Source organism: Talpa occidentalis, unplaced genomic scaffold, assembly GCF_014898055.3.
Source record: "Talpa occidentalis isolate TD23 unplaced genomic scaffold, MPIMG_talOcc4v2.1 talOcc4.12, whole genome shotgun sequence".
Classification (NCBI taxonomy): Eukaryota; Metazoa; Chordata; class Mammalia; order Eulipotyphla; family Talpidae; genus Talpa; species Talpa occidentalis.
Window position 1 is genome coordinate 71418085 of NW_023601212.1, and position 71215 is coordinate 71489299.

Here is a 71215-nt window from a genome sequence, read left to right on the forward strand (position 1 = left end):
CCAGTCATCTATTTTTGGGCATTTGGGTTGTTTCCAAAGCTTAGCTATTGTAAACAGTGCTGCTATAAACATAGGGGTGCAGGTGCTCTTTGGAATTGATGTTTCTGTGTCCTTTGGGTAAATACCTAGGAGTGGAATTGCTGGATCATATGGAAGCTCTATGTTTAGTAGGTCCAGAAATCTCCACACAGCTCTCCATAGTGGTTGGACCAGTTTGCACGCCCACCAACAGTGCAGGAGAGTTCCTTTTTCTCCACATAAGAGGAAGTTATTTCTGACATAATAAATATTTCAGGAGGAAGCCTAGTACTATGGGAATCACATTCATCTGAAAGACACAAGATCATCCATTCAGTTACATTCTGATTTCCCTGTGCCACACATATCTCTAAAAGATGGACCTAAATTTTAATTGGTAGACCAATACCAAAATTGTGTCCTATTTTCTCTTATGGAAATGTCAAAAGCAATACTGATAGACTAATAAGTTGGAATGATACTCCCCAAAGAACTTAATTGAGTTGAGTTATGTTATGTTTATGATAAAGAAGCAGAGGGAAGGAGAGGGAGTGGATAGTGTTTTTTATTTCACAAACCTGTATGAACATATATATTTCCTTCATAAATAGGCTGGCTCTGTATGTTTATAGAGCAAAATAGCAATGCTTATTTAATTCTGAAAAGTCAGCATTAAGGAAAAGATTGATCAGTTCAAAATCACAATGTTTATACAAGTAATCACTCTAAGACTCACTCCATAGTTTATCAAAATGTTTACAGGTGACATTCAACTACTATTTGCTCTTCAAAGTCTTCCTTGGAATTATTTGTATTCCCCTCAAGATTTTCAGGATACTTTTCCTGTACTTCTTTTATCATGTTTATGATTAGCTTATAAAATAACTTATTATTTTCTCTCCTCTGAGAAAAGGACAGCGATTTTTTTCCTATTTATATCTGCAGTGCTTAAGACATAAAAGAGATCATGAAATAATAGAATATGAAAATTGTGAAACAATGTATTATAGTCTTTAAATGCCAAGTAAACAGTTGAGCTTGAATCCTAAATACATAGCTCATCAAGCATTATAAAGCATCCACAGACACTCTTAAGTTTATATTTACATGTGACTAAGATGAACTAGAATTTCATCTTTTAACATATCCCATAACCTCAACACAAAATGGAAAGGAAACTCCTTTGCTTTCTACCAGGTATAGAGAAGCTGCATGAGTGATTCTGATGACAGAGCATCCAAATGCCAAAGAATTGGCTTAGCATTTCAAGATCCATAACCCTTGCCTTCTTCCCTTGCAGAAAAGGACACTGGAAAACCAAGTTACTTTAAGTTAGATTTAGAGAAACTTGTGGACCTCCAAATTTAATCCCTCTTAAATTTTCCTCTCTGAGAAAGTACGGAAAAGGCAGTTTCAACAATTTGCCATAGATTAAATGTCCATTATATCACTGATAAAAAAAATCCCGATCCCATCCTCACAGAACGACAATGAAGTGATGAAAGACAAGTATTTATCAACCATGCACTATTTTGAACTAGCTTCTTTCATGCACATGATTTCAATTAATTTTCACTAGAGCCCTATGAGGCAAAAATTACTTTTCTCACCATACAAATGAGAAAAGGTTCTTAGAGAATTTAAAATCTTACCACTAGGACATTCCACAGTCAGAATTAAATCTAAATCTGTCTAAGTTTAAGAACCATTTTATTCCTCCATTACTCAACTGTACATGTGCTTGTAAACTGTAAAATTCAAGGTCATATGTAGAAAATAATTAGTAAGCCTGAGAATTTAGGTCCTGGAATTAGAAAGATAATAATACATTAGTAATAAATATGCCTTCTCAGCAATAAAATCCTATGTTAAGTTTTGAGCCACAAATCAGGGGGAAAATGCAGAAGTAGTAGAAACTAAAGTGTACCCAGTTTATATTTTCCTAAGAATGTTTTAGTTCAATGTTTCTGCAAATGGAAATGAAAAACTAGTTGAATCTGAGAAATGTCAAGAACCTTTTCCTGTACTGTTAAAATTAATTTGGAGTCTCAAAGTTGGATATACGCTGTGTCTGATTTTTTTTTTAAATACTTCTTCCCATCTTAAAAAAAACTGAAGGAAGGAGGAATGTGAGTTTAGAACTCAAAATCAGAACTGTGCTCTATGACTGACTTCCTATTACTCTACAAAGTTTCAGCGATTTCTCATGGCGCTTTCCTCTCTTTCTCAGATTGTCTCCTGATGATGTTCCTTCCATGGAGCAGGTCAATGAGACCTCAGTGAGGGAGTTTGTCTTCCTTGGCTTCTCCTTTCTGACTGGGCTGCAGCGACTACTCTTCGTTGTATTTCTGCTCGTCTACCTGTTCACTCTGGGCACCAATGTCATTATCATTTCCACCATTGTGCTGGACAGAGCCCTTCACACCCCCATGTACTTCTTCCTTGCTGTTCTCTCTTGCTCTGAGACATGCTACACCTTCGTCATTGTACCCAAGATGCTGGTGGATCTGCTGGCTCAGAAGAAGACCATCTCCTTCCTAGGCTGCGCTATCCAGATGTTTACTTTTCTCTTCCTTGGCTGCTCTCACTCTTTCCTGCTGGCAGTCATGGGCTATGACCGCTATGTGGCCATCTGTAACCCTCTGCGCTACACCGTGATCATGGGCCCAGGGGTGTGTGTGGGCCTGGTGGCTGTTGCCTGTGCCTGTGGCTTTACTGTTGCACAGATCATCACCTCCCTGGTATTTCGTCTGCCCTTCCACTACTCCAACCGACTCCATCACTTCTTCTGTGACATCTCTCCTGTCCTCAAGCTGGCATCTCATCATACCCACTTTAATCAGATTGTCATCTTCCTTCTTTGTTCATTGGTCTTGGTTATTCCTCTATTTTTGATCTTGGTATCATACATTCGCATCATCTCTGCCATACTCCAATTTCCTTCCACAGTGGGCAAATACAAAGCTTTCTCCACGTGTGCTTCTCACCTCATTGTTGTCACTGTCCATTATGGCTGTGCCTCCTTTATCTATCTAAGGCCTAAATCTAACTACTCCTCAAGTCAGGATGCTCTCATATCCGTATCCTACACAATCTTAACTCCATTGTTCAATCCAATGATTTACACCTTGAGAAATAAAGAGTTCAAATCAGCTCTTCATAGAGTTGTGGGGAGAACAATTTCCCAGCCACAAAGTTAACCTAGCCACTGGTCTTTCCAATCAGTAAAGCAAAAGCAGCAATTTCTCCCAAACAGAAATGAACACACAATTGAACACAGTGTTCAATGACAGAGACCATTTCTCCTGCATTTCCAAGTATAAAATTCAGGAAACCACAGTTTCTTGACTGGATTGTGTAGAGTATTGCCTATTGAAGGTTTGGTTTCTTTGCTTGGTTGGGTGTTTTGTTGGTTTTGCTTTTTTTTTTCAGTTGAGGAGAAAATATTGGATGGCTATTATAGGAAAAAATAGGTGTTCAGAATTCTAAATTGTGACAAAGACTGTTAGCCAATTTCAGTCAGATAAGAAACCAGCCCTGCAGAATATTGAATAACCCCAACCTCCTGTTTTAAGGGCTGTGGAAGATTGTATATCTGCATTGCTCTTTTTCTGAATGCTCCCTGATCTCAGTTTTCATTATCATCAGGTTGCAATTTTTTAATGAGATAATGTTTTATAAAGTACTTGTTGGCTTGTTGCAGTATTTGGTATATAAGATATATCCAACTAATGTTCAAGTAGAATATTATACAAAAATCTATCCACTTTTGTGTCTCACATACACAGGAGCTGATTTGTCAATAATTTTTGTGCAGGCAAAAATCTGAACTTAATCAGAATTTTTTGCAGCTATTTAGAGGGGTAATGGCTAGAAGGCCATTGGCTAAAATGGCCAAGAAAAGCAGGCTAAATTTAAAACCATTTCATTACTAGAAAACTATGCAAAGAGCCAGCATTTCATGTCCTCCATGCAACTCTGGAGTTTACGTGTGCATTTCAGTTCTGAATCTGAATCAAACATTTTAGTTCTCTCTCCTTCCTACAAGAGTGAGTGGAAGCAGGAGTTCCATGGAGAGTGCTGTCTCCTCGCTTTATCTTTTTTTTCAAGATCCACTTGTCTACAAAATCATCTGGCTGAATTATTTTATTTCAAAGTGCTTTCCTTGTCCTGCTCAGTCTACTCATCAACGATGTTCACCTTCCAGGGATTGAAGCCAGAGTGAAGGGCGTGGGGTATTTCATTCCTGCGTCCTGTTTTATTGTGGGATGCAGTGCTTATGTGATTCTTCCATACTTTGAAGCTTGAGATTTGATGAGGGCAGAGCCTGAAGATCACAGAAGCTGATGCAAAATTTATTTAATACCAAAGTCTCCCTTCCTTGGGTCTATAGTTCAACCAAGGCCTCTCGTCTATCAAGTTGCCTCATGAAAAGGAATGAACTGATAACTACAATTTGAATCAGTTCAATGTGCTAGTTGATCAAGCCTGCACTGTGTGTAACTGTTTTAAAATGTTACTTTATTTGCAATTTAGAGCAGCCCTTAGAAGTATATATTATGATAATGAGAAAACTGGCACGCAGAGAATTAAAATGTCTTGGATGCTATTGAGTAGAATTGATACTGAGCCCACATCATCTGCTTCCTTTATTAATGTGCCTGTGGTGCTCATGCCCAGCCCCTTGCAAACACTATGACTTTTTTCATTAACAGAGTAGAATGCATAAGTAATCCTCTTCAACACTAGACCACTAAGCCATGTCACAGCTATAGAGAATAAGCACTGACATGCAGCAAGTTCACTGTGTGTTTAAAGATCATGTTTATTGGAATTCTTCTTCTGGCATTTTATCCTTTTTTTTATGTGATTGTATAATTAATTTGAGCTTGGACCTGTCCTCATAGGTTGGAACAAAATATCTTGCTCTCCTTCTTTCTCTTTACACACACACACACACACACACACACACACACAGAGTTAATTTTAACGCCACTCTAGTTGTATGTCACTTGCAGGAAAATGGTAAGAATTTTAGATCTGGGGATGGATTCAGTGAGAAATCAAAGTCCCTTAGGCCTTCTAACTAGTCTTTGGATTCCAGTTGAGCTTACAGAGAAATCAGCATTTGAGTTTTGGGCAAAAATAGTCAAAAATAATAAACTAGAATTTAAATTACCCATTTATCATTGTCTCTTATATGTATATCTCTGTTGAATACATCATAGGGGAGAGTAAACTACAGCAGAAGAAGGCATTATGGAACATTTGTGACTTTGGTCAAAATACAGTGTAATAGCACTAAAACTAGGTTTGTAGCCTATCAGTCTGGCTTTGTGTATTAGGACTAATTATCTAAAAGACCCTTTAACATTGAGCAGACCAATCATGATTCAAAAAAAATGTAACTTGAAGACTATTAGTCTAAGTTATCTACAAAAAAAAGTACAAAAAGAATAGACTCAAGTTGAGAAACAACACCTAAATAACCACTACAAGAGGCCACCACAGATGAGTAAGTTTGTGCTTAGCTAGCAAAGATTGTATCACTTCAAGGATGTAAGTTAATGAAAGATTTTATAAAACATAGTTTTTTGTTTTCTTATTTATTAATATATATATCAGCTTTGACATTCATATAAAGATCAAGAGTTGACTAAGTTGATTGGATAGATACACTGAGAGAAAAAATATCAATGCATTATCTTTTTCTAAATTAGCATCTTCCCTAATTATTTTAATGAGATAGTAATAGGTTTACACATTTTCAGAAAACTAGGCATTGTAAAATAAAAGATCTAATTTTACCTGGAATCGCTCAGTTCTGGACATCTCCCTGGACATCTTTCACTTGAGAGGGCAAATCCTCAGAAAAGCACATATGTATTTTTTTATAGGTGTACAGTCATTTTCTTGTTACTATCCTTGCAGTTAAAATAAGTCTGTGCTACAAGTATACGTGTATTCAATGACCAGAAATACAAGCAGTATAAGTCAAGTTGGAAGAATGTGATCCACTGACAGCAAAAAATATGGCATAGAAAACTCCATCTCTTAGCAATTAGCCATAGTCCTCCTGCATTGACTGACCCAACTTTCACGTGTGAATGCAAAGTCCTCCAATGTTCACTGAGATGGCTTCCTAATTTTTTTTTCACCAAAACTCTCTACTTCCTGACATGATTTCCCCAACTATTGAGCTTTCCTTCATGGAAGCCTTCTGGAACTTAATTTCACTTTCTGTTTCTTCACTCCTTATGTCTCCATCAGGAAGTTGCTCATTTCCCCTGATGAAACTTTATTAGCAAGGTGGAAAAAATACATATCAAAACATAATGCAGTACTCATTCCCAAAGGAGGTGATAACACAACCAGGGAGCAAATGTCGTATCTCTACGTGGCAAATGACCAAAAGCGACATTGCGGGTTAGGGTCAGTGGTGCATTCACTCAGATGAATGGAGAGATGACTTCCACGTGGTTATGATCCACAGAAATGTGGCAATGGGCTACATGCCCTGCATGTGCCACTGGGTTCAGAATGCTTATAAATAAATTCCTGAATAGCCGTACAGATGATACTCTCAGAGCAAAGAGTTCTGGTATGTATGGGTTCCTTTGGGAGTTCAACACAGCTGTGTTAAAAGGTCAATGAAAGGTGGTAGCAAAATAGAAAATTTAAATTATGTGCCTCAAAATGTACCTAGAAATATATTTAACAACTTCCAGTCAAGGCTTGTTAAAATAAAGCCATAAGGAAATTTTTCTCAAGAGTACAGGATAAAACCTGCATAAAACCACTGGCCAAATCTCAGCCTTGACTGTGTTCAAACAAATCTTCCTGTGAGTGCCCACCTTTCTAGCTAAATTCCTGTCCCTGGTCTTGAGACTACCTCTTATCACACAGTTGTGCTTGCATCTGCTTCCCTACTAGATCAGATGGATTTTGTGCAATTATTTATCTTTGTGCCACTGTACACCTAATGCAATGCTTTCTAAATCACAGCTTACAATGTGTGGTTGCTTAATAAAAGTCATTCCCTGACAATAATTTCCAGAAGAGAATTAAGAAATCCAATTGTTTGACTTTTAATTCAATTGTACTGTATTGGTTACAAAAGCAGGAATCCCCCAAAGTGCCAACTCTGTCTGCCTTCATCAAACCCTGCCTTCAACAATTACCCTCTGTCATCAACTCAGTCTTCCTGTAAATCTCCAGTTGGATAACTTGGTTTCTGGTGAATTCTCAGAGTCTTGTAACCTTTTTGTCTGAATGTAGCTAAAATGCTCTAGACTCGAAGAATACTTATTTACATTTCTAGTGTTTTATAGAGATGAAAAGTGGTTGTTTTGTAATCTGAATTCTCTTCTTTTTTATCTTATCCTCTTCCCATGTTAAATAAGATGTCCTTGTCCAAATTGAGTCATCTATTTTCTTTCTTGCTTTGGCCCTCCTGAGTCTCGGAGGGCCTAGTCCTTAAATCCCAGAGGTTGTAAATACTATACGTCCTAATTATAGAATCTGAATTGACATCTGACTATAGACCAGACTATTTTCAGCCTCTTATTTAAGACTTTAAAAGGTCTGGACATCTAAACAGCCCTTTGTGAAATATTTCATGCAATGTCTTCCAGTCACATTCAGGATGAGTGTCGTTGTTTTTTATAAGGGACCTTCTACTGCTGCCTCTTTTGACATTCAAAACATTTACAAGACTGTGAGTCACCCAACTCAAAGACTATGTCAACTTCCTTGACCACCTGAGTTTTAGTGGGTAAGTGTATTTTCCTAGTCAGTTACTATCTAATGAAAGAAACATTTTCTATCAAAGATTTCAAATGCAAATGTGTTTTCACCAAAGTTGTTGAAATGATAAAGTCTTCCACTCAGATTGAGCATACACACACAAATAGAAACACACACAAATATACTATGTCTTATGTTGAATTGAAGTGCTGAGAAAAATCAAGTAACAGAAATAACTAGGGGACAGGAAGTTTCATCAGCATAGATTTATTTTTGAAAAAATGATGATTTTTGATAGTAATAAAAAAGTAGGAATGATATGGATTATAGTAGAAGAGCAGAGAATAAATATCATAGTACATGAGAAAATTCAGAAACAAAAGAAAATTAAACCACATCATCATTAATTAAGTTTTTGTTTAACATTTCTTATGTACCCTGTACTGGGGTAGGGGGAAGGATGCAGCTGGTCATTCAGGACACATTGCTATGCCCCCTGCCCCCCAAAAATAATCTAGGTAAGGATATGAGATAGTTTATATATTTGTATATAATTTGTGTGTGTGCATGCAAGTTAATTATAAATGAAAGATAATATCTAACCTAATCACCATATACATATGATTTTTTAAATCTATTAAATATTATGAAAAGAAAGAGCACTTCAGAGTCTAGTAGTCAGGGAAGATGTATTAGAAAATATGGAACATAAAAGGGAGTTGAATATAAAAAATAATATAGCTACATGAGTATATGAAAGACCATGAGAAGAAAGTATAAAAGCAGTACTTGGCTAAGATGAAGAATAAAGAATATCTTAGCTACAACCAAATTCTTATTTAAATCTCAGAAAAAGAAGCTGATGAATTAAGAGGATTCTGAAAACTATATGATTTTCAAAACTGTGATGACAATGAAGCAACATCCTTTTGATCTTCTCCTCCATAGCCTTGGCTTATCTCTTTTCCTATTCACAGCAGTCATTTAACTCAGTTTTCTAACCTAGGACTTATAGAGAATAAATGTCATATAAAATTTGATATTTCAAGAAGCTTAGATAATAAAAATTGGATTATTCCCCAGACAAGTCAGACAGAGTTAAGTGAGTTATACTTGAACAAGCAGCACTGAACCATAATTTAGTTTCCTGGAAAAAGTATGTGGGGATAAGTACTCTCCTTGGCAAGATGAGGAAGAGGAATACAACGTGGTAGAAGAGACCAGATTAGCAGCTAGAAGACCTGAACTCTGATACTGACTTTACCTTGGGAGCATATTATTTAGTTTTGTTATATTCTATTTAGTTCAAAAACTTTGAAACCTTTCTAACCCAGAAGCTATACTACATGCTTCAGATTCAATGATAAAGCCCATCATCCCTGTATATAAGAAGTTTATGATCACTAGAAAGACCCAAACAGATAAGATGAATGCAATGCCACATACTAGGTGCTATTATTGGATTGGCATAGGTTATTTAGCTCAGGAGGTGACGCCTCACCTTTATCTGTAAGACAGATGCTTTTGCAGTCAACAAGGGTGTGAGTCATGGTCAAAATGAAGTAGGTTACAGTAGAGCAACATGTTTTCTGCAGAGCGTGGTACAAAGAAAAAGGCTTGTCATAGCAGGTGTGTGGACCTCAGCAAAGATGGCAGAGATGACTAGCAGGGCAGGTGTACAAGAGTGTCATGTCAAGCAACTGCTTTCATTTTATAGCCATTAAAATAACCATCAAGGGCCCTCCCTGGTGGCACAAGGGGTTAAGCACAGCACTGTGAAACTATCAGCAGCCTCTGCAGCATGAGTTCGATGCCCAGTCGGTCAGGGAGCTACCCCATGGTACAGCAGACCTCTCCTGTCTCACCTGCTGCTTCCCTCAACAATGTATTTCAGGCAGTCTGCCTGTTCTGTTCCCCACTCTGTCTCTGGTGAATCTGCTCATCTCCCCTGCACCTCTGGTCTATACCCCAGTTCTTGTATGCGTAAATAAATTTTTTTTTAAATAGCCATCAAGCTGGAGATGTTGAGTGGTGCAGTGTCATACTTGGTTTCTCCTGAATTTCTAAACCTGTTTCTGAAAGTAAAAATGATTAGGACTCTGGATGTTGTTATTATGAAGTAAATGCTATTTGTATTATGTTATGATTTATAGCAATAAAATAGCTTATACATGAGAGCAATCGTTCCAAATGAAACACATTGTAACGTGGTATTGTACAAAGTTAAGGGAAGGAAAAATTGAAGTTAGTTCCTTGGAAATTTGGCTTTCAAAAAGCTATTGTGACTGCTTCCTGACATGTATGCACTGGTAGAAATTTTTTTTAAGGGTGTGCTATGGAGAGAGCCTTGGAGAGAAATCAATTTCCTCAGACCAACCAGGGCCTGTGATGAGGCTGTTCTGTCTCTCAGAGAAAAAGTTCCATACACAGTTCCATTGAAAAATGATTCATGAAAATGAAATCACTAGTCGCAGCATGAGAAATCTCCCTACCCATAAATCACCACTCCTATCTAGCTGTTCTCAGCTAAAAACTTTAAAAATAATAATGATGATCACTGTTATCACACCACCCACCTTCTAATAGTATTTGCTTACCAATATCTTTCCTTACTTGACCTCGACCCGGTCACCATCCACAGTGACCGCCAGTGATCAGGGGCAGGTGTATCCATCTGCACAGATGGATGTTGCAAAATGGTATATGCAACTTAGATATGTGAATATCCCAAAAGTAATTTGTCTATTATTTTTGAAAAATAATAACATCAGTTTTTGGAAGCAACAGACTATTCTTGTTTACTTTTGGGCAGTAGCAAAGAAGACATGGAAATATTCTGGGCTGCATGAAAGAGATGTATATTTAAGATCATCAAATTAAAATATGTTTATTATTAAATATTTGGAAATTAAAAATATATCAGAAAACAAACCATATCACCTCTTATCTTATTATAAATATGACTTTGTACCTTGCTTTTTCTCTCATGTTTTTGTAGCTTTGGAAATATCAAACAGTTGCTTCTTTCAAACTTTGCTCATTTCTATAGTGTAGTTAATCATTCTATTATTGAACGTTAATAATTTCTTGTAAAAATTATCTAAGGTACTATCTTTATCTAGATAGATTGAGATGGGGAAGAGAGGATGGAGAGAGGTCTATATGCTGAATCTGGAAATGTGATACCTGACTTGAAGGGCCTGGGGAGGCATTCTGTTTACAAGGATAGTTATCATTTTGTATCCCACACTCATTCACAGAAAGAAGTTCTCCAAATGCCCAATTTCAATAGAACCACTGTGGTCACACAGTTCATCTTGGTGGGTTTCTCTAGCCTGGGGGAGCTCCAGGTGCTGCTTTTTGTCATCTTCCTCCTCCTGTACTTGACGATCCTGGTGGCCAATGCTACCATCATGACTGTCATCCGCCTGAGCCGGCCCCTGCACACCCCCATGTATGGATTCCTCTTCATCCTCTCCTTCTCTGAAACCTGCTACACCTTCGTCATCATCCCTCAGCTGCTGGTCCACCTTCTCTCAGCCACCAAGACCATCTCTTTCACGGCCTGTGCCACACAGCTCTTTTTCTTCCTTGGCTTTGCCTGTACCAACTGCTTCCTCATCGCCGTGATGGGATATGATCGTTATGTGGCGATTTGCCACCCCCTGAGGTACACGCTCATCATGAACAAGACGCTAGGGTTGGGGTTGGTTTTTCTATCAGGAGTCACAGGTTTCTTTATTGCTTTGGTGGCCACCAACCTCATCTGTGAGATGCCTTTTTGTGGCCCCAACAGGGTCAACCACTATTTCTGTGACATGGCACCTGTTATTAAGTTGGCCTGCACAGATACCCACATAAAAGAACTGGCTCTATTCAGCCTCAGCATCCTGGTCATCATGGTGCCTTTTATATTAATTCTCATCTCTTATGGCTTCATTGTTAACACCATTTTGAAGATCCCCTCAGCTGAGGGCAAAAGGAAAGCCTTTGCCACCTGCGCCTCCCACCTCACTGTGGTCTTCGTCCACTATGGTTGTGCCTCTATCGTCTACCTTCGGCCCAAATCCAAGTCTGCCTCAGACAAGGATCAGTTGGTGGCAGTGACTTACACTGTTGTTACTCCCCTACTTAACCCTCTTGTATACAGTCTGAGGAACCAGGAGGTAAAGACTGCTCTGAAAAGAGTTCTGGGGATGCCAGTGGCAAACAAGGTGACTTAACAAAAAGTTTAAATTAACTATAGTAGTCACAAAAGCCAAAGCACTCTGTCCCTTTGTCAGTCCGAACATGACTTGGACAATAGATCCAAGACAAAGACCACTGGCACCTTTTTTCTTTTCTCCCCTTCCAGAAAAGAGCAAGTCCATCTATATGGTACATTGTTCAGTGCCTAATTAAAATCAAAGAAAACTCAACTTGGCAAAAGAAAAAATCATGATAGGCTTTTAGAAGGGAAGATACAATACTCAAAATGAGGATGGTAAGGACTGTTTTCTGGTTGGATAGAGAAACCAGGATCTGAAGTTACTGGGAGCAGCTCATCCGGGACACAGGCTTTCACCAAAGAGTAAACCACTATGTACCAGGTTCCGTGAGAAATAGGAAAATTAAGATGAATAAATTGATGGTTTATGGAAATGAAGGAGTAGGTAAATAGGAAATGGAACAAGAAAAAACATTACAATTATATCCAGACAATCAGAGTTGTTCAAATGATGTAAACAGAGTCATGAGAACCAAAAGAATAAATATTGCTTCCTTCTGAAAGAAAAAAGATTTGTAATAAGTGAGATGAGAGAAGAAGGGGGAAATTTGAACTGAGCATTATGAAGAACAAGATCTCAATTATAAAGGAGCTGGGTTTTCCAGTGACCAAAATGTTGGTCAATGTTGATATTATTCAAACTATCTTTTTTTTCAAAATTTAATAAGTTTATTATTATGCTAATTATGAATGAAAAACACATTTCATTTTTTGTTTGCAGTTTCACTTTGTTTTCTCGGGGCTAAGTCTTTTAGTGGATATGATTTTATTTTAATAAAGGACTTAGCCAACAATGAGATCTTCAGGTTTGCTGCTACATGGAACATAGTGCTCTGAAGGGTCAGAAGTATCTTTAACCTTCCCATTGACAAACATTATGACAGACACAATGTAAAAGCTTATATGAATGTAACATTTTACTATAATAATTTGAACTGCAAATACTAAGCAGAATTGGTGTTAAAGCCTAACTCTTTTTTTCAAGCCATATAATGCAAGAAATGATATTTTTAATTATTGGCACTGGTGAAAACTTGATTTTTTTCATCTGTAGAACTATTTTTTTTTCTGAGTGAATATGTGTACCATCTAGTTAGCACCGTGCTTTATTCTGCTGGGAGACACAAATGCTGATAATTAGATCTCTCTTTTGCACAGTGACCCAATCAATCCTAGAATGCAAATCTTCTGTTTGTTAAAATTACATTGCAGCACACAAGTGAAAACCTACATTATCATATAAACAAGGAAAAGATTTTTAAATCATAGGTTCACCAAAATGTTCTGTTCCCTCCATAAGCACCCTGATTCCCTGGTACAATGAACACTCATGTCCAGTAGATTAATTTGCTGCAAATTAGGAGATTGGTTTGTCTGCATATTTCAGTCCTCAGAAGATAAGTCCTACATGTTTGCTCACAAAACCATTCATAATGGTTGTAATTATTATTTTATCTTTTTCTACTTGTGAGATATATTTTCTACTATTTAGTCCGGTGAGGTGTGATTACAAAAATGATTATTTTTTTCTAATACAACAGCTTGAATATTTGGGGAAGATTAAATATGTGCAATAAAAAACCCAGAAGAAAACAAAATCATAAATAGCGAGAATGTTATTTACTCAGTTTCTTGCCCAAGTGTCTCTTGAGTCCCTGCTCATCTTTAAATCCATCAGAACTGATCTAGGGGTGATTAGTGAGCTCAGTGCTAGTGAGCACCAATCAAATAGTCTAATGCTCAAAGTAAAAGGCTCACGCCTAAATGAAAATATGTATAAATATATGCATATTTGAGTGGTTGGGTTGAAATAAAACATTTCAGTCATTCACAGCATTCTTTTGACTTTCTATCTTACCAGCCTTTTTTAATTAATCAGTGAACCCCCTGATGCAATCAGATCCAGTAGACTCGCATAAGCTCAAGGGAGAGGGGTCCTCATACATGTTTTCAGTGATGCAAAAAGGTAGTTTTCTGAGGACAACAGAGATGTATAAGCAAAAATAAGAAAGAAGAGTTGTGCTAAAATGGTAGATGTATAGTTGATGAAATTTCACTGAATCCCATTTAAGGCTGTGTAATTATAGGGGCTGCCGCGCTTACAGTCACTTATAGCTCAGCTCCCCCCTGTCCTGTTATCAAAAATTTGCTCTTTCTTTCTTTGGTCTTCTAAGCTGAATTTTTTAGACCCTGGGGATTCATATTCAGAGGAGAATCAGAGTGCTCTCCACACAAAGCTGAGTAAGTCCCTCTGCACACCAGGCCTTCCCGCACTGACGGTCAGTGGTCAGCGGTCAGTGGTCAGCGGTCAGCGGAAGGATTGTTGCTGGGGGCAGAGGGGCTCCCAGGGGCCCAGTCCTCCCGGAGGGCGTACAGCGCTGTAGTTCTGAGCTGCATTCACCTGTTTCCCAGATGAGTCAAGTCTCCTCGCTTTTGCCCTCTGCAGGTCTCAGCTCCGGCCTTCCCAGAGTCGCGTTCACTGCCCTGCTCTCCACTGCCAGCTGCCTCAGGGACCCCGAGGCCTAGTCTGTTTACTGAGTTATCCAGGCAGCTGAGACCCCCACTTCTTTTCTCCACAGGGGGACTTGCCTAGAAAGAGATTTTCTTTGAAACCCTCAAAAGACAGAAGATTTAATCACTTCTTTTCTTTGAAAGTGGCTTTGTCGGGCCTCCCCGGTGGCACAGTGGTTGAGTGCTGGGTTGCGAAGCCGCCCGCGGCCTCTGAGACGCCGGTTCGATCCCCGGCTGCTCCCCGGCCACCAGAGGAGGGTCCCACATGGCGCAACAGACCTCTCCTGCCGCCCGCTGCTCCCCTCAGCAGTGTACTTTGGTTCTTCTGCCTGCTCTGCTCCCCGCTCTGGCTCTGGTGAATTCTCTCACCCTCCCGCGCTTCTGACTGTACCCAGTGCATGTATAAACAACAAACAAACAAACAAACAAATAAATAAAACATGCCTCTATTAAAAAAAAAGAAAGTGGCTTTGTCACTAGAAAACTGTTTGTTAACGAAAAAAAGATTAAAATCCCACCACTTAGTGGTAAACAGCTAAGATGTAAATTTGAAAAGAAAAATTGTTTGAAGTAGTCTATGAAATGCTGCATTTAACTAGATGCCAGTTTTAAAAGAATAATATTTGTTGTATCCAGTAAGTAGCCTAAAAAATTACCTACTACATGTCTCCAAAAAGTCATAGTTTTATTTTAATATAAATATGGATTTTTATTGTGGGAAAAGGAAAGCATTTCTTGACAGGAGTGGCTGCAAGATTTTCAATTTTGCTCATGCAAATTCCTTTCTGAAAACATACATTAACATAAATGTTAAATAACTAACATTTTAATAAAATTGAGAATATTTATTTTGATCTTTTGTCCTTTTCTCAGCTTTATTGAGAAATAATTGACAAAAAAATTGCAAAATATTTTAAGTATATAATGTCATGGTTAGATACATTGACTGAAATAAAAGTCTCAATGATAGACGAAGAGTTTACTTGATCACCAAAGTGAGAATTCAAACCCAGGAAACTGCCCAACAGATCTTACTCAGTGAGAACTGTCTCCAACAAATCACAAGTTTGAGTTTAGTTTATAAGCTTCATTATGTAGTAGGATACATGCAGAAAAAGAAAGGAAGAATGAGTCACTGATGTAAAAAATGTAGTATTCTTGACAAGGGGCTTTGGGTTATGTTTATAGGGTGAGATCTTTTAATTTCCTGTTATATTGACCCAAAGATGCCAGTTATGCACAGAGGAGGGCAAATGCCAGGATTTAATGGCTACCCTGACATCTACAGAGTGTGTCCTGAAGACATAAAACCTAGGTCCTCTAGCTTTTATGGTCTTGTCTAGACCTTCCTTTGCTGGCTTTTTTGGTCATAATTAGGTGTTGCAAGTGTTGGTTTCATGCAGGCACCAGATAGCTGCTTCACAAAACAGGTCAGAGCTTGCTCTAACTTTAAGCCTATGCAGATGGCTTTGCCCTTTGGCCTACTAACCAGTTTGTTCCCAATATGTTCATATGTTCACAGATATAATTAAAGGTAGATTTAGATATAGATATAGATATTTCAATATATGCATTGTGAAAAGATTCGTCCCATCAAGTTAATATTTAGCTTTTTTTTGGTGAAAACATTAAAGTTTTACTCTCTTAGCAAATTTTGATTATGCAATACAGTGTTATCAGCCATAGTCACCTGCTATAAATTAGCTTGTCAGACATTATTCATCTCACAGCTGAAAGCTTGGATGCTTTTACCAACCTTATCCTATTTCCCCACCCCTATCCTCTAGCAATCTTTTTTTTTTTTTTTTTTTTTTTTTTTTTTTTTTTGCATAGAAGAACTGGGATGCAGGCCAGAGGTGCAGGGGGTGAGAGGATTCACCAGAGACAGAGTGGGTAGCAGAACACTGAAATACACTGCAAAGGGGAGCAGCAGGAGACACAGGAGACGTCTGCTGAGTCATATGTGGGTTAGCTTCTTGGCCAGGGATCGAACTGAGACTGTAATGGTGCTAGCACTGAGACTTAGCCCCTAGGCCACCAGGGAGGCCCCCTAGCAATCAATTTTTTACTCTGTTACTGTGAGTTAGACACTTTTTAAATTCAACATCTGACACCAAAATGCATTTGTCTAGCTATAAAAAGGTAGAAAAAAAACTAAAACAACTTGTCACTGCAACCACATGGATGGATCTTGAGGGCATTGTGCTAATTGGAGTCACTTAGATGTTCATAGCAGCCTTATTCATGATCACCCCTTGTTGTTATAGCAGAGTTGTTGGGTTTAGGCTGAGTCTGGTCTTTCTCCTCTATTGCAATAGCCTTCAACAAAATCCTTCTTGGAATGTTTAACATTGTCTGGCATCAATTTTGCTTTGTTAGAGCAAACAACCATTTATATGGTTATCTATCTCCAGAAAAGGACAGTGTAGCTCTCTTTGAAAGCAGTCCACTATAGAAAGACTGAGGAAAATATAAAGGTTAAATTTAAAAGTTCCTCAAGAGACCCATACATGAAGAAAACAAAAGTAAATTATATCCATGAAGTAAAACAGATTAAAATATTTTTTAGTGGCATTCTTATTAGACTTCTGGAGAAAATACTCTATGCATTAGCGCTGGACACAAAACAGTCACTTTTAATTAAAGTTGATGAAGGTGGAAGTATAATGTCCACTTCTGGAGCCTCCTACTTAATGACTGCTACTTCTACAGTACAAAATTTTTTGGTTTTCCTAATGTTCACATACTTTAAATTCATAAACTTTAGATTCTAGACTGTACATAGCACCTCCTAATTTTGTAAGGAATGTACATAATAGAGGAGCACTGCTGGAGTTCACGGCATGTGCCCACATTATCAGGATAACTTCTCTGTTTACCATGGTTAGTTTTCATGAAAAACAACACTGAAGGAAAAGTTAAATCCACTAAATAAGTCTAGTATATAGCTGCGGGAATGCCAATTCATTTATCTTACCATAACAACCAAATTACAAAGTATATAGAATCTGTAACAATGGATACAAGCAATTTCTCAAACCAGTAAAAAGGAACATGGTAAAAATAGAGTAAGCTGATTTAGATGACATTGGTCATGAACCGAACTGGGCCTATAATGGCCCTAGATACTCTGTAAATTTTAAACTGAAATCAACTTTCCTCCTTCTGTGTATATAAGGGTAATTTCATATATTGGACACATTGCTTTTAACAGATTGTCAAAGTGTTGCAATAGATAAACCAGAGTGATTAAAGTGATTAATCATAACCATAGACCCGGTCAGGTCAAATTTCTGACTCTTTGTGTACAAAATAACCTTTAGACCCCTTATTTACCAAGAAACCCTTCAAAATTTTATTCTAGAGGAAAAACAAAACTAACTTTACATAATGTAAAAAGGAGAGTGTTTCTTGGTTTCATTTGAGGCTCAAAAGCTGAGGGAAGAAAATGTGCCAACCAATCAAAATTTAAATGTTTTATTAAAAATGGATGGAAATGCATTTTTGGAAGAAGCTACTGGAGTTCTAGGTATTTTATCTCCCCCCCACCTCAAAAAAAAAGGAAGGAATTCCTTCAAGATTAGATATTGTCCCTGGAGAAAAAGAAACAAGGTCATTGGTATCTGACTTGACCTGAGAGAGTTGATGTAAGAGTCTGAGGCAGTGATTTCAAGTATTAGAGAAGAGAGGAAAAATGACTGCACTTCCAATGATTTGACTCAGTTGGGAGAAAAAGTCAATCTGAAATCACTTAAAATGGACATAATCCAGCATGACCTCCAGGAGAGACATGACCCAGAAAAGTGAAGGACTTTCAGAATTAGGAGACAAATGCATAACCTGTCAACCAGATGTGACTACAAACCTATCACGAGAAAAGGAGTGAAAGCTCAAAGTTGAGAATCCTTTTAAAACCCCATAAATTCTCCCCACATGAGAAAGGCTCAGTGCCCACAAGTGCAAAGCCTGAGAGCTTGATGGAGCTCCACAGGGCAGTCAGGTGAGAACTTTCTTCCATCTGCTCCTTCTCCCGCCCCAGTGAACTCTTTGAGGATCAGTTGTTGCGGTTAGTAGAGAGAGAGGGGGTGACTGGCAGAGCTATTATATGTCAGCCCCCACCCTCCCCTATGTATCTGCATGAGTTAAAGAAGACCAGCACCAGGGAAAGAGGAAAGTTTTACCCTTAAGTGAAATTTAGACTTTTCGTTATTATGATATCAAGAGTTTATATTTGAGGAGCTCCCTGAGAGTCCATCTGAAAAAACTGAAAAAAGACTACTCTGAATTGGCTTTAAAGAGTTTGTGAGGAGAAAAACATTTTTCAAGATATGCATCTTATAGTTCTTCAATTTCAAAAAGTCAGTTACTGATATAATCTGCAATGTAATGAGGAGGTCATTACTTTCTATAACATCTAAAATTTAATGTTTCAGTTATATAATTTTAGAGATTCTTTCTTTCCCGGAAATTTTCTGATAGCCACTTGGACATCCTTGTTCCTGAGACTGTACACCATGGGGTTTAGTAATGGGGTGACAATGGTATATGTCACTGTTACCAGCCTGTCCTTGTTGGACACGAGGTTTGCCGTTGGCCTCAGATAGATGTAGGAAGCACAGCCATAGTGAATAATGACAACGGTAAGATGAGAGGCACAGGTAGAAAAGGCTTTCCGTTTGCCTTCAGCAGAGGGGATCTTCAAGATAGTCCTTAGAATGCAGAAGTAAGAAACACAGACGAATGAAAATGGTACCACGAGTACAAGAACCCCACAGATGAATATGACAAATTCATGAGCATCTGTACTGGTGCAAGCCAGGCGAATGACTGGGGAGATGTCACAAAAGTAATGGTTCACCTTGTTGGCACTACAGAAAGGAAGGCTGAAAACTAGATTTACTACTATGAGTGAGGCTAAGAAGCCTCCAGTCCCGCAGGCAGCTGCCAGTCTCCTGCACATCTGCCAATTCATGAGGATGGGATAATGCAGAGGGTGGCAGATGGCAGCATAGCGATCATAGCCCATCACTCCCAGGAGCAGGCAGTTGGTAATAGCAAAACCGAGGAAGAAGTACATTTGAGTGGCACAACAGATAAAAGAGATGGTCCTGGCCACAGACAGGAGATTGATGAGCATCTTGGGTAGAATGACAAAGGTATAAAAGGTCTCCGATGTTGAGAGGATGCCCAGGAAGAAGTACATTGGTGTGTGGAGGCTTTGATCCAGGCGAATGACACTGATAATGGTGGCATTACCACTGAGAATGACTAGATACAGAAAAAGAAAAACTACAAAGAGGACAAGCTGGATTTCACCAAGGCTGGAAAAACCCAGCAACAGGAATTCGGTGACAAAGGTCAGGTTTTCTGCAAAGACCTGAAGAAAGAAGGGAAGATGTAGACACATTCAGGTACATGGATATAAGAGTCTGGCAAGTGTAAAGCTGTGATCCTTTCTGGAGGTGCTTGGAAGATTCTTGCCTTTTACTTGCCTTTTCCAGTTTTACTGGCCTCTCATATTTCATTGATTCATGGTCTCCCCCATCCATCTTCAAAGGTGATAAAGGTACATCTCTTTCTCTGACTCTCTGATTCTCATTTCTACTTTTAAGAGACTTTTGTTTGCACTGGACACACCTGACTATTACAGGATAATCTTTCTATCTGAAGGTCAGCATATTAGTAACTTTAATTCTATCTGCAAACTTAGTCCTCCTTTTTTTATATAATTTTACATATTCACAGTTCCAGGAATTAGAAACAAGAATATCTTTGGAGGTGCCATTATCCTAAATACTACAACTAGCGGTGCACTATCCAAAACTGAAATAAAGAAAATAATTACATGTACACAGAAAACTACCAAACATTGTCAAGAGAAATTAAGAAGATTTAAAACAAGAGATAGCTATGTTCATGCTTAGAAGAATCAGAATTATTAAAAGGCTATTCTGAAAAAACTGATCTGTAAATTCTTCATAATTCCTATCAATCCCCAGCAGGAATCTTGTAAAAATCAAGAAATTATCAAAAAATTACATAGAAAGGAACCAGAATAGTCAAATATTTTGTGAAAAAGAACAGTATAGATAAAAATTTAACTTTCTCATTTCAAAACTCACTCTAAATGTACAATTATCAAGATAGTGTGGTGCTGGCATATAGTTACATATATGAGTGGACAGCATTGAGAGTCTAAAACCAAAAACTTCAAGGTCTGTAAGAAAATGAAGACACACCACACCCAGAGAAAAATATATTTGCAAAATACATATCTGATAAGGGACATGTAGCCAAAATAAATATAACTCTTTTATAAGTAATAAGATAAATATGAAAATGCATACATTGTGCAAAAATGAAAAATGATGTAAAAATACATAAAATAAAAAGGTTATCTAGGTTTCAACTGGAAATAAATAAAGGAAATGTGTATTTAAAAAAAACTAAATTGTTCAGCAAAAAAAAAAAAATAAGATAAATAGCCAGTTAAAAAATGAGCAAACACTGCAAATAAGATTTCACCAAAGTCTGGCAGTGGCTAACAGGTATGTGAAACTATAATCAATAACATTAGTCAGTAGAGAAATGCAAATTCAAAGGCTATGGGATAATGTTCACATGCACTAGACTATAAGTAACAGACACCACATGTGCTATGTGGGAGAAAGAGGTGAATGAGCAACACACACACTTTTAGAGCCATGGAATTGTTCGGTGTGATACTGTAATAGTGGATGCACATCATACATTTGTCAATTCCCATACAGTGTGCAAAATCAAGAATGAAACTTAATGTGAAATCTGGGTGATAATGATGTATCCCTGTGGAAAATGGCCAATAGAAACTGGAAATGTTTGTCAGCTGTAAAAAGTGTAACCCCAGGTACATTTGTGGAAAGAGTCTGGGGTGGGGCAGCAGATGTATGGGAACTCTGAATTTTCCACTTAATTTTGCTGTGAATCTTCAATGCTCTTTTAAAAAGTATATCTTAAAATAATAATAATTATAATAATAGACACCAGAAGGAGGATGTGAACAATCTGAAACTATCATGTAGTGCTGGTGGAGATGTAAAAATATGCAGTCATTTTATAAACCTTTGGGAGTTTTTTCAAACAGTAAAAGTAAACAGATTAGAACACAGCAATTTCATCCCGAGGACTATACAAAAGAGAAATGAATGCTATTCACACAAAGATTTTTTAATGAATCTCCCTACTTGCATATTAAAATAGCCCAAGGAGGGAAACTACACAATCATTTATTAATTTATGAGCAGATAAACAAAATTTGTTATAACCATAAAGTTGTATACTACTCAGCATTAAAAAGAAATGAACTATTGGTTTGTAGCATAATATAAATTATCTTTGAAAACATTGTAAGTGAAAGTAGCTGAATGCAAAAGAGTACATATTGCCAATCTTAGCTATATAAAGTGTTCAAGAAAGAAAAATCTACACATGTGGAGAGCAGATGAGTTGCAAGCTTGGAATGAGGGTAGAATGTGGGTTGACTGCAAAGAGGTAAGAAGCATTGGAGGAAGGAGTAAAATGTTCTAAAACTGGATTTTGGTGGTGATTATATAACTCTACCAATACGCAGAATTAAGCTGAGTGAACTTTATGATATATTAACCTATTTTAAGGTGACTTTGGGGAAATGCATAGTCATATTGCAAGAAAATTAAAGGATTAAGAAACAAGGTTGCTTGAAGGATAAAAATGGAAAATTAAGTCTAAGTATCATAGTAGCAAGTAAGAGCAATTCATTTCAAATAACATATACTTGCAACAAAAATACAATTAGAAACATTAGAAAGAAAACAACAAATGGTAAATTATAAAAAAAAAAGTACACAATATTCAGATTAGGAAAAAATATACATGCAATACACTGAGGGTGGAGTCCAGCAAGATAGCAGCAGAGGGTCTCCCTGGTGGCACAAGGGGTTAAGCACCACACTATGAGGCGGTCTGCAGCCTCTGCAGGATAAGTTCGATCCCCAACAGGCCAGAGAGAGACCCACATGGCAAAGCAGACCTCTCCTGTCTCACCCGCTGCTCCCCTCAGCAGTGTTTTTCAGTCGGTCTGCCTGTTCTGTTTCCCACTCTGTCTCTGGTGAATCCTCTCACCCCATGCATCTCAGGCCTGTACCCCACCTCTTGTATCCATAAATTAATAAATCTTAAAAAAAAAAAAAAGGCGGCAGAGAGAAGACCACAGCCTGCCTCCTCCACACATTCACAACTAACAAAAACAATAACCCCTGAGAGATAAACAGAGGGCTACAGCCTACAACAGGAGCGAAGGTCCAATGGAAAAGGCTAAGAAAAATGTTCATTGAAGTGTGTTTGTTGTGATGCCAGAGCAGTATAACTTAAGCAAACCTTATAACATAACTCCTTAGGAAAATGAAGAGGGGGAGCTGTTAAAAGTTAGTTTCTCACTACGCTCCAAATTAATCGTTTCCAGTTCACATATTTTACCCCAATATCTTAATTGCAAGAAATCCATGCCACTCACTGGCCATGCAGTGCTATTTCCTGTGTGGGCAGATCCTCTAATCTCTCAAGAGAGAGTAAATCATCCACTATCAAATACCACCCCTGCAGCATTTCTTGCAATTCAGCACATATTTATAGGGTACAGGCTAAATCAACCAGAGTAGAGATGCCTGCCCTCGTGGAACATACATTCTAGAACTTCTCCATTTCACATAATTCTACATCATGATCTCTCTTTCTCAGCACAGTTGGAGTTCTTAGAACACAGAGATCATGTTGGTGTTCACTTGATGAGTTTACATGACAGGAATCCATGTATTCACACATCTCTAAACCCATCAGCACCAGAGTTCCTAGCAAACAGCAAGTATTCAAAATCTATGTGAGAAAATCAATGCTAAACAAGTTAATACACAAATAAGTCACTGCAACTGGCCTGTGGCCATTTGCCATATAACTGGTAAAGGTATTAAATGAGCATGGAAGTTAGAGACTCGTTTATATTGTGAAGAAACTGCTAGATGTGGAATTAAAAGAAACGAACTCACGGTCTTGTTTCAACATTGTCTTTGAATGTATAACTTAATTTTCCTCAGTCTTAGTTTTCCCCTCTGAAGTTTGGGGTACTCTGAGGATTAAAGACAGCACAAGCAAAAAACAAAGCCCCAAGTACACATAAGATGCCCTAATCAAATATGTTCTCCCTTCCTTAAAACCAATGCTATGGATACCATGTAGTATAAAAGTGCCTTTTCTGTTTTGTAATGCCAGTGTGAGACTTAAGCTTGGATGGCCAAGGCACCCTTTACAAAGAGACAACCACTTCAAAGAGGGCTCTCTGAAATGTACACATCGCCAGCCACAGACTCTAGATAGAGAATCAGGCTTCCTGCTTCCCCCAGGCACTTTTGTTGGAAGAGATCTTGGCTGATTTCAATAACTGATCAGGTGGGTTACTATTTTTTCTTCCCCTCCCTTGTGTTAATTTTGCTCTTAGATTTTAAGTTCAACGACGAAGACTGAGTGAGCCCTTGAAACCTGGAGCTCCCACCTCTACCCCAATAAAAACAGGATCTCTCCCTCTCTCTCCCTCACACACACACACACACACATACACACACAAAATCTCCCTGTGTGACCCTAAGCATGATGTGTAATTTCCAGAAGCTATGAGCAATAAACCTTTATATTTTTTTCAAAGTTCCCTGATAGTTCTTTCTCAGGGCATCTTACAATCATATTGCTGTGGGCCTATCCTGCCTTATTGGCTACTGGCAGCCTGAGACTGAGATGATATACACCTTCTCTCACCATTCTGCAGTTTCTCTATTGCTTTCCTTTTCCCCTAATGTTAAACTCTCATCCTGAGCATCACCTTGTCTCTCCATCCATCCACTGTCCCTCTGCCACCCCCGATGCTTTATGGTCATGCACACATAGTTTTGTAGAGCTCTCAGCAATATCTGAATTGACCATAAGATGAAAGGTTTATTAAATAATTATCTACGAGATGGCATAAATACACTACAAGAGTTTGGACAATATAGTGAGTCATTTCCTTCAAGATGTCTATGAAATAAGAAAGACCAAGTCGTCAATGTGAGTTTCACATTCCCCAAAATCTGAGTTCTAAGATATAAAGGAATGTAGGCATCCTGCAACCTGATCTTAGCCCAGGGCCTATAAGAAAACAGTCAAGCAACTGGCTACAAATTGCACCATTCCTAGAGTATTACACATCTTCCTCCATTATCTTACAGCTTTTCACACCAATGACAAAAGACTCACCTCACTACCCAGAACAGAGCTCATGGTGCCTCTTCTGTATGACACGGCCCAACTATGACTCTAATGAATGTCACCAATAGTCATTTTTCTGGTTATCAGCATTAGTGTAAATCCCTTGCTTGGCAATTTCACTACCCTGCACCCTAGAGTGCTATTACCACAAGGCCCCTCATGTATGACCTGCTTACTCTCAATTAGCAACTAGGATCCAAGGGGGAACTGGACCACAAGGCTCTCTTGCCAAAAAGAAATCACACAATAGACTAGGGGAATTATTAGTTTCCTATTTTTGGCTACCTAGTAGGTGAATCATTCAAAATTTAGAGACTCCTGGATACCGTCAGCAGAAAAGACCTGGTAACCCCCTCCCATGTCTTCTTCCTGCAGTTCTTACTGAATACACTCTGGTTGAAGGGAAAAATTCCTTGTACTTCTCCATCCTGCGCTCTAACCTCTATTTCAAAGAAAGGGAGAAAACCAAGCAATGTACTGGCATAGATCCAGCAATTATAGAGCAAAAAACAAATACAGGAGTGCAATATAGTGTGAGAGTACTCAGTGGCTGCATGCAGAGACACTATCTACGTATTTATTTCTTCTAAAAGGATATATTTCATTTAACTTCTATCATGAAATGTTATGTTAAGGTGACTCGGACCCAAATAAGGATCATCCCCCTTTGTAAGTCCCAATGGAGCAGAGAGAGGTAGCACTGCCTGCAGTGTGCCCTGAGGGGGTGTGGGACAGGTACACGTGAGAGGTCCTGTCACTGTAAGAGCTTATAGAGGAGAATTAGGAATGAGGTGGTAGAGGGTAATAATCCTTAGCTGAGGTTGTGCTTAAAGAAAGTCGTGGGTTTTTTTGTTTTTTTTTTTTTTTTTCATAGAAGGACACAGCGTAGGCCAGACATGCAGGAGTTTGAGGGTGAGAGGATTCACCAGAGACAGAGTAGGGAACAGAACAGGCAGATCTACTTGAGCAGCGGGCAAGACAGAAGAGGTTTCCTGCACCATGAGGGTTGCCCCCTGGCCGGTATTGAACTCAGGTCATAGTGGTGATAGCACTGAGACTTAAACCCTAGGCCACCAGGGAGGCCCTGAAGAAAGTTTTTAATAGCTGAATAGTACATAGTCAAATAACAAAAAAGAATAAATTTCAGGAAAATATGGAATGATACACACAAAATAAGAATTTGTAGAACAAAGCACCATTTGCAATAACAAGTACTTTGGTAGGAATTTGAACTTAAGTGGGGAAAGATTTACCTTCAAATCTCCTTGGAGCTATTGATTTGCTTATAATTGGAGCCATTATTGAGATCTTCATTTTAGGAAGATGTTCATGACAACAATGATGATAATTGACTGGAGCAGTATTAGCAAAATGGCAGAATGAGGGTTTCTATGTCTTCCTCCCAAAGGACAATGATTTCACCATCATTCTTTGGGGAAGTCCAGTAGAAAAGTTCCAGAACTCCACTGGAAAGAAAAATCTAGCATTGTATGCATTGAAGTGGGGTACAGGAACAATTTTACTTCACCTTTCTCATTCTTTCCCCAAGGTACCCCTAGGCACTATTCAGTGACAAGAAAGTACTTCTTAGCCATGATGTACCCACAAGGAGAAGTGAGAACATGTGTGGACACCCCCCTTTCCAGCTGCCAAAAAGGTCAACTGCTTTGCTACCTTAACCAATGTACTGAGGTATGCTGCATGCCTGGGGTTCAGGAGAGACTGAAAGAAGAGTGCCCAGGACCCCCCCAGGGAGCATCAAAGAGACCCAATTCCTACTAACCACTTTGTAGAAACCACCAATGGGGTGCTGGAGACCCCTCACCTAGGATTCCCCATGGAATACTTAAAAGTATTTGCTCTGACCCATGGATTATGTAGAAGTATTGCTTATTATCAAATACATGGAAAATTTCCAGAAATTTTTTCTATCGTTCTTTTCTTACTGAATCACACTGTGATCATAGAACATCCTGCATATGATTTCAATCCTTTTCAATATCTAAAGGTTTCCTTAATAGGCCATAATTTGATCTTTCTTGATGAATGCTCCTGTGCTGTTGAGAAGAGTGTGCTTTCTGCTAATATGAGGTGGAGTATTTATGTAACTAGGTCAAGCTGGTTGATAGTGTGGTTCAAGTCTTTAAGGTCTCAAATGTTTCTTCTGGGCCTCCCCAGTGGCCCAGCAGTTGAGCGCTGGGTTGCGAAACTGCCCGCAGCCTCTGCAGCGCCAGTTCGATCCCCGGCTGCTCCACGGCCACCGGAGGAGGGTCCCGCATGGTGCGCAGACCTCTCCTGCTGCCTGCTGCTCCCCTCAGCAGTGTACTTCGGTCCTTCTGCCTGCTCTGCTCCCCGCTCTGGCTCTGGTGAATTCTCTCACCCTCCCGCGCTTCTGACTGTACCCAGTGCTTGTATAAATAAATAAATAAATCATTTTAAAAAAAAGTTTCTTCTAATGTTCTCCATGCAACCATTTTCATCAGCATCCAGCCACAAACAATAACTGACTTATCTGAGCTTAACCCAAAATCTTGTCTCTAAGGAGAAGTCCATGGCTTCGTCAAACACAAATACTACATATTCATACATCCTCGTGGTCTGTATCAAAAGTGAAGTGGTTTTGGGTTTTGATGTTTAAAAGAAAAGTTGAGAATCTCTCTTCCAAAATTCCAAATTAAGCAACCTCAACAATGCTGTCAAACTAGATACATCCTATATCTAAGTCCATTTTGTGGCATGGGTCATGACAGAAACAATAAATTTCAGGTAAATTTGGCTAAACAGAGAAATTAGAGAAGTAGCAATTATGTTTTCAGCTTTAAGTTTGACGGACAACTTTCCATGAACTGAAATTTCATTTGGAAGAAAGCTCCATGTGATTGCACAGTTAATGCAGACACTAAAAATCCATTTCCTGGTGAAGCAACTTGCTGACTGGGGGATATAGACTTTTTCCTGAAAAAAGCAAAATTGTTCTCATATTTTTGGTAGATAGATATTTATCATGAATATGAACAGTTCTATTCTCATGTGTTATATTTCCTTAATTTTTTCCAAAGCACTTAAAATGCGTTTGGTTCTTTTTCCATTTTTTCCCAGCACACTTATTTCTAAGTGCTCATCTACTAAATGTTTTCAGTTTTCTAATGACAATGCTCCTAGTTTCCTAGAGAATCAGGGCCATCATTTTTATCACAGGCAATACTTATGCTCAAGTCATTGGAAAATTACCTTCAACACATCCCCAGCCTTCATTCCTCCCACCCTCGTCTTTCTTCTTTGGCCAGAGCAAAATATCAAGTCATCTTTAATTCTCTGTTGCTTCTATTGATACTTTCAAGTCTGTTATCTTGGGGCTCCTTAAGACAAATTTCCCTGCAATGGTGCTATTCCTATTAAGATGGCCGAAACACATGGCGCACCGTGGGCCTGAGCCCAGAGTCTTCCATCACAGTGAGGGCTGGGACCATATCATCACTGTTTACATGAGTTCAATCAAGTCTTAAGGAAGAGTAAAAGTAAAAGTAAACCCTGGTGGCGCAAAGGGTTAAGCACAGCACTATGAAGCTATATGTAGTCTCTGCAACAAGTCTCCATTTCGATCCCTGGCCAGCCAGGGAGCTACCCACCTGGTGCAGCAGACCTCTCCTGTCGTGCCCACTGCTCCCCTCAGCAGTGTATTTCTGTCAGTCTACCTGTTCTGTTCCCCGCTCTGTCTCTGGTGAATCCTCTCACCACCCACACCCACACCTCGGGCCTATACCCCAATTCTTGTATTCATAAATAAATAAATCTTACAAAAAAAAGGAACAGTGAAGGTAAAGTCCCAAGACAGTAATCCTTCTTCGTCTTTCTTTGTCTTAATACAAACTGGCGTTCTTTTTCAATGGTCCATTGTGTAGTCAAGATGAATTATCACTTATTGCTTTAGGAAAGATCTTTCAGTCTACATAACTACTAAAAACTGTCTCTTGGTTGATTCTTTAAATGCATCCTCTACATTGTAGGCCCAGTTATCTTTCTAAAATGAAAATATTATAGCTCATCCTTACCAATAATTTTTCTGTGTCAAAAAAAAAAAAAAATATATATATATGTATATATATTCCCCCGAAGTAAGAGAGGGGTGAACTGTGTCATCAGCAGACCTGTGCACAGCTTAGGAGAAAACCCCTCTGGCAATGTTTATAGTCAGAACTTGACAGTTTTATGCTTTTGTGTTAGTTGTTGGGAAGTAAAAACATGTTATTTCAATGTTAGACAAAGTTGTATCTTTATTATGTGTTCCATTTATGTTTTTAATTCAGACCTAAAGTCTGCATACCTGGCAAGTCACATCCTCTGCTAGACTTCCTGTTTAAAAAATCAGTAGGAATTCCAACTACTAAAAACAAAAGTTTGCAGTCATTCTTGACTCCGTTTTTGAGATGGCAGATAGAAAGGATCATCAGAGCCTATTGACTCTGTTTTCAAAAGACACTTTCAAATATCTTTTCACCACCTCAAACTCCATGGCTTACTGTTCTCATTGTCTTTTTGAATTATTGCAGACAGTTTGAAATCAGTCTTCTACTTCCACCCTTGACCTGTCCCGAAGGCTATTCTCAACAAAGCAGTCAGAATAGTCCTTTAAAAAAACAAATCAGATCCTATCTCTTCTCATGTCAGAACCCCCCAATGATTCCCATTCAATTCAAAGAAAAGGAGTAAGTCTCAGAGTGACCTACCAGATGATAAGTTAGCTGGAGACTCCCTCTTCCAGGACTCATTTTTTTTTAAGGTGACCCTTGCTGTTTTGGGTTTTGTTTTTTTTTTAAGATTTATTTATTTATGCATACAAGAGCTGGGTACAGGCCAGAGATGCAGGGGGTGAGAGGATTCACCAGAAACAGAGTGGGCAACAGAACAGGCAGATTGACTGAAGTACACTGCTGAGGGGAGCAGCAGGCAAGTCAGGAGAGGTCTGCTTCACCATGTGGGTGGCTCCCTGGCTGGCAAGATCAAACTCTGGCTACAGAGGCTGCAGATTGCTTCACAGTGTGGTGCTTAACCCCTTGCACCACCAGGGAGGCCCTCCAGGGCTCATTTTTTTTAACCACTCCTCCCAGAAAGTAATTTGCAGGCGAGAAGATGACTTTGAGGGATGGCACCACATCTGTTCCTTGTCTACTTCCTCACACTAAATTTAAATTTCAATCTGTTGATATGTATTTTATTATCTAATAAAGCTTTTTATGTATGTCTGGGCAAGCTCACTAAAATGTGTGCTTGTTTAATGCCATTTTACTAGCAACATGAATATGTCGAATTAGCCCTTCAAATATAACATAATCCACAATCTTTCTGTATATTTACACATTAAATATACAACTGATTATAAAATCTAGAATATACGAAATTAGTAGGCAATGAAACATTAGGAAGTCAAATCCTAGAGGAAGATTAGTTAGGAGTTTATGTAAATCATATATGCATGTTTGTGTATTTCTCCTTTAGCAAGGAGTAGTTTTAAAATGCTTATATTATCTCCTACAATTTAAAAAAAAAACAGAAAATGACTAAGAATTAAAATATGAATCAGGATAGTCAGCTGTGTATATTTGAGAATAAATATGAGTTTCTCCCCTAAATATGAGCATCCACATAGACACAGACAATCTCCAGAAGCAGGAGTGGCATGCCAGTCCTGTCCTCAGTTTGACAGGAGACACATCAGGTGTTCTTATTTTCTTTAAATATGTCTGAAGAAGCACAAGCCCCCAGTCATGATGAAGTCTGAGCACTTACCTGCCTCCTTTACCTCTGGTGAGAGACATAGGGAGAAAGAGCTTTAATAAGCATACAACCAAATGATGCAGAGATTCCAAAGAGGGGATAGTTAGTTTAACACAACATCACTTAATTTGACAATACATTTATCTGGTCAGCATTTATTGAGAAATAGCACATTCAGTTCAAATTATAATTTGTCTGAGTATAAAATGGAAATGTCGTTTTCTTGTTCAAGAATTTCAGAATGACAACTGCATAGGTCATATGCTCATGATGTTGGTCCTGAATCCAGGCAAAGTCTTTGGTCAAGGATAAAAGTACAAAACCTAAATTTTGCTTTTAAGCAATGAAGAGCAGAAAGAACAAAAGCCTAAATCCTGGTAAAAGCAGGAAGAGATCAGTATATTTAGGAAGGTGAGTCCAATTTGCAGAGTATAGAAGAGTTCTCAATTGAGCAATCCAAGGAAGTTACCAGAAGAAAGAGACATCTGATTTAGAGTTTGAATGATCAATAGTGAGGCACATGTGGCCAAAGCAGAAAAGACACTGCTGGAATGGGGAGAGGCTAGGGGAGGTAACAACAGATTTCCAAAGGGATCAGAATCTGCCACAGCAAGCTGTTTCACTGAAAGCATGCTTAATGTTTATAGCTATGCATGTTCAAGGAGAAGCAGGCAAGGATTTTATACATAAGATAAAACTAAAGTTACCAAAGTTGTTTTAGGCTCGTTTTCCATTTCATCAAGAATATGTTTTTAATCCACAATATCTGTCCCCAGTAGAGCTGGTAACCTGCACTCCTGGGGCCCTGGGTACTGGCCCCTGTGGGAAAGGCAGGGCTGAGTGCATGGGAAGAGAAGACGTTCTGCTGGGAGCTGTGGGAGAAAGACATCTTGTTATCAAAAAAGGTAAATCAGAGAAAAAAGGAGAAGGAACAATAAAGATCAAAGAAAGGAGAGTGAATGGGTAAGAAGTTGAAGAAATTGAACAAGAAAAGGCTCACCTCTGTTTTTTAAAACATGAGCCAACTACAACCAAGACCAGGGTGACTATTACAGTCAAATAGATCAGTATCAGGAAGATGGAGTATCCACCTGGTTGGGGAAAAAATAAGGGTGACAATCTACAAAGCAGTTAATGCTTGTCTTTCACAAGGGTGGGGCCATCCTGGAGATTACACCTGTATTTTCTAGAATCCTCACTGCAGTTCCTCCTGGGCCCATGTCCCTGATCTGGCCTCCCTCTCTCTCCCACCAGATCTCTAGGTCCCACTCTCTGCTCTAATCTGCTGCCTCCATTTTCCTGAAAGCTATCTTCTGTCATTCTTTATCGGAGCCTTCCACTTTTGTTACCTATTCCTCCAGCTCCTGGCACATCAGCACTAGGACTGGGGAAGGGCTATCATTTCCCATCTGGGCCCCAGTTCTTTCTCACCCCAGGGGAGGACGATGTCCCGGCCGCCGAGGCTGCTGTGCCTCACTCTGCAAGCCAGGCCGGCCGCCTCCCCCGATGCCACATCCAGGGTAGCGCGGAGGTACCACGTGCCATCGGCGTTGGGCAGGACGTCACCTCGCTGAGTGCCCCGCTCCTCCTGCTCTCCCCGCATCCACATCACCCACACGGCCTTCGGGAGGAAGCCAGAGACATGGCACACGAGTCGCAGACGGCCCGGCCCAGGACTGGGGCCTTTAGACAGCCAGGCCTCGGGCTTCTCTGGGGGAGAGGAGATGAGGGAAAATGGAATTTAGGAGGTGCGCTCGGCCAGAGATCATGATGGGGGTGGCTTAGCAGTTTGAGAAATCACCTTTTTCGCTGTCTAGGAAACAGTCCTAAACCCATGCATCCCACCCTCTTGCTTTTATCCTGTGCTTCCAAAAGATGCTAAAGAGTAGAAATACAAATGCAAATTCAAGAGTGCAAGCACTCAAAATAGCAGGAGAGAGAGCTGGGCTCACCTTGGCGCTCCAATTCTGACTTTCCTGCTTCAAGGAGGCTGACCAGAAACCTGGGGCAGGACTTTCTGAGAATGTTCTGCACTATTTCTTTAACTTCTCGGTAGCGACTGAGCACCTGACAGACATTCTGGGCCCGGCTGCCTGCTCCTGGAGAAGGCTGCCAGGAGTCTCCTTGGAAACTCAGGAGATCTGATCCTCTATACGCTCCATTTAAAAAGCTTTCTGAGGCCTCCCCAGGATGCAGTCTACAACCCAGGGATATCTGGAGCTCAAAGGGGTCTGGAAGTGAACAAGGAAGAGAGAATCAGTATGGAAAGAATTGCAGGAGGGGAAAGTCAACACCCTAGAAATAAAGAGATCAGGGGAGGGAAAATTTGCTGGGGAGTCACTTGCCGACTAAAGGTGGGGTGGGAAAGGGGAAGGAAATTTTCAGGAAGCTCTGCAGATAAATAGTTAAGGCATTTTGAAATCGTGTGGAAGGGTAAGAGGAATGCTGTCAGGAAAGCAGGACACTGGTCTGGAAGAGCTCACTGGGACGCGGCGAGGTGCAGGTCAGGCATGCGGGTGCTCAGGCCCGGGACAAGGAGCCCAGGGTTCTGGCTGGAGAGGCTGAGTTTAAGACGTGGGGTGGTGGGGAGACAATCAAGAGGAGACACTGTCCAAGAGAAGACAATCAAGAGGAGACATAGCATAACTCCCCTGCTCAGGGCTGTGAAGAGCGTGTCCGCGTAAGCCTGTTGTGTGTGTGATGGGGGAGCAGGTATGGCGGGGCTGGCGGTGACGGAGAAGCAGAGGAGAAAGGAGGGTCAACCAGCGACGGGGGCTAAGGTTAGAGAGTGGGACAGTGGTCCGAATCCAAATGCCATCTTCCCTTTGAGAGATCGGGCCCTCAGGCAGAACAATCAGCTCAGGACAGGAACTCACATTCAAACTAGAACTGACTGGCATAGGCCCGCACTTCCCGGGGGAAACCGTGGAAGTACAACTGCAGAAGTGCCTGGAAGTCATGCAGCTCCTTCTCGCTGTCATTGCCCCGGGACCAGGGCCACAGAAAGCGGATGGTCCTCAAGGTGTCATCCCAGGCATGAGTCTGCAGGTCACCCAGCCAACCTGACCCCTGGCTCTGCGCCCAGCTGTGGTTGGCAAAGAAGGAGGTCTGGAGCATGCGGAAAGAGGGGGGCTTTTCCACTGCTGGAGTGTGGGGTCCTGGAACCTGGGGAGCTGAGAGAAAAGATGACAGTGGTAAGTGTGAGAGGACGTGAGCAGAGGGGCAGCATATTCTAATACCCCCTCCACCTGGGCCAGACTTGTGCTCGCCAAATTCAAAAGAAGAAACGGAGGCTGCAGCAAGCATACCTGGCCTGGAACTAGGCCTGCACGAAACTCCAAGGGCACCCTGCAAGAGCTCTGCTCCCTTCCCAGCTCCTTCCCAGATCTTCCCCACCCCCGTGCCTGCCACAGGCCCCTTCCCACCTTCTCCTTACCCCCCTGGCTTGCCCCATGGCAGAGGAGTCCCCTGAAGAGCAGGGGCAGCAGGAGCAGCATTGACATTCTGTGAGGCAAAGGATGCTCACAGCACAGATGCCCTCAGACCTCAGATATCCGCCCCCTTCCCATCCCTCCTGCTCCGTCACCTGACTTCCCTACCCACACGACACACACAGACCCTCCCTTGGCCACTTCCCCGTCAGAGAAACTCTAGGGCCTCCTGCAGCCCTACCCTCCCACACAGCCTCTCACTTCCCCTCCATCTCTCCCACTCTGGCTTCCATGTCTTCCTCCTGCCCGTCTCTGGGAACTCCTGATGTCCCCTATTGCACCGGCTACTGCTAAAGAACTCCTGGCTTAGGACAAAGGCTGTGAGAATTTAGTCATGCTTGGCCTCAGGGGAAATCAAATGTGCACTTGGGCTGTCAATGTCCTTGTCCACAAAAAGGAGCAGTGGGTGGGCTCGTGGTGCCCAGGCTTGCCCAGCCATCTCCCACCCTCACTGCTGGCCTCTTCCTGTCTGCTGCATGGTCTCTTTTCTGCCTCTTCTTGGTCTTCCATCTTTCTGTGCTCACACATTATTTTTGCCTCTTTTGCAGGCTTCCACTCATCTCAACATGCTTCTTGTGCTCCCGACCCTCAGCTCCCTTCTGTCTCTTCATTCTGCTCATCTCAAAATAATTACCCCAAGACACTAGACATCATGAGCACAGCTGTGTAGTCCACAGTCCTCATAATCCATGCTGGAAAAGGAGCAGTGGCAGCAATGCAGGTGGATCAGATAATCTAGAAAATGCTTTACTGCTCAGTTTCCCCACCAGACCAGTTGTCACTGTTGGAGGGTTCATGACTGAGCCAGTGATTTTCAGCAGGTGATTTCCACTCAGGCTGTACAGGTGATTCTGAAGGGAACACCCCTTGAATCCCTGCTCTGACCCCAATGTGCTGGTGTGGGCAGGTGGGTAGGCAAGATTCATGGTGGAGATGAATGGTGAGCCCATGAAGGGGTAACCCATGAAGGGGGAGCCGGCGCTTTCCCTGGAAAGTTCATGGAGTAAGAGCACAAGCACCTGCTTGCCCATCTGATTAGATAGGACTTTCACTGGAGGTAGGAGGTGCCCCTTGGGTTAAAGTGTCAACAGGAGAATTCATTACTGTGTTTGTCCCTATTTTTCTTCCTTTCATTACTGCTCGCTATGACGACCTGAAAACAATTGAAATGGCATTCCTTTGTTTGGTTTTCATATATTCATTCAACTGACATTTAGACATAGCCCACGTAGTGTAAGAAACTTGCCAAGTTCCAAGAAACACTAAGTTTTCAAAATAGAAGTCCTGTGAAGAAAACAGAAGGAAAAAAACCTAAAGCCTCTATCTTTATTATAGAGAGGAATCACAAGGTAGTGATTAGAATTTACTACTCAGTTTTATCCAGGTATTGCTTCTAAATCTTTCTCCCACTCCATAGAATATCTTTTCATTTTGAGGTGTTTCTTTCACCATACAGAAGCATTTCATTTTGATGTGGTGCCATTTGTTTGGTTTTTTGTTGTTGGTTTTTTGTTTTTTTGTTTTTCCTTTTGTTTCTTTTATGCTTGGAATTGAGTCCCCAAAACTAATGGCCATTGATTGATTGACAAATGAATAATGAAGATGGGGTATATATACACAATGGAATACTATTCAATTTTTTAAAAAAATAGATGAAAATCCTGCCATTTGCAACACTATGGATGGAACCAGAGGGAATTATGCTTAGTGAGATAAGGCACACAGAGAAAGACAAACTCTATGATTTCACTCACATGTGGTGTACAGAGGAAACAAACAAACAGATGCCCTAGATAACACAAAATAAAAGTTTTAGGCTCTAAGACCTATTAGTGGTTACCAGAAAGAGAAGAGGGAGGGAGGTGGGTAAATGGTAAGTATAGATTTGGACTTTTAGTGCTGAATTTAATGTAGAATACACATATGTTGATTCTTTTTTTTTTTTTTTTTGAGGGGTAGGGGATAATTTCCCCCCTAAAGGAATCCTCTATTTTTTTAATTTATTTTTTATATCATTGTTCATTTTTAAACAATATTTATTTTCCCCCTCCCGAGCATATGTTGATTCTTAAAGATGAACACCAGAATTTATACATTATTAAACAATGTAACAATGCAGTGTTACTTCAAAAAGAAATAGAATTAAATTTCAAATTACCAGCTGAAAACCTGCACTGTATTTACTAGAGACAGACCAGGGACTCAGACAACTGAACTCCCACCAGCAACCACTTTGCTCCTGCCAGAAACCACAAGAACAAGTGCATCACCTGTGCAGTGAAGTGGCTGGGGTCAGAGGGGAGAAGGAGGGTGGATTGTAAGTAGCAGCCTCCTAGAACTACAGAAAGTTCAGGTTGATGTGGCATACCTATTTTATCTGAAAAAATGAAAGTATAAGATCCATTTTGTTTTGGCTAAAATGAAAGGAGCATTTCCCTTACCACACAATAAAAGATAGGAAAAGTTAGTGTTAAAACAGGTGGGAGACATATAGAACCATTATATGAGAGAATTAGGCAAAGAGGTTTAGGTACCAATGAAAAGTGGCAAGGCAGGCAGGGTTGGTCAGCCTCATTGTGTGTACCAGACTGAAGAATTGCCTTGGTGTTCAAGCAAGTGAAGAATTTTATTCATGAGAGTGACATGATTAAAATGGCATTTGAAAAAATTCCCTAGTCCCAAGGAGATTCACTGGAGAATATATCACAGTGATGAGACCGAGCCAGCAGGTGACTGAACAAAGCCTGTGGCCATGAGAATGGAAAGGAGTGGAAACAAGTTAGAAGCACAGCCAAAAGGAGATGAAGTGGTGCCATTCAGGAAGGGGTTCAGGACAGATGGTAGTTGGGTGCATAGTTCAGTTTGGGCCATCTTGAAACTGAGGCGGTCCAGAGCTTTCGGGTTGTTGCAAATGGGTGCTTTGGACAGCTGAGCTGGTGGTGCCACAAACATGGAGCCCTCCATACATATATCTGTGCATTCTTTCAAATGATACATTGAAGATAAGTTTACTAAATATCATTAGCTGTGTCATAGGAAATATTGAAGTCTCTCAAAGTTTGTTCACTTAGTCTTTCATTCATTAAATGAATGTCTTGCGCACCTACTATGGGCCAAGCATTTACTAAGAGCTGGGGATATAGAGCAAATTAGGAGTAAGTGAGAAGGTACATAGTTCTTGTCCTTGGTGGCATTTAGTGTGAATTAAAAGATTCATGCAAGAGAATATATACAACTGTCATAAACACTGAGTTTTTGAAGTACAAAGGGCTATGCTGACAAATGATGAGAGGAATGAACCAAATCAGGCAGATCAAAGACTCCCAGAAGGCATGGATCTGAGGGAAGAGTAGGAGTTAATCTGGAAAGGAGAACATAGCATATGCAAAGATGCTATAAATAAGGGTGTCTATATCATCTAAGGAACTGAAAGAGGCCATAATTAGTATGATTTCATAACACAAATCTTCTCAATATCACTAAAATCTGCTTCTCTGATTTAATTGTATATTTTCTTAAAATAAAAAGGGATTTTGGACATGATTATTATGCACTGGATTCCACAACCTATTCAAGTAACAGAGTTGTACCTGTTTACATCTAGCCAACATATTCAGGAGGTTGAGAGCTGGAAATGACACAGTCCATTCATAGTAGCCTGTGGCATCTGCAAACTCAAATTCAGTAATGGGTGAGTCCAAGCCCAATGTTCTATCAATCCTTCGAGCTACCAGTTTCCTATTTGCAGACCATCCACTGCTATCAGAATGACAGCCTCTTCCTCTTTCACCTCAATGTTTTTAATCCATTTTGAGTTAATTTTTTATGTAAGGTGTAAGATGGTGATCTAGTTTCATTCTTTTTTAGATGTGGCTGGCCAGTTTTTTCAACACCATTGTTGAAGAGACTCTCCTTTCTCCAGTGTATACTCTTGGCTTCTTTGTTGTAAATTAACTGCTCACAAATATGTGGGTTTATTTCTGAGTTCTCAATTCTATTCCATTTGTTTATATGTCTGTATTTTCCTGGTACCATACTGTTTTGATGACTATAGCTTTGTAGTATAGGCTGAAGTCTGAGAGTGTGATACTACCACTATTCCTCTTTTTTGTCAGGATCATTCTGGCTATTCAGGATATTTAGTGGTTCTGCTAGCAGACAGAATGAGGGGCACCCTGGGACCCTCAGTCATGCGGCTCCATTGGCTGCATCAAGACAAAACAAACTCTAGTGCATAAGATCTTCAAAAAAAGGAACTTTAACATAACTTGTGTTCATTCTATTCCTTTTTTTTTATTTGCTTATTTTCACATATTCTTGTCAAGTTGCTGAGTTTCTGCATTATGATATTATAGCCTCATAAAATGACCTTAATTTTTCCCATCTTCTTATATATACTGAAACAGACCATCAGAAATGAGCCTAGAACTTTTTGAGTTAGTTATAACTTTGTGATTGGGGTCAATTATTATTTATTTATTATTGAAATATTTGTTTATATTAAGGTTTCTTCTTTCTTTGGGTCATATTTAGACATTTATAATTTTCAGTAAAATTTCCTATCTCATTTGATTTCAAACCACCTCAAATGAAATTGCAGTCTTCTTTTATTAATTTTTACTCTTTAGTACATTCATTGACACCCACTTTTAAAATTTTAATGGGAAAATCACATTCCAGTTGTTCATTTGTGCATTTTTTATCAATCCTTCTAGAATTTACTTTTTCATGTTATTAGTGGTTTTAAGTCTGTGGTTAATTTGATAACTTCTATTACATGATTTTCTTCATTTCTATTTTATTTTATTTTTTTTATAATAAATTTTATTTTTATATTCCCCATACAATTGCAACCCTCCCATTCTGACCCCAATCCCTCCCCTCCTGCCCCCCACCCCCCAAAAAGTGTCTCTGGTTCATAGTTTTTTGTTGATTTTGATTTTCACTTTCTTATAGTTATTCTATTTTAATAATACAGCCTTTATAATTATTTTTATGTCTTCCATGCTTTTTAATTTCATTTTATGTTTTTTCACTTGCTTCATAATTGAATTCTAGTTATTTATTTTCAATATTTTTTCTCCTTGATAAATATAGCTAAATCTATAAATTGCTCTGTAAATCTACACCGGCTTCATGATACCATTATGGATTGTAGACAAAGATAGATATTGAAGAGAGTATATACTGACCTACAAAAAGACATGCTATGTACATAAAGTATTGGAATAACATGCCAAACATCAATGAGTTGAATGTAGTAATTTGAAGAATTTTAGAATAATTTAAAAAATACAGCAAAAACTAAGTAAAAGAAGAAAATGTCATTATTCTACAAGAAATCATGTGGTGAAAATGACCACATGCATTTTTCAATTTTGAGATTACCAAATGCAAAAGTGACGACAGTGAACTGAGCAAAGCAGAAATATATTTCTGGTTAATCCAGTAATAATTAGCAAAATCATTAATGGAATTCCTTCCAAATTAAAATCATGCAGAAATTAAATTTCAAAGGAAAAGATAACTAACATTAATTTTAACTTTTGCTACATAATACAGTAAAAGTATTTCCTCTTTGCTTACAAATTTATTTAGTGCCTAACCACAGTCTTGAGGAAAAGTACTTCTGTTTGTGGCTAGGTCTCTTTTAAGAAGAAACACCCCCACCCATCCCAGCATTTTTCTGGGGCTGCCCCACAGTCATGGTCACAGATCCCCTTTTGCCAACCTTGCCAAAATTGAAAAATTCACTGGAAACATTACAATATGGCTTTAGGCAAATTAATCTCCTTAAGTAACAAAACAAAAGGTCAGTCAAACCGAACCAATAACAAATCCTAGAAATCTGTCTATAAAATTAAGATTAGCTGAGGGGCTGAATAAATGGGATTAAAGTGTTCTAGGATCAGGCCTCCCCGGTGGCGCAGCGGTTGAGTGCTGGGTTGCGAAGCTGCCCGCAGCTTCTGCGGTGCTGGTTCGATTCCTGGCTGCTCCCCGGCCACCAGAGGAGGGTCCCACATGGCGCGCAGACCTCTCCTGCCGCCCTCTGCTCCCCTCAGCAGTGTACCTCGGTCTTTCTGCCTGCTCTGCTCCCTGCTCTGACTGTGGTGAATTCTCTCACCCTTCCGCGCGCTTCTGACTGTACCCAGTGCTTGTATAAATAAATAATTTTTTTAAATAAATAAATAAAGTGTTCTAGGATCACTGCACTACCATGAAGTGGTAAAATACTAATGTATGCTAGAAATAATAAGTTTGGGATGCATGTAAAAATTCCTAGGACAATCAATAGAAGAATAATCAAAGACCATGAAACCAACAAACTAATAAATGGAAAATTTGTATAATTAAAAATACTTAATCCAAAAAGCAGACAAAGAGAGAAGAAAAAGAATATGAAAGAAACAGGGAAAGAAAAAGCAATGGCAAAATGGATGGTAAATTTAAGGCCAAAATATCCGCAATTATACTGAAGATAAGTAGAACAGTGGTTTTTTAAAAAAGGATTGTCAAACTAAATAGAGAGCAATTTAACATTAAGCCTACAATAGAAAGATCATACAAGTAAGTAAACTGAATATTTAAAAATAAAAAAATGGAAGGGACATACTATAAAAATACTAGCCAAAAGGAAGCTGGTACAGCTGTACTAATTTATGACAAAGTGGCTTTACCAGCAAGGAAACATTATTGGACATAAAAGAGAAAATGAATCACCAAGAAGATACAACATTTCTAAACATTTATGCACAAAGGAATATTCTCATAGTTATTAAGCAGAACTTGTTGGAAGATATTTTTTTTAAATGTATAATGGTGAAGATTTTTTTAATGTACCTCTCTGAGCAATAGAAAATACAAATTAACAAGTAGTGTAATAGCTGAACTACATGATTAATAAATAAGACTAAACTGATATATTTAAAATTTCAAGTTTTGCTGATATAATAATACATATTGCTTTTAAGTTCACATAAATTGTTTATTTGCATTAATGGATAAAGCAAATGCGGTATATACATATAATGGAATATTATTCAGCCTTAAAAAAACATAAGGAAATCTTGCAGTTTGCAACAACATGGATGAACCTAGAAGACATAATGCTAAGTGAAGGACAATTCCACTTACATGATGTATCTTAAATAGCCAAACCCATAGAACAGAGAACGGCAATTGACAGGGACTGGGGAAGAGGAAAATGGGGAATTATTTCTTAATGGATATAAAATTTCTGTTAAAGCAAAATTAATAATTTCTAGAGATCTGGTGTATATAGTATCTATAGTTAGCAATATGGTATCATAATTTTAAAATACACTAAGAGGATAGAGTTCAGTTGTGTTCTCAACCAAACACATACACAAGGGAACAAGAAGAAATTTTTGGAGGTGATGAATACGGTTAAGATTTTCGTTGTAGAGATGGTATCACAGGTGTGTGTACATATCCGAACTCCTCAAAGGGTACACATTAAATGTGTGAAATTTTCATAAAACTTAAAAAAGGAATGATGATATGTCTGTCTATAAAGCAATGTGAATAATTTTTTAAATTAATGAAATGTGAAATTTTTTTTAATATTTTTTTTAAAACCATACAAAATGGTTTTTCTGGCAAGTGGAATTAAACTAAAAATCCAAGATGAAAATACAACCAGAAATTTTTCCATGTATGGAAATTTAGAAATACAAGTTATAAATAACTACTGGGCCAAAAATGGTCATTGGAAAATCTATTGCTCTAACAAAGGCAAAGTAACATAACATACTTTCTGATCTGCAGCTAAAGCCATGCCTACAGGAAAGTTTTAGCCCTAAAAGCACATGAGAAAATAATAGCTGAATATAAATTGTTTAAGCCTCCATATCGAGAAATTAGAAATATAATGTGATAAGAAATAAATATTTGTTCTTCAAGCCCATTTCTGGCACAGAGTTCCTAACCCGGTTGGAATTCCCTAAGTGTTGAGAGCAATCAAGGTGTCTTTTGTTAATGCGGTGGCTTTTGTGAAGTCCCTATGTAACCTCAGGATGGGCCTGGCTGCCAGTGGAGAAGGCTGGAACTTTCAGTCCCAACCCCCTGACCTCCAGGGAGGGAAAAGTCCAGAAATTGGATCTGTTACCAATAGCTAAGGGTCTAATCAATCATACTTCTGTAATAAGGTCTCCATTAAAAAAAAAAAAAAATTGGGTTCAAAGCACTTCCAGGCTAGGGAACAGGCTAAGATTTGGGGGGGGTGATACTCTTACTTAGAAAGAACATGGATGCTCTTTCCCCTTTGTTCATTCCTTGCCCTGTGCATCTCTTTCATCTGCCTGTTCCTAAGGTCTATCCTTTATATAGAAGTAAAGTGTTTCTCTGTCTTTTGTGAGCAACTCTAGCAAATTAAGTGAGTGTAGGGTAAAAATCCCTTTCTAACAAGTTCACGAGTATTACTGCTGCTGCTGCTGCTGCTTCATAGTCTATACTCCAAGGAACAGATTAATGAGGGACCAGGGCTATAACTGGGGGTACATGAAGCACACTACAGCAACTCTGCTCCACAAGAAGAGATGGAGTTTAATGCCTCCTAGCTATACTACTAGAGAGGAGAGAAAGCTGCATGTCAGTCATTCCTACCCTCTCCGAATCCTTAAGTGCATATTACCCTAAAATTCCCAGGTGAGAGAAATTCCAGTACCTGCTTGCTCCAATCTCTCCTCAAATCCTATAAAGATATACTCAAATACTGCCCTCCTTCCCCTACTGTTTTAATCAAAATGAGTTTGGATTTTTTTTATGAGATTTTTACCAGTAGAAGGGTAAGAAAAAAATAACTGCTGAGTCATGGGTATACAGTAAAATGGATCTCTGCATGATACCAGATAAGGGAAATTACTTCTATTGTAGCGCTAGGGAAGGCTTCCTGGAGGAAGAAACAGCTCAGCTGGGTCTCCAGGGTTAGGGAGTTATCCAGGCAGAAACTGACAAATGATGCAAAAAAAAAAAAAAAAATTATTCAGCACCACTGTAGATACAATTATCCCAGCGTATGTGTAGTTAGCTTATTTTGACAAATGATATTTCAGCAGAAGCAGAACAAAAGTTTTAAGATAGGAACACGAAAAGATGTCACAACTAAATTGTATACTATATTTCATTTATTCTGAGACACATGTTTTCTCACACCTCACATCTGTGAGATGTGGGAGGATCCCCCAATTGATACTCTCACGATAAATCACAGTTTTTAATTTTTGTGACAGTATATAAATTATGGTTTATCTTACAACTGATGGAAGCTCTGATTTGATCAAAGATAGTGACATTTAATGAAATATGATGGTATTGACTTGTGGAGTTACAACTTGAATTTCTGGACTTCTGAGTGCTTATTCCAAACGGAAAAGGAAATATGGTGAGGACTCATGGGATATTCTGATATGCCCTGTTCAGAACACAAGAAAAAAAAAATCACTCTACATAAGAGCTATTATATGACCACAGCATTATTCACAATAGCCCAAAGGCGGGATCAACCCAAAGTCAAGGTCCATTGACAGATATGGACAAGCAAATGTGCTCTACACATTTAATAGAATATTATTCAGCCATCAAAAGAAAGAAATTCTAACATATGCTACACATGCATGCACCTTGAGAATATCATGCTGAGAGAAATAAGTCAGTCCCAAAAGGACAGATACTGATGACCCCACTTAAACCAGGCCCCTACAGCAGCCAAATTCAGAGGGAGAGAACAGAATGGCCAGGGCCTGGAGGAGCGGGGCATGGGGAGGTGAGGTCAGTGGGTACAGGGCTTGGGTTTTCTCTAGGTATTGGCCAACCATGTGTGCTCGATACCACTAAGCTGTGTGCTTAGAAATGGCTAAGATGGTTAAGTTTTATATCATGTGACTTTACCACCAGTTTAAAAATAGGTTTACCCAAGGAAGAAGATGGGAGGGGAGCTGGAAAGACAGAAAGGATCTGGTGGAAAGATTGAGGGAAAAGTGATGAAAATAGATTAAATGGTGGGAAAGAGTAGGAGAAAAGATTTAAAAAACTCACCAGCGCCTCAAAAACCATAATGCGAGACCTATGCAAAGGACCAAAAGGGGCACCAGGAGCCCCAAAACTATCAAGCCGATGGAGGTGGAATGTTCTGGCAATCGGGAGAAGACACAGGGCATTACTTTAAACCCCCCTGGCTGATTCTCCTGGCCTTCCTTTGCCCACCCACACTTCCTCCCCACCTGCTTCTGATGTGTGCGCCTCTCCTCCTGCCACAGACCCAGAGCTCTCTGTCTCCCCCCTGCCTCACCTCAGTCAGCCCGTAGGTCTTTCATTCCTACCACAGATGTGCTACACCTCAGAACATCTATTTTTATTCCTGTTGGGACTGGAATCCCAGAAATAGAATCAAAATCTCTCTGCCTCTCTCCCCCTGCCTCTCCCTTAAAGCCTGACCCCCACATAAGTCTCCACTTCTGTGCTTGTCACCTCCAGCTCCTCACCTCCACCCCGAGCCCTGCTCCTTCTCACCCCAGGGGAGGACGATGTCCCGGCCGCCGAGGCTGCTGTGCCTCACTCTGCAAGCCAGGCCGGCCACCTCCCCAGATGCCACATCCAAGGTGGCGTGGAGGTACCACGTGCCATCGGCGTTGGGCAGGACGTCACCTCGCTGAGTGCCCCGCTCCTCCTGCTCTCCCCGCATCCACATCACCCACACGGCCTTCGGGAAGAAGCCAGAGACATGGCACACGAGTCGCAGACGGCCCGGCCCAGGACTGGGGCCTTTAGCCAGCCAGGCCTCAGGTTTCTCTGGAGAGAGAAGGGCAGAGCGTCAGATCCCGCCTGTAACCTAGAGCATAGGGACTCAGCCACGCACGAGTGTGGACAGTCACCCCCTCCACTCCCTTGGGAACCGAACTCGTATGAGCCCCTCTCTTCTTAGGTACCTCCTCCCCTTGGGCTTACAAGAAGGTGGTAAGAGGTGAAATAGCAAAGTCTTGGGGAGAGAACCGGACTAACCTTGCCTCTGCAGTTCCGCTTTGCCTGCATCAAGGACACCCAAGAGAAATTGAGGGCAGGTTTCTAGAAGGAGCTTCGTAATGGTGTCACGAATGCCTTGGTACTGATTGATGAGCGTGCACACCTGCTCTGCGATGCTGCCGCCCTCGGGGGCAGGCACAAAGATATTGTTTTGGAAGCTCAGGAAATCCTGTCCGTCTATAGCTGCCTTCATGAAGTTTACTATGGGCTCCCCAGAACGCAGGCTACAGCCTACTGAGCTCTGGACCTCAAAGGGGTCTGGGTAGAAGGAAAAAAGAAAGTAAAGTAAAGGCCTCCCTGGTGATGCAGGTGGTTGAGCGCAGCACTGTGAAGCTGTCCGCACTTTCCGCAGCACGGGTTTGATCCCCACCTGCCGGAGAGATACCCACATAGAGCGGCAGACCTCTCCTGTCTCGCCCGCTGCTCCCCTCAGCAGTGTGTTTCAGTCAGTCTGCCTGTTCTGTTCCTCGCTCTGTCTCTGGTGAATCCTTTCACCCTCCCGCACATCTGGCCTGTTCTTGTATGCATGAATAAATAAATCTTTTTTTTTAATTTTTTTAAAAAATAAAAAACAAGTAAGAATGAAAGGGCTGAGTGAAGGACCTAGAACTTTGGATTTGGGGGCAAGAGGAAGGTCTGAGAGATTAAATGATGAGGCAAAAACAAACTACACAATCTGGAGATTTCTTTGAAGAGCATTGGGGATTGGTGTGCACCTCCTATGTAGGAAGAAGGGCTGTGTCAGGCTGTGTGGTAGGTAAGAGGGGAAAGCTTGAGGAACAGACTGAAGGCTCAGAAGTACCAAGTTCCAGGTGAACGGGTTAGGGGGGTTGTGGGGGAGGCCACATGAGAGGAGGGGTGAGGCCTCAGCTTGAAGAAGGGCTGATAGTGGGGGAAAGCCCATGTCAGTTCTCTCAGGCACAAGTTGAAAGGAAGGGCTTCTTGCTCCAGGGTTGAGAGCAGAAAGTTTTAACAAACACCCCGGGAGATGGTCACAAGGTCAGGAGTGCAGGAACCAAGTAGGACCTGGAACCCTTGAGGAGGGATAGAGTTGGAGCAGGAGATTGCTCCAGAGAAGTGTGTGCCTGCAGGTGGGGAAGGCATGAAGGAGGGGAGAAAGGTCAGAAGGAACAATGATCAGAACCAAGACAGAGGAAGAGGCCATGAAGCATGTCCCCAGATCAGACATCTGGACTCACATTCAAAGTGGAATTCACTGACACGGTCCTGCACTTCCTGAGAGAATCCGATGAAGTACACTCGGAATAGGTCCTCCAACTCAGTTAACTCCACATCACTGAAGTTGCCCTTCGACCAGGGCTTCAGGAAGATGGCAGTGCCCTTGTCACTGTCCCAGCCATGGATCTGCAGATCGTCCAGCCAGCCTGAGCCCTGGTTTTGGACAGAGGTGCTATTGACAAAGGACGAGATCTGGATGAGCCGGAAAGACGTCTGCCCCTGGACGGCTGTGCGTGGGGGAAGGATAAGAACGTGAGGAGCAAATGGTGTCTTGTTTTCTGAGAGTAGCAATATCACATATAAATTCTAAATTTCAAATTTAACCCAAAAAAAGGGAGGAAAGGGAGCCAGAGGGAAGGTATTCTCAGGCGGGATTGAGAAAGAATGAAAATTGAAGGGATCCTAAGAAAAAGAACCTGGTCCAGAGCGCGCCAGCGGTTCCACGTCCAACCTCCAGAAAGGGGAGACAGCTGGAGGTCGGGGGACCAGCCCTTGGTGGTGAGAGCAGGGTGCTTCCATCCAGACCCCCGCCCTCAGGGGGCTGCTCTTACCATCCTCACTGCCGCCACCTGGGAAGCCAGCTGCCAGCAGCAGAAGTGACAGAGGCAGCATTTCACTGGGAGATAAAACTTCTGACTCTACTGGTTTTGATCTCTGACTTCAGTAAGCCCCTTTCACAGCAGGCTACAGTGACTTCCTCTCCCTTCCAGCTGCCAAATCTCTTCCTCATCCACATGGCACATCAGAGAAAAACTGGACCTCCCACACCTCTGGTCATCCACCCTGGCTCTCATTTCCACTCTGCTCTGACAATTTATTTTCTTACTTCCCTAGCTTCTGGCTTCTCACTCTGGCCTCAACTTCCTACATGTGCTTTTGAAAGTTTATTTCACCTCCCCAATCCTTGATGTCCTCTCTTGTTAAATAAAGGGTGATATTAAACAGTGGTCCTGTGCACAGCCTGCTTCAACCTGGGATTCTTTGCTTTATCCTTCCACATCGCCTTCCTGCCCACAGCCCTCTTTTCTGGCACTCCATTTCCCCTCTCTCCAAAGTTTTCCATGGCTCCTAGGAGGGCATGTGATGGTCAGGCTTTTGCGCCTTTGGCCTCTGTGGCTATCACCTGCAGCTATCACCTTGCGGCCTCCCAAGGCGCTTGGGAGGATGGGCTCAGGGTACGAGACTCATATCTAGAGGTAGACACCTGGAGTATGGTGTGGGCATGAGTAAGTGGGCACACACACCTGAGCCTGGAGGCTGAGGGTGTAAGGGCAGCACGTTCGGAGGACAGTGTGCGGTGGAGAACAGCTACGAGAGGAAGAGACCACTGGAGAACACTGAAGAGAGTGAAGATTCACCCAGGGCTGGAAGGCCTGCCAGCCTCCTGGGCTCCCTGCCCCCATCTCCCTGCCTGCCCTGCACCTGGTTGTTGCACTACACTTGGCGTAGAAAGATCATTAAAGCCTGAAAAAGCCACTGAGGGCTCTGGGCCCTCCTTTACCCGTTTGCCTGAATCAATAGAGGACCTGCCCTCTGCATCGCTGGCACTGCTCTCCTCTTTCTTATCTCGTCACCCCTTTTTTGTTCTTCTTAACCCACTCCCCCACCCTACACCCTACACACTCCAGCCCCTTTCTTGTTTCTGTATGTGTGTGAGACATGCCTGCTTCTGTGCAAGTGTGTTGACAGTCATTTGCAGGAGGCAGAGCATTTAAAACATTGCGTGCATTATCGCACTACAGATCCAAATCCCACACTCAAATATGATAAACACTGCTATCTATAATCTCAGCAAAACGATTTCACACCTTACTAATTTTTTTTCTTTTTTCTTTTAAATAATAAATTTTATTTTTATATTCCCCATACAATTGCAACCCCCCCATTCTGATCCCAATCCCTCCCCTCCTGCCCCCACCCCCCAAAAGTGTCTCTGTTTCATAGTTTTTTGTTGATTCTGATTTTCACTTTCTTATAGTTATTCATTTTCCTGGTCCCTTAGTTAAGTTTTCTAGATTCCTGCTATGAGTGAGACCATCCGGTATTTTTCCTTTTCTTTTTGGCTTATTTCGCTGAGCATGATCCCTTCCAGCGCCATCCATGTTGCTACAAATTGCATGTGTTTATCTTTTTTGAATGCTGAGTAATATTCCATGGTCACACCTTACTAATTTTTGAGGGGAAAAATAGCACTTTCAGCCTTCCTGGTAGCATAAGGGGTTAAGCACCACACTATGAAGCAATCCGCAGCCTCTGAAGCACGAGTTCTATCCCCGGCCTGCCAGGGAGCTACCCACATGGCTCGGCAGACCTCTCCTGTCTCGCTCGCTGCTCCCCTCAGTGGTGTATTTCCCTCCGTCTGCCTGTTCTGTTCCCCGCTCTGTCTCTGCTGAATCCTCTCACCGCCCCCCACATCTCTGGCCTGTACCCCAGCTCTTGTATGCATAAGTAAATCTTTTTTAAAAATTGCACTTTCTACTGGTATGTAACCTTCTTTCCTGTAGCTCTTGACCACTGGAGAATTGAGTAGCAAATCTTCATACATGTGAGTTATCTATATCGCCTTGAGTATATCTGCTGAGAAATCTGATGAAAGTCTGATCAAGCTGCTTTTTGTGTGTACATCCTCTTTTTTGTGTGTACATTCTCTCTCCTTAGAAGCTTTTAATCTGTTTTATTTATCATTGTGTTTAAATAAATTGGCAGTGGTATGTCTTGGTGGAGGTTGTTTTGCATTTAGAAATCTGGGTATTCTTTCTGCTTCCTTGACATTCATGATCAACACTTTACAGAGGTTTGGGGAGCTGTCAGCTATTGTTTCTTTGAATGGGGTCTCTGCTCCCTTCTGTCCTCATTTTCTGGAATATCTATTATCCTTATGTTTCCTATTGTAATGGAGTCTGATATATCTTGTAAAGTTTCTTCACTTTTCCTAAGTCTTATCTCTGTCTTTTATCACTTGGTTCATTTGTACATTTCTAGCTTCAATTTCTGAAATTCTCTTCTCTGCTAGTTAAAGTTTATTTGGTATGCTTTTCTTATTTTTCCTCATTTCATCAACTTCTTTTATTCTGTTTTCTAAATGTCTTCAAGCTCATTAGTGAAGAACTCTTTGTGTTCTTAGATCTGTTTCCTAAGATCCTGCCCTTGCTTTTCTTTGTGTGAACTGCTAAGATCTTTCTGAGTCTTTTAAAATTTGTTATTCTAAAGAGCCAATCAGAAAATAGGCAGTAGAGAAGTAGACACTTCTCCAAAGAAGACATGCAGGTGACCAATAGGCAGATGAAAACAAAATGTTCAACATCACTCATCATCAGGAAAATGCAAACCAAAACCACAGTGTTATATCAACTCACTCTAGTGAGAATGAAATTTTTTAAAAGCTGGCAAATATGTGGAGGAAAAGGAACAGTCACACAATGCTGGTGGGAATGAAGACTAGTCTAGTCCCTATGGAAAACAGTATGGAGGTGCCTCAAAATATTAAAACTAGATCTACCATATGCTCCAACAAAGTACACTCATAAGTATATGCCTGAAGAATACAAAAATCACTAATTTGCAGCAGTATTTACAATAGCCAGAATAATAGAAACCATCTAAATGCCCATTGAGAGAACCGTAGATTAATAAATTGTGGTGTATATATATATATATATATATATATATATATATATACACAATGGATACTACTCAGCTATAGAAAAAGATGAAGTCTTGGCATTTGTGTCAATATGGATGGAACTGGAGGAGATTATGGTAAATGAAATAAGTCAGAAGGAGAAAGATAAATACCAGGTGATTTCACTCATATGTGCAGAGTGAAATCACCTGGTATTAACCTTGCTCCTTCTGAAAAGAAACTGACAAATCTGAACCAAAACAAACTCTAGAAGTATGACTCTATAATTAAGACTGTTAGAGAGGACCTCCCCTGGTGGCGCAGAAGTTGAGCACTGGGCTGCCAAGCTGCCTGCAGCCTCTACAGCACTGGTTCGATCCCCGGCCGCCAGTGAGGGTCCCACATGGCGCGGCAGACTCTCCTGCCACACCCGCTGCTCCCCTTAACAGTGTATTTCATCAGTCTGCCTGTTCTCTTCCCCGCTCTGGCTCTGGTGAATTCTCTCACCCTCCCGCACTTCTGACTATACCCAGTGCTTGTATAAATAAATAAATAAATAAATCTTTAAAAAAAAAAAAAAAAGACTGCTAGAGAGGAAAGGAAGGGTATGGGTGAGAATAAAGCAAGACAGAGGCCCAGTGACTTAATGGTGTTTTGAAGGTGGGGTGGTAACTTACATCTGTGGAGATATGAACCTATTCCCCTAAATCATGTAGAGTGTGTGTAGGGTAAAGAAAATATCAGGCTTTTCTGCCCTTCTGCCATCAGGATAGATGATGGATCCTTGTCCTGAATGCATGCCTGATGGCGGGCACCTGGAATAGGGTGTGGGCATAGGTAGATGGGATTCAGCTGAGCTAAGACTGTGCTTACGGGGATGCCAGCAGCAGCAGCAGAAGCAGAAAGAGAAGCCGAGAAGCAGCAGAAGGAACGCCAGAGAGCCCAGATAGAGTAAAGACTTGCTGGGGGCTGGGAGGCCTGCCGTCCTCCCAGCCCCTCAGCCAGCACTCCTGCCTGCCATATGCCTGGTGAACCCCAATAAAAGACCTGCAAAAAACCATTAAGGACTCTGACTCCTCCTTTACCCGGTCTGCATGGGATCAAAAAACCTGCACTGGTCCAGTCCTGCCTCTTTACAGTGTGGTAAACCTATATTACCTCAACAAAGAAAATAAATCAATAAAATGTTTGTTATGTCCTTAAATTCCATATCCTTTATAGAGGTCTCTAAATTTCTATTTTCTCTTTCTGCCTTTCCACCTTGTGTTCAGATGCTCCTCTGATGTTTATTGAATTGTTTGTTAATTCCAGTGGCATGCTGTGGATTTGATTTTGTTGTTGTTTATCTTTGTTCAACTTGGTTGCAGGTGTGGAGTGGGGGCAACTGCAGGTGAGGAGTGGGGCCAACAACTTGGTATCAGTCTCAGTCGAGAAGGAGGTTATCAGGTAGAAAGATTTTTGCTACCTCTTTTTCCCTTGCTTTGCAAGCTAAATATTAGTCAGTGATTCGCAGAACCCAAATTCAGGGATATTCCCCTCCTTGCCACTCCTCTCTGCAGGAAAGGGCACGCAGTAGGCCACAGGTCTCTCTCAGAGGTCCCAACAGGGAAAGGGTGAGGGCTGCCTGTGCTGCAGCAGCCAGGTTCCCAGCAATTGAACCAAGAGTCTAAGTGCTCATGCATAAGCAAACCTGCATTCTCCCCTCACTGAAAAAAGGCCTCATGCACAGTTCATATGACCACTCTGTGCCCACACTCCAGTTTGCTCAAATAACTGGTATGGCTGCCTCCCTGCCTGCAACTTCCTTACCTCTCCTCTCCCCATTTCACCCTAACAGTGAGTCACCAACTTCAGAACAAAATACCCACATTTCAGTTCCCCATCACCAGTGATGAAATGGTGGCATCTCCTAAGAGCAAAACTTAGTTTTTCTATAGCTGTATTTTGGGGAAAAGTTTATCAGAACCTCCCCTATTCTGCCATGTTGGGGTGACCTCCCAGGTACCTTTAATATAGAGTTAACATGAGTTAACTCTAAGCAGTAGAAATCTCTTGTCCTTCTACAATATTTCACAACCTTTAATATTTGGGGCTTTCCTTTCACTAAATAAAGCATTACTAGAGGAGCAAGGAGTTAGTCATTTTTTTCACAAGTTCAGAGGTATTTGCCCCATGATGTCATCTACTATCATCTCTTTGTGTCCTTAGCAAATTTTAAAATATATTTAGCATCCACCGAGTGAAATATCTGGGCTCTAATCAATCTTTAGCTTTAAAGAGAATTCTTGAATTTTCTCCAAGAAAATTTTTTATTAATATTTTATTTTATATAATTCTTACATCATTTTTCATTTTTGTACAAAGTACGCATTTTCATTTTGATTATATTCCCCATATAATTGCACCCCCCCCCTTATTTTGACCCTAATCCTTCCTCTCCCCGTTCCCCATCCCTGCACTGTAGTGTGTCTCTGGTTTATAGTTGCTTGTTGATTTTGATTTTTACTTTGTATTAATTAGTCTTTTTCCTGGTCCCTTATTTAGGTTTTCTAAATTCCTGCTATGAGTGAGACCATCTGGTATTTTTCTTTTTCTTTCTGACTTATTTCGCTAAGCATGATCCCTTCAGGAAAAAAAATGGCAAATGTGCATCAATCGACTTACTCTCTAACAGAAATGCAGTACCAAAACATTCCAAGTATATTGGGTTTTCACTAATAAATCCTACAGACATAGATAACACAAAATGAGTAACATGACATTCTCTATTCCTAGAAATAGTTAACAGTATTACTAAGAGTAACCCTCATCCAAGATTAGCACTTCCTAATTAGAAAGTCCAGAAAAACTCTCCCAATTCCAAAATAAGTATGAGCAATATTCCCAGAATCTAACACAGGATGTAATCTCACCCACTTTTTGGATAACAGTCACAGATAACAGAAGACTTATTATTATTTGCCTTTTGACATTACCATCACTTTTTTCTAAGTTGTAATTTTGGGTAGAACACACAAGATTGACTTTATTACATGATCCATAAGTTCACTGCCATGAACAATTTTTAAGAATTTTTGTGTGAGAAAGCTAATCTCTTCACTAGGCTAGTTGGCTAGCCTAGATGATGGCCTAGTGAGGTCCACGGTCCTTACATGTAAATAACACTTATGTGTCCAAACATACTTGCATTTCAAATTCTATATCAAATTCTATTTCATTGTTTTCCTGCATCTCTTGTTGATGAGGAGGAAATTTTTATCAATCTATTTGTGTTTACTTTTTAGGTAATTTTTTTTGACAAGGATTTCGCAACTTTTTTCTAATATTTTATTTTATATAATTCTTACATCATTTTTCATCTTTGCACAATGTATGCATTTTCATTATGGTTATATTCCCCTTACAATTGCACCTCCCCCCTTATTTTGTGGATTTCCCATCTTTTGGTCCATTCTTTTCTAATGGAATACCTCATAGACTTGGGCCTTTCATATTATAGAGCAGATTTTTCACTAATTCTTTTTTTATTTAATTAAAACATAATATAAAATTAACCATATTGGCAACCACTAGTTCCAACAACTTGCAAAACATTTTTATTTTTCCCCAAACATCCCATTTAGAGTCATCCCCCCAACCCAGCCCCCACATTCCTACATTCCTCCTTCTCAGGCTCCTCTAAATCAATAGTTTTATTTTTGTATCTGTGGACTTACCTATTCTGTATACTTCAAATAAATGGAATCATACACTATGTGTCCTTCGTATCTGATTTCCTTTTACTTAGCATGATTTTTTGAGGTATATTCACATTGTATCATGTAGCACACTTTCATTCCTTTTGATGACTAAATAATACTCCATTGAATGTATATACCACATTTTGTACTTATATTAATTGATGAGCATTTGGGTGTTTCTTCCTATTTACTATTTATTCACTATAGTAAACAATGATGCTATGAACATCTTGTACAAATATTTGTTTGGACATAACTTTTCAATTATTATGGGAATGTACCTAGAAGTATAATTGCTGGGTCAAATGGTTAATTCTAAGTTTAACTTTTTGCACACTTTTTCACAGGAGCTATATCATTTTACATTCACACCAGTGATGTATGAGGGTTGCAACTTTAGATATATGATATATAATTTTAGATAATTTGAGATAGATAAATAAATAGTATATTGGAAGGCAATATACCTTAAATATATATTTATCAACTAAATTAAAACAAAAATAAACTGAATGTGTATAAAAATAATGCCTTTACTTATTTTCTTTCCAAAAAAATAGTAAGAATAGTGACTTTGTAACCCTTTCAAATTTTTTTAACATCTGACTTAATAAAGTCAGCCATTTTTTCATATCTTCTTCCAAATACAATTTGATGCAACATTACATGCCAAATGTATAATAAACTCTCAGTTTTGTACGAAGAATAGTTTTGAACTTGTGGACTCAAAAAAAGTTCCCTGTCAGGAACTCCCTGACCATACCTTGAGAACCGCTGGCCTAGATCTGCTATTTCTTTGTGGGATATTTAGAAATATCATGCCTACTTTATTAGCTATAATATTTCTAAAAAGATATATTGTCCCAAATAACTCTCTCACTACTCAGAGATTACCAAATATAAAATACTCGAGTCTTTCACTGATTTGCAGTTTTCAAGAAAATGAGTTTTATATTTATATTTATATTTTATATTATATTTATATTTATATTAACATTAGATTCAAACAGCTACCTTGTTGACCAATTTTTTTGCATTATTGCATATTCATAATTTCAAGATTTCTGAAATGCTAGACCCTCTCCTCACCATTGTTTCTACTGAAGAGCAAATTATCTTGTCTGGGACGTGGAATTCTTATCAAGTTAGCTGCTTCTGGATTCTTTCAACATGTCTTCATTGTTGAGATCTCCATTACTTTCAAGTGAGATAAGGTTGTTTCCGACTTTTGAAGAAATTTTCTGCCTCAGGGCTTCCCTGGTGGTGCAAGGGGTTAAGTCTCAGCACTATGATGATACCCACAGCCACTGCAACACCAGTTCAATCCCTGGCCAGGTGGTTAACCCATGTGGCACAGCAGTCCTCTCCTGTCTTGCCCGCTGCTTCCCTCAGCAGTATATTTCTGTGGATCCACCTGTTCTACTCACCACTGTGTCTCTGGTGAATCCTCTCACCCTGCTTCTCTGACCTAAATCCCAGCTGTTTTATGCATAAATAAAATAAATCTTTTTTAAAAAAAGAAAGAAAGAAATTTTCTGCCTCATACTAGAAACTAGACATTTCCCTTGCTGTCTGTTTCCTCTTGTAGGAAACTACCATGTGGGAACCATAACTAGGTTAGTGTTGATTTCTGGATTGTTTAAATGGCTAGAGTCTTTTTTTTTTTTAAGGATAAATACTATTTTTAAGGATAAATACTTCAAATGAAGAATACAGAACTTTTAGTTCTCTATCTCTTTCAGCTTCTCCACACAGAAAATCTTGGTTCCCAATGAATCAAAACAATTACATATTCATTGAACCCCTCTGTATATTATCCTCTGTAGTCTTCATTTGTCCCACTAGACTATATACATGTGACAGTCTGACAGTGATAACACAAATATTACCATCAACAATATGAATATTGAAAACAATTTAAGGGCCTCCCCTGGTGGCACAGCGGTTGAGCGCTGGGCTGCCAAGCTGCCCACAGCCTCTGCAGCACTGGTTTGATCCCCCGCCGCCAGCGAGGGTCCCACATGGCACAACAGACCTCTCCTGCCAGACCCACTGCTCCCCTCAGCAGTATATTTCGTCAGTCTGCCTGTTCTGTTCCCCGCTCTGGCTCTGGTGAATTCTCTCACCTTCCCGTGCTTCTGACTGTACCCAGTGCTTGTATAAATAAATAAATAAATATTAAAAAAAAAAAAAGAAAACAATTTAAGATTTGTTCTCTGACCTTAGAGTACAGGCCCCAGGGATAAGTAAATTTACGTTTAAAATCACTGAAAATAGTCTCTGACTTTTCGTATGTCACCAACTTGGTAAGTGGTTATGCTCACTGTTTCATTTTGCATTCAATTTTTAGGAAGCGAAACTCATTTGTTTGTCTGATTTAAATGTTGTAAATTGTCTATGTGAAGGATATTCTCAATGGCTGAGTTAGGAGCTCAGCTAACTGTTTTCCTAACCATCAATGATAATACTAGATAAAATTTTCAAAATAAGCCATGTCAGAATCCTGGAAAATGATCAAATGTGTACAACATATTGATAAATGCTTATTTAAGAACAACATGAAACTCAGAGCAATGGGCCAGTTTAACCCGAGGTTGCTCCCATCCCTCCTCTGACTTGGCAATGCCATAGGCTAGAACCAGCAGCCTGCTGTCAGCAGAAGGATACACCAATTTAGAAGTCCATAAAAAGGTGCCATGCTCAGGGAGATTCTAGAAAACAACAGAAATTGGCGTCAAAAAAAAAAAAAAAATCAAAGGTCATTACAATCTCCTCAGGCTTCAATACTGATTAAGGCAGAGGCCAACTGAAATTTAACAGACATCTGAGAAATGAAACAGCCATAGTGTAGTCTACATATCTCCCACTTATTCTTGGAATTTTATTAATAGAAATATCACAAAACTAAGGAGACACTAAAGGGGGCTATTGTTTTCTCCTTACCCTTGGACAAACTTCCACTTTGCAGAAAAAGTAGAAGTCAGAGCAGACTTGGAAAGGTCTTGAATGGTTAATTTGTGGTTCAATGCATAAGATTCCCTCAACCAAAGGTGGAATCTTTTCTGACTTAAGACATAACTTATGACTAATCATTAGCAATTATTAAACTATGATGACTCAGGAGTGACTCCTAGGTATCCAGGGAAGAGAAAGTAGGAAGGATTAAGGGTGGGGGAGAAGAGTAAAAGGGGGTGAAGTAGTAATAAAGATAAAATAGAAGGGGCGGGAAAGACAGAGAGGAAAATGGAGAGAGGAAAGGCAAGAGGACCAGGGAGACAGAGGAGGCAGGAAGACGAAAGGCAGGAAAAAGAAAAGTTCTGCTTTTTTTTATCTTTTCTGATATGGACTTTATTTGTGACATAAATTCCATTTTAATGTATAACTAAAAATTAATTTCTTGTTTATCACAAAACATAACCATTTTATAACACTACAATCTTATAGTATCAAGTTTCATGGATATTTCATGATTTCTTTTTGTTTGTTTGCTTTCACTTGAGTTATTTTTTTATACAATAATTTTTTTGTTTTTTTACATCATTGTTCATTCTTAAATAATATTTGCTTCCCCCCACCCCCTCAGGTGTACTTCCCATAGGGTTTCCTTCCCCAATGCCACCCTGCACCATCATCTCAGTCCCCTGTGCTCCTCCCTCCCTCCCTCTGATCCCTCTCCCTCCTCTTCCCCTGCAGGATGTCTCTGATTTATAATTGTCTGTTTTTGCTTTGCTGTGCTTTGTACTGTTATTAATTTTTTACACTGATGTCTTATTTGGTTCCCCTATATTCCTGCTGTAAGTGAAACCATCCAAATGAAAAAATGTTCAACATCCCTTATTATCATGGAAATGCAAATTAAAACCACACTGAGATACCACCTTACACCAGTAAGAATGGCACATATCAAAAAAACAAGCAACAACAAATGTTGGCGAGGATGTGATGAAAAAGGAACTGTCCTACATTGCTGGTGGGAGCACAAACTGGTCCAATCACTATGGAAAGCTGTCTGGAGGCTCCTCAGTCTACTAAAAATGGAGCTACCATATGACCTAGCAATTCCACTCCTAGGGATCTACCCAAAGGACACAGAAACATTGATTCAAAAGAACACCTGTACACCTGTGTTTATTGCAGCACTATTTACAATAGGTAAAACCTGGAAACAACCCAAATGCCCAAAAATAGATGACTGGATCAAGAAGATGTGGTATACATACACAATGGAATATTATTTGGCAATCAAAAAAGATAAACTCATACCATTCACAGCAAAGTGAATGGAACTAGAGGGAAATACGCTCAATGAAATAAGCCAAAAGGAAAGAGTTCTGCTTTTTTTAACGAACAGAGACATCAGTAGCTACAAATACCAGGCAGCCAGAATATACAGAATTAGTCAGACAGGTAAGTAAAAAAAGAAGAAACAAAAAAAATAAGGTAAAACAAATGTGAACATATTGCGCTCTTGTAGAGAGCAAAACCATCTGCATGTCTGAAACCATTATGCAAAATCTGATGTTTGCAGGAAAGTCAGGCTTTTCACCCCCATTGATGACCATGATGCCAAATGACAAAGATTTAACAGTAGTTATCTAGCTTTTGCATCTCTGTAGTAGCATTCTTTAGAAAAAGAAAAAATTCTGCATTGCTTTCCTCTAGCATTGGCAAAACTTTAGGTCAGGACAACTTAGAACTCCAAACTCCTCCTATCAAAAATAATTACATTCTTGGTATCAATGACTCACTGTTCCTACCTATATAAACTAAATCCAAATTTGTATATTGAATAGCTCTCACAGAGTTATGTCTGTCAGAGTGCTTCCTGGCTTAAATCCTCACTTTGATTATCTAGTAAACTCTTTGTCTAGCTATAATATAACTTTATTTCCAGTTCACAAAAATAAATAATAATGATGACTTTACTCAAAAACCCTTAAACTAGAATTAAACCAGCGTCCATCAAAGAGTGAATGGATAAAAATGTTGCTAAATCTTCATATATCTAATTCTATTGAGCACTATAATGAGGTAAGTTATTGATATACCAACAAGCAACATGGTTGACTTATAACCATATGCTAGGTGAAAAAATGCCAGATACAAAGTGTGCATACAGTTTATTCCATTTTAATAAAATTAGAGAAAAAACAGATCTAACTTAACTAACACAAGGCATGTCAGTAGATGCAAGGATGTTCAATTGGGATGTTCACTGGGATAATGAAAATGTTTACATGCTAATGAAAATGTTTACATCTTAATAGGGATACTGTTGTGCTTACATTTGTAATGTATCCATGGAGTGTACACATTTGTCAAAATAAATGGAAGCGTACACAAAATAGATGTATTTTACTTTATTTTACATATCCATAAAGTGATTCAAAAATTATTTAAAGAAACTAAATAATCAAACCAGTAAAAAGGACATGGACAGGCTGAAGAAGTAAACATAGCAATTTCAGGCAGGTGGTTACAATCTTCATTGTTTTCTCCTCTGCTTGCTTACAAGTTATGGGCCTGTCTCATAGTTATTGCTTTAAAAACATTAGTTGACTGTCAAATGAACACAAAGGAATCAAAGTTTAGGCAACGGTGTCATGGATATCACCACCCTTTAAGGCGCATGTCTTCTATACGTGTGTTTGTGCCTTGATCCCCCCAACCCTGAGGACCAGTCTTTGCTCCTTTCTCTTAAACATTCAATGACATATCTGCCTCCTTACCCCTCCCACATGGCCTGCATATTCTCTCTTTGTGTTTGACATAAAGCTAACTGATTTGGCTCACTGAATTTAGGAAATAAGTGTTTCAAGGAGCAACACTGCATTTTTCTTTAAGAATTTAGGGAGGAAATGAGGTAGCTCAAGGAATGTGGAATTGTTTGCCCAAGTGAAAACCATTTAAACAAGAAGGAGAATCATCACTGTTTCAAATACTGCAAGATGTCAGGAATGGATATGAGAAAGACTGTCAAGCTGAGAATTAATTCAACTTGCAGATGACTTAATAGCTTGGGTCTGATTTTCCCTGAGTAGCTGCACAAGGTAAGACACCACGTATATATATATATAGCAGTTTCTTTAACTAAAAGAAACTGTCTGGGTAAGGTGAGGGAGAGACTGCTTCCCACCCACAGATCAGGAAAACTTCAGAAGCTTGTGATGTCAGGAACGGGCTTTGAAGGTTGAGTACTATTGAATGAACGGAGACTACAAGAAAGGCATTATGTACAGAGTCACAGAAACAAGTTTGTATTAACAGATGATGATACATGGAGAGTAAAAAAGACAGCATCACCGTAGTCCTGGGCTCCTGGGCTACTGGGTTCTCACTGCTAGGAAGAGGCACGGTGGGACTCTCATGTGATACCTAGATATGAGCTGTGAGAGAAAAGAGATTGGGAGAAACTCTGGATAAGTTGGAGGATAAGGGAAGCAGTCAGGAGATAAAAGCAAAGAGAGGTAAAAATAGAATATGAAGTAAGAAACTGAGAAAAGAAGAAGAAATACAAAGAACTCACCAGCGCTTCTTAAGCCATAATGCAAGGACTACTGGAAGCATTAAAGGTATGATCAGTATCAACAGGGTCAAGTTCATGGAAGGGTGATGTCCTGTAAAAATTGGAAAGAGACACACAGATGTCATTTTAAACTCACAGCTAACATGACTCCATCCAATGATTTCCCTACATTAATATATGCACTGGGTGTGAGTCCTATCAATAATCCACTCTATTCCCATCTCCACTCAGTGTAGAGTTCCACACCACCCCCAAGTCCCTTATACTTGAGTGGCCCTCACGTTCCATTCCTACATTCCAGAAATAATCTGTATTCATTCCTTCCTGACATCCCTCTCATCTATTTATTTTTTTCTAAAGATTTGTTTTATTTATTTATGCATATAAGAGCTAGGTACAAGCCAGAGGTACAGGGGGGTGAGAGGATTCACTAAAGACAGAGTGGGGAGGAGAACAGGCAGATCTACTGAAATACACTGCTGAGGGGAGCAGCAGGTGAGACAAGAGAAGTCTGTTGCGCCATGTGGGTTGCTCCCTGGCCAGCTGGGGATCGAACTCATGCTGCAGAGGCTGCAGATTGCTTCATAGTGCGGTGCTTAACCCCTTGCACCAGCAGGGAGGCCCCTCTCTCGTCTGTTTCTGACATCATGAAACTTTACTCTTCTCTGTCCTCTATGTTCAAGACTTGCCTGTTCACACTTACAGATCCAGTCTTATTTACCCCAATAGAGGATGATCTTCTGGCCTCCTAGACTGCTGTGCCTCACTTGGCAAGAAAGGCCTACTGCCTCCTCAGCATCCACATTCAGGATCACCCGAAGATACCACGTCCCATCAGCGTTGGGCAGGACATCTCGCTGAGTGCCTGGCAACTCCTGATCTCCCCGCATCCACATCACCCAAATAGGCTTTGGGTAGAAGCCAGAGACATGACAAATCAGCAACTGTTGGGCAGACCCAAGGATGGGGCTACTGGACAGCCAGACCACTGGCCTCACTGCAGAGGGGAGAAGATGTATTTACATGAGGGTTCTAACACACAGCTAAGGAACACAAAAGCCATGTTAATATGCATACATTACCCTCCTCTGGGAACCTCTTATCCAGCACCCCCCCTCCCTCTTGAACTCTTGCTTATCCTAACTTGGAAGAGGATGGTGGGAAGGGACAAGACTTGAAGAGATCGATCTTAGTGGAAGTTGCTGAACTGACCTTGTCTCTGGAGATACAGCTTCGCTGCATCGAGGAGACCCAAAGCAAAGCGAGGGCAGATGTCTCTGACGAGCTTGTCCACTGTTTCCTTGAATCCATCATAGTGATTGATTACACTGCATACTCTCTCAGCCCTACTCCCACCTTCTGGAGCAGGGACCCATGACATGTTTTGCAAACTCAGGAAATCTGATCCTTGATAAGCTACCCAGAAGAAATCTTTGGTGGTGTCCCTAGAATCCAACTCACAGCCAGCTGTCACCTGTATTACAAAAGGATCTGGGGAGAGGAAGAAGAAAGATTAATGAAAAAAATGGTAGGAACAATGTGAGAACCTAGGGCCTTATAAAAACAGTAGAACAAGAAAAGGGCTTAATATGGGTATGCCAATGAGCCAGATGTTTTTGGTCAAGAACAAGGTGAAAAAAGAATTAGTGGCATGTGGAAGAGGGCATAAAAGACACATACTAAGAATTAGGAGTTGATTTGAGGAGTCGGGGGAAATGAATATGGGGTGGAGGGGAATCCGTGTGAATAAAGTGGGAGTACAGCTTTCCAGAGTGCATGAAATGGGTCATAATGGTTGTCAGACTATGAACAAAGACTGCTGAAGAAGTTGAGTGGTGGAAGAAATCCTCTTTTAAGGGAGTCAAGTCCAAAGTGGGACAATTTTGTGACCCATGGAAAGGAAAACACTGGGGAAGCATTAAAAGTCCAGGAGAAAACAAGGGAGTCCAAAATCTAGGAAATGCTTAGGAGTCAACATCTGGAATAAGCCACAAGAAGTTTATGCGTGGAGATTGTGATGGTAGGCTAGGAATAATGGAAAATGGTCCAGAAAGATATGAGAACATTTCCCAGAACAGAAGAACTTCAGAAGGATTTGCCTCAATGGACTGAACTTACACATGAACTGCAATTGCCTCGCATACTCTTGAATATCCCGAGTTAATCCAGACAAGTAGAAATGGAATAGCTGTTCCAGGGTCATCAGCTCCTCGTCGCTGAAGTGGCCCTTAGACCAAGTGTACAGGTAAATTATCCTGCCTGTTTTGCTCTCCCAGCCATGAGTCTGCAATTCATTCAGCCAACCTGAGCCCTGATTTTGTGCCCAGGACTGGTTGACAAAGGATGAGATCTGGATGACATGGAACAAGGCATGTTCCTGGAGAGCTACGGGTAGAAGGTCAGATAGTTTAGTGATAAGAAGAGGAAGCAGAGGACCTCCCCAGAAGCCTAGGGGTTAAGTCTCAATACCATCATCACTGCACCCGATCCCCAGCCAGGGAAGTGACCCACATGGCGCAACAGACCTCTCCTGTCTCTCCCGCTGCTCCCCTCAGTGTACTTCAGTGAATCCACCTGCTCTGTTCCCCACTCTGTCTCTGTTGAATCCTCTCACCCCCTCACCTCTGGCCTGCACCCCACTTCTTCTCATTAATAAATATATACTTGTAATACTTAAAAAAAAAAAAAGAGGCAAGCAGAAAGGAGAGAAGATAGAAGGTGACCAAGATACCAGGGAGAGAAACTCTAGACTAGCTTAACAGTGACCTTTTCCTGATGTCCCAGGCCCTCTCCCCACTTTCAGAAGCATTAACTGGCCCTGGAGACAGTTATCTCAGGTTACAAGCCCTCCTGTGTCCTCACAATCTAGACCCACCTTGGGAAAAGCTGCCACCTTCGACCCAAATCCACCCACCTGCACAGTTGTCCTTACCTTCTACATAATCACCTCCTGAAAGAACAGCTAGAAACACAAGTTGCAGAGACAGCATGTCATTTGCAGGTGTTTCTTCTTCTCCGTTCTCAGCAAAACCTACCCCTCAACATCTCTAGCCTGACTTCCTTCTTCTGTCAACAGACCTTCCTGCCCCCCAGTCCCTGACTGCCACGCAGTCTGCCACATTGCTCATCCTTGCACCTCCTCTTCGATCTCTCATCGCCCCTCCAGTCTGGTTTACGGTTGTTCTCTCTGGTCTAGGTCTAGATTCCGGATGTGTTTCTTATCGCCTGCCTCCATCTTGTCGACTTTTCCTCCTTTCACTGCGGTGGAAAACTTTGTAAGTGACATCAAAAGGTCCCCTCACCTCTGGACTTGCATCTCATATCACAAATGAAGAACAGAAACCACGTGGTTTCCCTGAGGGCTGCTTGTTTTAACAGATTTCAAATCTTCTAGTTTCTCCACTTAACTCTGCCTCTACACCTGAGTACATGCTTAGTAAGCAGTATCTTCGTAGTCATGTGAAAATAAGAGCTAGACAGTGTATTCACTCTATTATTCTGTAGTTTTAAACTACAGAAAAAAGTATATATTTTTTCTTTTTAAAAATTATTTTATTTTATATAATTCTTACATTGTTTTTCATTTTTGCACAATGTATTATGCACTTTTATTTTGGTTATATTCCCCATACAATTCCCACCCCCCTTATTTTGACCCTAATCCCTCCTCTCCTCCCCGCCCCCCCCCATAGTGTGTCTCTGGTTTATAGTTGCTTGTTGATTTTGATTTAGAACAAAGTACATTTAAACCAAGAATTTGAATGCTAGTTATTTCAGTGTATAGAATCTCAGATAAAAGTCTGTTAAGAATAATGTTCTCTAGAAAGGACTTTTGACTACCAAGCTATCGGGGTGTCATAATTTAAAGTCCTGGAAAACCAGCATGTTTTTATACCTGGGGCACTAAATTTTGTGTAATGTACAATGGTACTAGAACATAGTGGTCAGAAAACACAGCTTTCAAGATGATACCTACATGGGGAGACATTAAAAATCAGTGCTGATAATGGAATACTACTCAGCAATCAAAAAAAGATAAACTCATGCAATTTGCAACATAGGTGGAGGAGCCTGACCGGATTATGCTAAGCAAAACAAGTAGAAGGAGAAAGATGAATGACTGATGGTTTTACTTACATGTGGAATACAGAGAAACCAAACAAAGGGTCAGACAAAAGCAAGCTTTAAAGCCAACCCTTGAAAGCCAACCATAGATCTCAGACATCCAGGAAGGAAGGAGGAGGAAGGCAAGAGGTTAGTAGAGTACAGGGAAGAGCACAATGGACATGGTGATGGACTATAGGTGCTTTGGTGGTGGGAAAGCCACAGTGACCACACCTGAGGGGAGAAATCCTCTACTGTCAAAAAAAAAAAAATTAACAAGATGTAAAACAATAGTACTTTGTTAAAAAATAATATGTATACACACACATAGATATATTTTTTAAATCCATGTTGAAGTTAAATTTTGTGATATGATAAAAATACACTCCCTCTTCCCCTACCTTCTTTGTCCTTGACGACCTCAAGTCTCAAGAACTTGAGGACTGTGAGGAAAACCAATGTCTGTGGCCCAACACACCCATTTTGTTATGGCAGCCTGAGTAGACTAATCGTCTCTCTCTGTCAGGGTACTGATGGAAAACATCAAAACCTCCACACCTGAGAATATGTTGCTGTGAGAGTTAATCAGGGAGGAGGCCAGAAGTGACACTTCTGAGAGCAACTTAGCTCCAGAAGTAAAGGGTGGAAATATGGCATTTGGGCATATTGTAGACCATTTCTTTCCTGGTCTCGCCAATGAGCTAATTCACCCTGTTTTCATGGGAAAGAATAGGAGTGAGAAAAAAAGCAAAAACATTTAAAGAAAGTCCTCCTTGTTGCAGGCATCCCATGATACGGCAACACCCATCCAATCATCCAAATGGAAAGCTAAACCCCTCCTTCCCTCAATACCTACCTCTCCTTTATTCCCATGGCCACCACATCATTTCTCCCTGTCATCTGTAAAATCTGCCCCTCCTCTCACCTCACTGACATTTAGTTCTGCTTTCATCATATATGATGTATATTTCTGCCACAATCCCTCAGCTGAACATTGCAGCCAAACCCTTCCCTCTCTCTATTATTCAGCACTCTGAGTCGAAGCATGAAATGTGTCATATCGAGCTCATGCTTAAAATATTTCAATGAATTTCATGAAAAATAATTCTAACTCCAAAGTAAGTCAATTTTATTTACAAAGTCTCACCTATCTCAAACCACAACAAAAAAAGTGGAGGAAGAAATGGTGGGGCCTGTGAGAAGGGAAGTTGGCAGGCTATTTGCCTAGTGAAGTATGAGTATTATCCAAGAGTCTGAAAAGTATATGAAATGCAACAGGGAGAAAAGAGGTGTTATATTGGCCTTCTAGACTCATGATCCCGACAGAATAATCTGTGATGAGTGGGTATCCTATAATTAGATGAGTAGGGGGGCCTGGCCATCCAGGGGTTATCTGGGACCCTTTCTCTGTCACCAGCCTGCCCCAGCTCCCAATCTTCCCATTGGCGTTCATGCTTACCTTTGAGCTCTTAGCTGGCTGTCCCCCAAGTACACTTTACTGGGTGGTTTCCCCCCAGAGACAGCTCTGCTCAGTCTCACACTCTATCATCCCCCGCTCTGCCAGCAGAATCTTTGCCCTCTGCCCACTTCCCTATTTGAGAAAACCCACTGTCTCCCACAGTAAAAGACCCATCTGTCTTTTACTAGATCTTTCACTACCCATCAGCCCTTCTTCGAGTTCTTCTCTCTCCTTTCTGACTTCCAGCAGGTCTCAGTCTCTATAATATTCTATATCTTCCTCCCTCTCATATCCACATCAGTGGCAAGGGCCTCATCCTAGAGAGCTGGGATGGACTCCTGATGGATCACTTACTACAAGTACCCATCGTCACCCCAGGTTTCAGATTCCCCCACTGTAATAAGGTTGGGCTGAAAAATATTATTTATGAAAAATGATATTCTCTAAATCTCCTTCCCCATTCTTTGACTTGTCTGTGTTCCCATTCATTTTTATTTACATATTTTCCTTTCTCTGCTTCCTGGCTTTCAGTTCTTACTTTTCTGTGGTTTCACTTTGTTTGACCTTTCATGATACTCCCTCAGTTTCATACTTTGTCTTATCTGTGTTTTCCAGTCTTTGTCCCTTCACAATTCATTCTGGATATATTCTAATTTGTCTTCCGGTCGATTAGTTCTCTCTTCAGTGGGGCCTGATTTGCCTCTATATCCATCCATCGTTTTTTTAACTGCTGTCATTTTATATTTTGTTATAGAATTTCCATTTGTTCTTTCTTATAACTTCCATCTCTCTGCCCAAATTCTCCATCTTATTTTTATTTCTTTGAGGATGCTAATTCTAGTTGTTTTTTTTTAAAGATTTATTTATTTATGCATTAAAGAGCTGGGGTACAGGCCAGAGTTGTAGGGTGGGGGCCGTGAGAGGTTTCACCAGAGACAGTGGGGAACAGAACAGGCAGATTGACTGAAGTACACTGCTGAGGGGAGCAGTGGGCAAGTCAGGAGAGGTCTGCTGCCCCATGTGGGTAGCTCCCCTGCCTGGCTGGGATCGAAACGATGCTGCAGAGGCCTCGGACAGCTTCATATGTTGTGTCTTAACCGCTTGCGCCACCAGGGAGGCCCCAATTCTAGTTGTTTTAAAGCTTTTCTATAAAAAATTGTTTTATCTAGATCCCTGATAAGTCTGGGTCTGTTCTCTGTTGTCCTTTTCTTAAAATTTTTTGTTCATTTCACCTGTTTATGTTTCTGATTGTCTTTTGGTTTTCCCTTGTTTTTAAGTGTCAATCATTTACATTTAAAAACAGAAATAATTTGGGACTTAGGATACTGTTATAGTCCTCCAGAATCAATTAGGGGCATTGGCAATACAAAATTACCTTCTAATTTCAGGAACTAAAGTCTTTTGAAACTGAATAACAGTCTCTTTAAAGGTCACTCGATGTCTGCTTCACGCTTACTCCTAGGACATAGCCCTTAAAGATCATAACCCAATGATATTTTTTAAGATTTATGAGTCTATGGAAAGTATTGCTTAGCATCTCAATCCCTTTAGCTGCCTCTCATGGACTCAGCAGAGGCCCTGGGGAAAAGCATCCCAAAATTCAGTGTTCATCTCCGTGAGTTTCTACCTTCTGAATATTAACCCAGTAACTCATCTCTCCTTGGTGACTCTTCAGTGCCTTGAGGCAGATTTTATTTTATGCGTCTCTTTTTTTTTTAATATAGTTGTCTTTGACAAGAGAATTGGTGCAAAGTAGGTAATTACCATTACTCGAAAGAGAAGGCCTCCTTTTTTATCTTTTATTAATAAAACTTACTGTTCTTCACGTGTGAAGTTAGAATTTGTGCCTTAGAAATCTAGGCTGTAACAGGGCTGGTGTAAGCAAAATGAAACTGTATAATGGCAGTGTCTCTTGAGTATGTGTTAGTCAGATGAATTCAAGGTTACCTCCTCTACAGGTTACTTCCTTTATAGGCCTCCTGGCCATGAAACTAGTTCAAAATAATATAGAGAGGAACCAAATGGGGGAAACCTCCCAAAGGCTGCACACTTAGTCTGACTGAAAGTCAAGGCAAAAAACAGCACTAAATGATTTAAATAATCCATAGCTGAGAGCTCTCTGATTTTTTTAACAGAATCTTTGCCTCAGCCATTCCTGCTGAGGCAGTCTTGGTGAAGGTGAGTGCGCACAGAATCTCATGCACATTTCCTAAGATTTGCTTTGACTTTGTGAGTCTGTTTTCAATACTGTCTTTCTTTGTGAGGACTGTGCATTTCTTTAGGATCCAGAAATTAAAACTTTACTCCATAAAACCACATTCTTGCTCTAGCAGAGGCTGTGTCCAGTCACCAATGTGCCTCATTCAGGAGAAATATGTTCATTCCCACAACTTTGGGGAGTACCAACTGCTCTGTGTACAAACGCGGCCCTTGAGGACCCGCCATCAGCAAGAGAAGGCTGTCTTTCCCAAGAGGACTCCCCTTCCTTGAGGAGTGCAAACATCAAATGTGAAAGGAGAAAGATAGAATCCATTACCTGGTTTCCGAAAGTTTCTAAAGAACATTTCTAGTTCCAGAACTCTCTGTGAGCTGCATTAAACACACTCTGAAGCTGAACCAGAGTTCAGCTCCTCCATCAGTTTCTGACCTAAGTCACTCATCAGTCAATCAGTCAGAAACTGACCTAAGACACTCATCGAGACAGCCACTTGAGTTGCAAAACCATCCTCAGCCGAGGCCTGTCACAATAAAAACTCAAGTGACCACTAGATGCAAAGCCCTACAACCTTATGTCAAGGCCACAACAGGAAAGAGGCAGCTGCACCACATAGAAAAAAACAGTCCTGTTGAACCACACGGGCCACTGAACCCCAACAAAGCCAAAGGCTCCAGTGGTGGCGCCCTGATTCCTTACCTGTGCTCACCCATTCATGCATGTCTCTGACTCTTGTTTTTTCAAAACGCACTATGATTACCCTTGTAACAGAATAAACTACAACCATTACTATAACTCTTATATACTACTACTGTTAATATAAATATTACCATCTCCATTACTCTTTTTTTTTAAAGATTTATTTATTTATGCATACAAGAACTGAGGTACAGACCAGAGGTGCAGGAGGGTGAGAAGATTCACCAGAGACAGAGTGGAGAACAGAACAGGCAGACTGACTGAAATACACTGCTGAAGGGAGTAGTGGGCGAGACAGGAGAGGTCTGCTGCACCATGTGGGTAGCTTCCTGGCTGGGGATCGAACTCGTGCTGCAGTGGCTGCCTATAGCTTCATAGTGCTGACACTTAGCCCCTTGCACCACCAGGGAGGCCCCATCTCCATTATTCTTAAGGCAGAACCAGTAATCATGAAGAAAACTAAAGGAATGTTGAAACATATAAAGAAAACTCTCCTCTGTTTGACTTCCACTGATGTATAATCACTCACTGATGTATAATCAGTCACTTAGCACCTGCGTGGATCCAAGTATCTTCTACATGTGAATATACTGCAGTTGATGATGAAATGACTTTATCTTAACCAAGAACTATAAATCTTAGTGGAGTGAGTTTTATTATACTATTTAGATTCCTTAGAAAACAACAAGCTTGCTTAAAACAATATTTTCTTTTTTTTTTTTTTAAGATTTTATTTATTTATTTATACAAGCACTGGGTACAGTCAGAAGAGCAGGAGGGTGAGAGAATTCACCAGAGCCAGAGCGGGAGCAGAACAGGCAGACTGATGATACACTGCTGAGGGGAGCAGCAGGCGGCAGGAGAGGTCTGCGAGCCATGTGGAACCCTTGCCCGGCGGCCGGGGATCGAACTGGCGCTGCAGAGGCTGCGGGCAGCTTCGCAGCCCAGCGCTCAACCGCTGCGCCACCAGGGAGGCCCTTAAAACAATATTTTCTAAAGTGGAGAGCCTTAACTGATGTTTGCCTGCTCGGAATCTGGACTCGGTGGTTGGCTTGGAGAGTTATATCTATATGTAGTTATATCTATATTCCTACTGGATTGCATCCTCAGCATCTAAGAGAGTGCCTGGCAAGTGGTCGGTGCTCAATGCATAATTTTGAATGATCAAATAATTCTGTTCGAAAATCCAATCATTTGCTTAAATTATTGAGATCTTCAACATCGGAAAGTGTTGTTACTTTACTTGATGAAAAGACATCCATGCAGTTATATTTAAGATAAAAGCATATGCTAAAAAGCATGAAGTTTAAACAGAGGGTCCTGCTATAAATTTCCTATTATGAAAACTTTCATAATAAAACTTTCCTATTATGGAAACGATGTTAATAGAGTGATCTGGAATCATTTATTCAGGATTCTTTTATTGTTCTATCAGGAGTCAGGGGGAGGTTTCAATGTACTATAGTGGAGGGTTATTGGTACTTTGGTGGCACGCATGGTGTGATAACACACTTTTGAGGAGATGTGAATCAGTACTCGTAAAATATACATGATATTGCAAACCAATGTTACCTCAATACAAAAAACAATGAATGCAGTAAAATTCTATTAATCAACAAAAAATGAGCATCTATATTCTAAACCGACATGTAAATATGCTCAAAGCAACATTATTCAAAATAGCTAAAATGTGGAACCATTTCAAATGTTTATCCACAGTAGAGTGGATAAATCGTGGTCTATTCACACAACTGAACACTATATAGCAATGAAAAAAATTAACTACTGCTAGATGCCACAACATGAATAAATCTCTCAGAAATAATGTTGAGTAAAATATGTCAGGCACAAAATAGTATTTAATGTTTTGTTCTAACTACATGAAGTTCAAAAACAGATTCAATATATCTAAGGCGCTAGAGATCAGAATATTAGATATTTTTTAAAGGCTATCCTACACCTGAGGGATATAAGGGGAACAATTACCCATGTTCCCCATCCCTAGTAGTCTGTTTATACCCATGGTTGTCAAATTCCCCACACTTGCAGTTATGAGCACCCACAAGTGATAAGCAGTTTCTCACAGGTGTCCCATTACACCACGAGAAAAAAAAAGTAGTGAAAAAATGAAGGTAGGCAAAGCAGATGGAGTTAAGTTCTGTCACCAGCTGTCTGAGCAACGGCTGGTGGAAAAAAAGTGGGCTGAGAAGATGTGAGGCAAGACACAAGAGGTGTCTGATACCAGCGGGTTTTTAACAAGGAAAATAAATCATTTTCCACCCAGAAACAAACCCACAGATTTATGGTCAACTAATCTTTGACAAAGGAGAAAAGAATATGCACTGGAGCAAAGTTTGTTCAATCAATGGTGCTGGGAAAACTGGGTCGCAACATGCAAAAGAATGAAGCTTGACTACTACCTCACACCATGCACAAAAACCAACTCAAAATG

General features: G+C 40.3%; 6 protein-coding genes and 1 long non-coding RNA gene across 7 annotated transcripts; 3 read left to right on the forward strand and 4 right to left on the reverse strand.

Annotated features, from left to right (window-relative positions):
- The first annotated feature begins 2273 nt into the window (after positions 1–2273).
- LOC119242314 (olfactory receptor 10K2) lies at positions 2274–3218 on the forward strand. The gene has a single exon (XM_037508041.1). It carries the CDS (start codon positions 2274–2276, stop codon positions 3216–3218), a length of 945 nt encoding a protein of 314 aa, XP_037363938.1.
- Positions 3219–11039: 7821 nt separating this feature from the next.
- Positions 11040–11987, forward strand: LOC119240125 (olfactory receptor 10T2). Its single transcript, XM_037504487.1, has one exon. The coding sequence runs from the start codon at positions 11040–11042 to the stop codon at positions 11985–11987; it is 948 nt and encodes a 315-aa protein (XP_037360384.1).
- Positions 11988–18924: 6937 nt separating this feature from the next.
- LOC119240127 (olfactory receptor 10R2) lies at positions 18925–24865 on the reverse strand. The gene is made up of 2 exons (XM_037504489.2): positions 24842–24865; positions 18925–19919 (listed from the first exon to the last, which is right to left on the reverse strand). The coding sequence occupies exons 1-2, from the start codon at positions 24863–24865 to the stop codon at positions 18972–18974; spliced, it is 972 nt and encodes a 323-aa protein (XP_037360386.2). The 3' UTR covers positions 18925–18971.
- On the forward strand, positions 23323–26731 carry LOC119240128 (uncharacterized). The gene is made up of 3 exons (XR_005124080.2): positions 23323–23435; positions 23825–24001; positions 26403–26731. It is a non-coding gene; the product is annotated as an uncharacterized LOC119240128 (long non-coding RNA).
- A 4600-nt stretch (positions 26732–31331) lies between these two features.
- On the reverse strand, positions 31332–34125 carry LOC119240126 (T-cell surface glycoprotein CD1e, membrane-associated-like). The gene is given in 6 exon segments (XM_037504488.1): positions 31332–31500; positions 31629–31719; positions 32060–32338; positions 32581–32859; positions 33505–33801; positions 34065–34125. Coding segments are annotated over 6 exon segments (1176 nt in total).
- Positions 34126–43530: 9405 nt separating this feature from the next.
- Positions 43531–47010, reverse strand: LOC119242315 (T-cell surface glycoprotein CD1b-like). The gene is made up of 6 exons (XM_037508042.1): positions 46950–47010; positions 46359–46625; positions 45139–45417; positions 44650–44928; positions 44176–44269; positions 43531–43552 (listed from the first exon to the last, which is right to left on the reverse strand). The coding sequence occupies exons 1-6, from the start codon at positions 47008–47010 to the stop codon at positions 43531–43533; spliced, it is 1002 nt and encodes a 333-aa protein (XP_037363939.1).
- Positions 47011–60282: 13272 nt separating this feature from the next.
- On the reverse strand, positions 60283–63276 carry LOC119240129 (T-cell surface glycoprotein CD1c-like). The gene is made up of 5 exons (XM_037504490.1): positions 63219–63276; positions 62405–62671; positions 61499–61777; positions 61008–61283; positions 60283–60377 (listed from the first exon to the last, which is right to left on the reverse strand). Exons 1-5 carry the CDS (start codon positions 63274–63276, stop codon positions 60283–60285), a joined length of 975 nt encoding a protein of 324 aa, XP_037360387.1.
- Between the last annotated feature and the right edge of the window lie 7939 nt (positions 63277–71215).

Bases quoted from the DNA above. Each gene is read 5' to 3' on its own strand.
- LOC119240125 (XM_037504487.1), top strand. From the start codon at position 11,040: ATGCCCAATTTCAATAGAACCACTGTGGTCACACAGTTCATCTTGGTG.
- LOC119240129 (XM_037504490.1), bottom strand. From the start codon at position 63,276: ATGCTGTCTCTGCAACTTGTGTTTCTAGCTGTTCTTTCAGGAGGTGAT. The intron at 62,672-63,218 runs GTAAGGACAACT...TTCTACCCGTAG, and splicing joins AGGAGGTGATTATGTAGAAG to CTCTCCAGGAACATGCCTTG. The intron at 60,378-61,007 runs GTAAATAAGACT...CAATTTTTACAG, and splicing joins GAAGATCATCCTCTATTGGG to GACATCACCCTTCCATGAAC.
- LOC119242314 (XM_037508041.1), top strand. From the start codon at position 2,274: ATGGAGCAGGTCAATGAGACCTCAGTGAGGGAGTTTGTCTTCCTTGGC.
- LOC119242315 (XM_037508042.1), bottom strand. From the start codon at position 47,010: ATGCTGCCTCTGTCACTTCTGCTGCTGGCAGCTGGCTTCCCAGGTGGC. The intron at 44,929-45,138 runs GTTAGTCCGGTT...TTCTCTCTCCAG, and splicing joins AGCGGAACTGCAGAGGCAAG to AGAAACCTGAGGCCTGGCTG. The intron at 43,553-44,175 runs GTGAGTTTTTTA...TGTTCTGAACAG, and splicing joins TTATGGTTTTTGAGGCGCTG to GGCATATCAGAATATCCCAT.
- LOC119240127 (XM_037504489.2), bottom strand. From the start codon at position 24,865: ATGAGCTCTGTTCTGGGTAGTGAG. The intron at 19,920-24,841 runs GTGAGTCTTTTG...TTCTTTCTTCAG, and splicing joins GCTCTGTTCTGGGTAGTGAG to GTCTTTGCAGAAAACCTGAC.